The sequence below is a fragment of the Dendropsophus ebraccatus genome, chromosome 5 (assembly GCF_027789765.1).
Source record: "Dendropsophus ebraccatus isolate aDenEbr1 chromosome 5, aDenEbr1.pat, whole genome shotgun sequence".
In the NCBI taxonomy this organism is placed as follows: Eukaryota; Metazoa; Chordata; class Amphibia; order Anura; family Hylidae; genus Dendropsophus; species Dendropsophus ebraccatus.
The window spans coordinates 72,293,185-72,365,273 of NC_091458.1; positions in this window are offsets into that span (position 1 = coordinate 72,293,185).

A 72,089-nucleotide genomic window follows, 5' to 3' on the forward strand; every position below is an offset into this window, starting at 1 on the left:
TGAAAATAAAAAATACCATTTTTTTCATTTTCACGTCCCAAATGTGGCCGTCACCAGGGGGCCATATACCCGCTGCCCTCCTTGTTAGATTCCTTATGGGGTGTAATTTCCAGAATGGGGTCACTTGTGGGGGTTTCTACTGTCCTAACCGCACAGAGGCTTTGTAATTGCATCATGGCATCCTCTAATGGGAATGGCAGCCATACCTACTTAGCTGGGGAAAAGGGACAATTCTAATTTATTTGGGGGTATTAGGCCAATTATTAGTTTATAAGGTTGGAAATGACAGGTGTCCATCAAATTCAACCTGTGTTGATCCAGAGGAAGGCAAAAAAAAACCCTCGTGAGGCAGACGACAGTAGCCTCATCACAGGGAAACAATTCCTTCCCGACTCCATAATGGCGATCAGAAAAATCCCTGGATCAACGTGACCCCTGAAATAGGAATAAGGGACAGAATTTTGATAATGTAGAACCCCAGTGACGTGTGGTACGCCTTGAAGCGATCCAGTATGCAGAGGCCGGGGTGATCAGGACAGGTGTCACTCTGGAAAATGGTGTCCTTCCTTATCCCCCTGTTACCCCACACTCTGCACTTCTTCTGGGGTCTCCTGTTTTCCAGTGTGGGGGACGTCACCTGGAAAATGTTGTCCTGGTGCGATACGGGGTCCCTCACATCCAGAAGCGCTGGGTCCGCTCCATGGCTGCTAAATATTAGGGCTCTATTACTACTTCTGATATGTTCGTATCGTGCCGCAAGCTACAGTAGCTCAGTCAGCGAGGGACCAGAAGAGGGGGTGCTGGTATAAAAGTTATCCCCGTACAGGTGGTGACCTTTATCCAGCAGTGGGAAGATCAGTTCCCGGACGATCTTCCCACTAAGGGCTCGTTCCCACTGAGGAAAGGTAGCGGAATTCCGCGACGGAATTGTCCGCTGCGGAATGCCGTTAGCCTCCTGCTCATAATGGGAGTCTATGGGAGGCGCGCGCTCCTGCCCTGTCCGCGCTGAAGAATGAACATGTTCATTCTTCAGCGCGGACAGGGCAGGAGCGCGCGCCTCCCATAGACTCCCATTATGAGCGGGAGGCTAACGGCATTCCGCGGCGGACAATTCCGTCGCGGAATTCCGCTACCTTTCCTCAGTGGGAACGAGCCCTAACTCCGAGGATTGGGGGTGGGGGGCATCTGGGGGCTGGATTTGGGTGTCCCTTCCTTCATACACTCTAAGGGTACATGCACACTGCGGAATGGCGAAGGATAACCCTTCGTGCATTCTGCAGTTGGCACCCACCGGCGGACTGATGCGGGCGCGCATCTCCGTCCGTGTCATAGACTCCATTCTATGCATGGGCGGATTCCGCTCTCTGTCCAACGTGTTCATTCTTTGGACGGACGATGGAATCCACCCATGCATAACATAGAGTCTATGACACGGGCGGAGACACGCGCCTGCATCAGTCCGCCGGCGGGTGCCAGCTGTGGAATGCACAAAGGGTTATCCTTCGCCATTGCGCAGTGTGCACCTACCCTAAATCTGTAAGAGTACCCTGAGGTACTCTCACAGAGTGTGTAGAATTTTACGCCATACCGTGATCTCTTATTGGGATGGTACTGGCGGAAAAGACGTGTCTGGGGGGCAGCGTACGCTACGCTACCCCCCAGATACGTCATTGGAGTATGAGGATGAATGGAGGAACGAAGGATCCCCCCCCATTTATCCTCACTGGCTGTTTCGGTGTCGGAGGCAATAATAACGTATCCCTCTGATGCTGAAAACATGCCGGGGGCCACTTTTATATAGGGATTGGTATATGGGGTATGTAGTGGTGTAGTGTCAAACTTTATTCAATGTAGTGTAGTGTGGTGTAATGTAGTGTTTTTGACGTGTTTTTTTACAGTAAGTATATAAAAAAAAAAACTACGCCAAAAATGGTGTTGATGATAAATGCCGCACTTATGTGCGGCACTTATCAGCAGACCGTGGCAGTAGAATATAGAAAAAAAACACCCTACGCCAAAAAGGAGGAGTTGCTGATTAGCAGCGCACTTTCGTGCGATGCTGATCAACACTCAGCGGCGATAGGGTGCGGAAAATAGAAAAAAAAAATTGAAAAAAAAAAAACAAAAACAAAAAACTTTATTACATACTGAACATCCCTGTAGCTGCTGATAAGTGTATTACACATATCAGCCGCTAGAGGGCAGCAGAGCGGAAAATCCCGAAAACCCGACGCTGGAGCCGAAAATAGCCGAACGTGACGTCACGGAAGAAGCCGAAGACCCGAACGAGACCACGAGGACGGCGCGAACCCGGAAGACGCCGATCAGGACCACGGGACAGGGGAGTAATGTACGAATACCTGCTCTGGACCCCTTAGCTACCTAGCTGAGGGGTCCAGAGCAGGTATTTATAACTTTTGGGGACTTTGACCGCCGTGAACGGCGGGGCCGCGCAGGAACCCTGTTCTGAACCACCGCGGTCCCGGGAGCCGCCCGATCGCCGTGCCCGCTAATACAGTAATCAGATGCAGCTGTCAAAGATGACAGCTGCATCCGATTACCAGACGCAGCACTTCCCTGGTGTCTAGTGGGGTGGACAACGTCCCGGAGGAGCGATCCACACATCTGCTCCGGCTGGGTGTTAGCTCCAAAATGGCGCTAATCCCGGCTTTCGGCTTGATCTTTGCTGTATTACTATACAGCAAAGATCCCAATGAGAGATCAGTGAGTATATACTAGAAGTCCCCCAGGGAGGCTTCTAGTATAAGTGTAAAAAAAAGTGTTGTCATTAGTAAAAAGCCCCTTCCCCTAATAAAAGTTTGAATCACCCCCCCCCTTTCCCATGTTTTAAATAAAAGTAAATAAATAAATAAATAAACATGTTTGCTATCGCCGCGTGCATAATCGCCCGAACTATTGATTAATCACATTACTGATCTCGCACGGTAAATGGCGTAAGCGCAAAAAAATCCCAAAGTGCAAAATTGCGCAATTTTTGGTTTGCATCAAATCCAGAAAAATTTAATAAAAAGCGATCAAAAAGTCGTATATGTGCAATCAAGGTACCAATAGAAAGTAAACATCATGGCGCAAAAAATTACACCTCATATAGCACCATAGATCAAAGGATAAAAGCATTATAAGTGTGGGAATGGAGCGATTTTAAGGAACGTATATTTGTTAACAATGGTTTGAATTTTGTACAGGCCATCAAATAAAAGAAAAGTTATACATGTTATATATCATTGTAATCGTAACAACTTGAGAAACATGCATAACAAGTCAGTTTTACCCCAGGGCGAATGGCGTACAAAAAATACCCTCCAAATAAAAGAAATGCCTTTTTTGTTCAATTTTACCACACTTTGATTTTTTTCCTGGTTTCGCAGTGTACTTTATGCAAAATTTCAGCCTGTCATTGCAAAATAAAATTAGTGAAGCAAAAAATAAGGGCTCATGTGGGTCTCTAGGTGGAAAAATTTAAGTGCTATGGCCTTTTAAACAAAAGGAGGAAAAAACTAAAACGCAAAAAACGGAAAGTGGCTCCGTCCTTAAGGGGTTAAAGGGACGGGACCCAAGTCGCTTTTAAAGGGATGGGACCCAAGTTGCTCTTAAAGGCATGGGAGTGGGACCCAAGTCGCTCTTAAAGGGACCCAAGTCGCTCTTAAAGGGACCCAAGTCGCTCTTAAAGGGACCCAAATCACTCTTAAAGGGATCCAAGTCGCTCTTAAAGGGAGACAAGTTGCTCTTAAAGGGACCCAAATCGCTCTTCACACAGGTGATAAATAGGAGAAATTATTCTAGGGGCATTCCTAATGATGAGAAGGACGGGGAGGAGGGACGGAGGGGAGTTACAACCCTAGGGCATAGACACTCTAGGCCATGCCAATTTAACACAGGGCTTCAAGTTTAAAAGTTGTTTTTTAGGACAATAACTACATCACCTGCCGAATGGAACCCAGTACAGATCTTGGATTAAAAGCAGCTAGCTGACAGTATAAGCGATTTTGGGGGGTCAGATTGTGGCTACAGAGTCACTTTAATTTTTTCTTAGTTTTTTTTTTTCTTAGTTTTTTCCCCCTATCTCTTGTTTATATCTATTTTTTCACAGTACACAATGAATTATTTATTTGCAAGTCTGTAACATAGATTGTCTTTCCATTCCTAGCTCTTCATTATACCAATACACAGTGATCTTCCTCTTCACATACAGTACATGCTGTTATTACTTGCCTAGCAACGTTACCATGTTCATGTTATGCCTAATCTATCTCTCTTTCCATAGTAGTGGGATTTATGAATTTGATCTCTTTTATTTCTATTACAATTAATGAGAATGTTTTCACAAGTGACAATTTAAGATGAATAAACCTTGCCTACATACTATATATACATACTATATAGTATACAGTGACATACAGTATACAGTTCTTATGTAGCATCTATTTGTTCACTTTCCTTTTGTTTTCTTTGCATATGATTTCTCTTATAACCCTTGGCATACTAAAGATTTAAAATATACATTGCATGTTATTTTCTTATTTATGCTGTGCACGACTTCTTTTTTATTTTTTTAAAGCATGTTGATGAGATTTCTTTAAATCTTATCCACATTGCTGTTACTGCAACATATTGTTCATTTTCTACATGCAACAGCTGCAGATAATTTGCAGGACATATGCCACTTGTGAACACATGTAATCATTAGGCTTTATTCTAGTCATTAGAGAGGAATGTTGACTGTATAATACAACTGGCACTCACATGAGCTGTGCTCATGCCATCATAATGACTTACTATTACAGTGGCTTTATAGCTACCATTGACATCATACTGTACTATGCTTGTAATAGAGGAGAAACGAGAGTGCACTCACCATTAAAACTTGATTTTATTCAATCCGTTAAAATCGCATCCAATACTCTAGCAGACGAAGGCATGGCACACCAGCATTCTCCACTACTCGTGACAGCTGTTTTGTGCTTCCTTTGACGTCACTGCTTCACCTGTTTCAGTGGCTTAAAAGACCAGTAACCTCACGTCAGTAGAAGGGGCGTTACAAAAAATGTAAATATATGAATTTAAAAACATAATACAAACCAGGGACAATTAAAGAAACATAGAAAGTTCAATTCTATCATTTAAACTACATAAACCTTGTGCTTTGGTAGAGAGAATCCATCTCGCTTCTCTCTGCAATAACATTTTATTTTGATCTCTACCTCTTTTTCTCGGGACCCGTTCTGAACCCATGAACTTAAGTGCTGAAATCTCATTATTGTGTACCTCCGTCATATGTTGTATCAATCGTGGTACCCCTGTTTCTGTGCGGAGCGATCTAGTTTATTCAAAAAACCTCTTATTCAGATTCCTGATTGTCTTACCGATGTAAAACAGTCCGCAGTTGCACACTAGTGCGTATACCACCCTGCTGTTGCTGTACCAGTGGATGGACTTTGTGTTTTCAGAGTAGCTTGCACCACCAAAACTTTAATCACCCCCTCTTTCCCCATCGATCTGCTAACCCCATGGGAGTGCTGTTCCCGAGTATCCCATAGTGCCAACCGCTGTATCTTTTTTTCTAGTCATACTGTACTATGTCGCAAGGTGGGAAGAGGTGTGGGCAGAAGTTGCAGTCTTTCACATGGTATACTTAAAGATGACCTGTCCCTTCTGAGAGAAACTTAGGGAGGAGCAGGGCCTTATTAATAGCAGCTGCCCCCTGGCACTAACCCTGAAGATGCCCCATCTTCACTCACCAATTAGCATCATGATTTTCTAGTTTCTGAACATCATATTGATATTTGACCAGTCTTAGGCTGGGTTCACACTATGTATATTTGAGGCTGTATTTGGTCCTCATGTCAGGTCCTCATAGCAACCAAAACCAGGAGTGGATTGAAAACACAGAAAGGATCTGTTCACACAATGTTGAAATTGAGTGGATGGCCGCCATATAACAGTAAATAACGGCCATTATTTCAATACCACAGCCGTTGTTTTAAAATAACAGCAAATATTTGCCATTAAATGATGGCCATCCACTCAATTACAACATTATGTGAACAGATCCTTTCTGTGTTTTCAATCCACTCCTGGTTTTGGTTGCTATACAGCCTCACAAATACAGCCTCAAATATACATAGTGTGAACCCAGCCTTAGACTGCATTCCCACATTTACTGTAAGTCACCACATGCAGCTCCCCCCCCCCCCTCGAAAACACACCAGATTTACTAGCAAGTTTAAATGGAAGGTGGGAGACTAAAAAGATAAAAACAATAGAAAGTTGTTTTCCTACCCCTGCTCCCTGGTGCTGCCCCCCTGCAAGGTACTGCCCTAAATATGTTTAATAAACAAAGAAGAGTAAGGCCGGGTTCACACTACATAAGACACTGGCCGTTTTGTGACCAGACTATGTCACAGAACGGCCGGTGTCAGTGAAGTTAATCCCAGCCAATACTACAGTAGAGTACAAATTAGATTGGGGATTGGAATGTGTAAAATTTTTTAATAGAAAGATTTACCATTTTCTGTCGCTGTCATGCCAATATCCACTGCTGTACATGGTGAAAATTGGTAATAGTTCCAGTACTGTTGCTACTATAGTTTGGCTGTATTATTGAAATTTGTTAAGATTCAATTAGCAAATATGAATGAATTTGACCGAAAATTTGCGAAGCTTGCGAAACGAATTTCCGACTGCTTCGCTCATCTCTGATCTTGATGATGTCATTCATAAAATATAAAGGATATGTGATATTTAAAAATGTTTAATTAGGCAGACATTTTGCTATTATTAAAGGGCACAAGAGTTAACCTCTTCCTGAAATGCCTACCAACAAAGCAATAACAAAATGAGTTGTGTTCATGTCACTTATTCTTCTTTAGCTTAGAGAAAAATAGTATACGCAATTAGTGCTATTAACTTACTTGAAAATTAAATAAAAGTTCCCATCAGAAAAAAAAACTTTGCCTGTCAAACATTTTGTATGAAAACATATTTAATTTATGTAATTCATATCCACAATTATGACAAATATAGAATACGTGGATTTTACTTAATTTTACATACACACATTGAAGAAAATTGGCACATGGTCATAGTTCGTTTTATATAGAAATTTATTGCAAAAAAGACAATTATATTTTTTTTTTCACAGCTTTTCACAGCAATTACAAGAAGCAGCGGGGCATTCAGTAATGGCTTTTTAGTTATGAGAATGCTAATATTATTTCCAACAGAGTTCTATAGCAAGTGATGTAACTGCAGTGGTAAATTAGTTAACAATGTAAGTACCTTTTTATATGTCTAATTGTTCATTAACCTAATCATGCTAATAATTCTATTTCACAGGTGATCACTACTTGAAATGTTACATTGTCAGACAAATCCCATAAGGATTAAATCACTAGCATTACAACCTTAGTAATAAATAAAGGCATACTGTATATTGTAAACATGTTTTTTCTTTGGTAGTTTGGTATTACTACATGTAGAATCGCTCCAGATATTAAATGATTGCATTCCTGATCTTGGTAAATGGCGTAAGTACAAAATGCCACCAAAGTGCAAAATTGCTGATATTTGGTCGCATCAAATTTCGAAGAAGTCTAATGAAAAGTGATCAAAAAGTTGCATATACGTAAGCAAGGTACTGATAGAAAGTACAGATCATGGCACAAAGAAATGACAGCCCCATAGACCAAAATCGTTATAAGGATGGTAATTTAACATTTTGGGGGAGATTTATCATACTGGTGTAAATTAGAATTATTTTAGTTGCCCCTAGCAACTAATCAGATTCAACTTTTCACTCCTCACAGATTCTTTGAAAAATAAAAGGTGGGATCTGATTGGTTGCTAGGGGGAACTAAGCCAATTCTACTTTATACCAGTTTGATAAATCTCCTCCTTATTTTTATTTTAAGGGTGCTAAGACACACGACCGATGCACAGCAGATCAGCAGCAGATTTGATGGTGCAGATTTGATGCTGTGTTCAGTTATTTACATCAAATCTGCTGCGTATATGCTGCGTATCGCAGCAGAAAATTCACTGCAATACGTGTGTGTGAAGCTACCCTAAAGGTTTTAATTTTTTTAAAAGCAGTCAGATAAAAATAAAAGTTATATAGGTTGCCAATCATTGTAATTGTACTTTTGTAACCCTTTGAAGACCGTGACAGTTTTCATCTTTGCGCTTTTGTTTTTTCCTCCTCATGCTTAACCCCTTGCCGTAAAATGACATTTGGGAAACACAATGTAATGAAGGTAGTTCTTGCATATTGACGTTTCCCTAACGACATTCTTTCCCTGCCTCCCCCGCTGTCCCTAACAACAGATCCTGGTAAGGGTTTCCACTGCTGTGACGTCACGCAGTCTTCAATGACTGATCAATCTGTTCGGCAGAGGTGAGCGCGCTTCCAGCCGGAGCGCGCCACCCGCCAGAAGAATAACAAGATATACCTACTCAACACCTACAATAAGTTGATATCGCCGTGTCCGTAATAACCCCGTTTATCAATCAGTTAATAAATAAAAATAATAAATAAAAAACTAATCAAAATGCAATTTTTTTGTTTATCCCACCCCCTAAAAAATAAAGAAAATTGTCACATGTACCCAAAAGGTGTACCGCTAAAAACGTCAGCTTATACCACAGAAAAAAAAAAACTCACATAACTCCATTGGCGAAAAAATAATATAATTATATTATAAATATAATAAATAATAAAAATGACTGCTCTTACAATATACAAGACACAGTTTTTATAGTATAAATGCCATAAACTATAAAAAAAGCTATATAAAATGGATATCGCTGTAAACGTACCGACATAACGAATAATGATAACATGTCATATGTAATTTATAGTAAACGGCGTACCAAAAAATGGTGAAAAACTGCTGCTAAATTCTATTTTTTATTCACACCACCTCATAAAAAAATTAATTAAAAAAATGATTAGGGTGCCACATGTCCCTCAGAATGGTACAGATGGAAACGTCAACTTGTCTTACACAAATATTTTGGCACCCCAAGGCCTCTGTGACATGGTAAAATGGCTAAAAAAAAACCTGAAATAAAAAAAGGCCCCAAAATTCACCAGGTCTCTGTCATGTCTGCGGCCTGTAGTTGAGTCAGATGACGCACTGCGGCCACATATCGGGGATTTCTAGAAACACTGGAATAAGGTGAATAAATAGTGAGTGGTATTTCTCAGTTAGTATTTGCTGTGTTAGAGGGAAAAAACTAATTAAAATAGAATATCTGCCAAAAAAAAAATGTAAAATGTCCTCTCCAACTTGCTTAAATTTCTGCGAAACACCTAAAGGGTTAATAAACTTATGAAATGTTACTTTGAATACTTTGAGAAGTACAGTTTTTACAGTGGAGGAATTTATGGGGGTAACTAACATACAGGCCCCACAAATCCACTTAAGAACTAAACTTGTCCCAAATAAAATCAGAATTGAAATCTTCATGAAAATTTGAAAAATTGCTGCATCTTGTATAGCTGACTATTATACAAGATGCTAGGAAAGCTCGGTGAGCGCCATTGTACTGCCTACTATACAAGACGTTGGGAAAGCTGTGTGACCATTATACTGACTACTATACAAGATGCTAGGAAAGCTGGGTGACCTCCATATACTGACTACTATACAAGATGCTAGGAAAGCTGGGTGACCTCCATATACTGACTATTATACAAGATGCTAGGAAAGCTGGGTGACTGCCATTATACAAGATGCTAGTAAAGCTGGGTGACCGCCATTAAATCTCCATTATACAAGATGCTAGGAAAGCTGAGTGACCTCCATTATACTGACTACCTACAACTGGTGTCACTGCCGCCTCAACTCTGCTACACCACTGACGCCTCAACTCTGCTACGCCACTGACGCCTCAACTCTGCTACCTCACTGACGCCTCAACTCTTCTACGTCACTACCTTACTATCTCAACTCTGCTATGTTACTATCTTACTACCTCAACTCTTCTATGTCACTACCTTACTACCTCCACTCTACTATGTCACTACCTTACTACCTAAACTCTGCTACATCACTACCCTATTACCTCAACTCTGCTATGTCACTATCTCAACTCTGCTACCTCAGTTATCCATTGAAAGAAATTCAGTATTTTACCCTCTTAAATTTTTTTTTTGTCATTCTTAGAGCCAAATTTTCTTCACTAAGTTGTTCCATGTATCCAATTTACTCTTCTGGATAGTAATTCCAGATTCTCCCCACGTGTACAGGTATAAAAAGTAACTCGAACATGTCCCATTGACTTTAATGGTATTCGAGTTCGATTCGAATGTCTAAGTGAACACCACTACTGTTCGAGGTCCAACTCGAACATTTTACTGTTCAATCGTCACTACTTCTGAACCCTATTTAGTCCTTTAACATATTCAAAAGTTTCAATCATGACCCCCCCCCCCTTTCTTTTTTTTTTCCTCCAGACTATGTTTTATGCCTGACACCCACCTAGCATTTTTGTAGCCCGTCTTTGGACCCGTTCTATTTTATCAATATCTCTTTTTTTAGGTGAAAACTGGACACTATTTCCAAAACTGGACACTATTCCAGATGTTGTCTCAATAGAGCTCTATACAGCGGGATCGTAATCGCCCTCTTCCTACTGGTTATACCTCCAGCTATACAGCCCAGCATACAATTTGCTTTCCCTGCCACCAGGGTGAACTGGGTGTCAGAAATCACTACCCTTAAAGAGGACCGGTCACCCCTGCTGCCGGGGCAGAGCCCATCCGACCCAATGGTGGAGCCCCTGATACTTACTCCTTCCTGGGGTCCAGGAGCGGGACCTCCAGGAAGGAGTAAGTATCCGGGGCTCCATGGTGGGGTGTGAGGGCTCAGCCCTAGCAGCCGGGGTGACAGATTCCATTTAAATCCTTCTCCTCTGCAGTCTTTGCCAACACAGAACAGCCAATATGAGACACAGATAGCAGATTCCTCCTCCCCAAGTGCATTATTTTACATTTGGCAACATTGAACTGCAGATTCCATTGTTTGGACCACTTATCTAGTAATGCTAAATAATTTTCCATATTACTGACAACTCCAGTAATATAAACCCTACTGCACACTTTTTTGTCATCAGAAAGCAGACAAACCATAAGTACCAACCCTTCGCCTATGTTACTTGCAAACATATTTAAAAGAATATGACCCAGAACAGACCCTTGAGGCACACCACTTGTAACCAGTCTCAGAATAAACACAATTAACAACTACCCTCTGATAATGGTCCTTCAGCCAAAAAACAAAGTCCAATTTTCTCTAACTCCTCTATCATCTCCTCAGCATCAAAGTCTTTGATAAGGTCCAGATAGGCGAAAACCACAGCACCACCTTCATCAGCAGTTTTGTGACATAATCAAAGAAATTGATGAGTTTAGTCTGACATGATCTGACCTTAGTAAAGTGATGCTGGTTTGGATCCACCTAATTGTTGATTCTTTGGTGATTCATTACCTTCTTTTTTAGAAGACTTTCCCTCATTTTTACTACTACAGATGTCAAGCTAACTCACCTGTAGTTACTGAGCTCTTCTCTACCACCCTTCTTGTGGAGGGTTATAACACTGGCTGTTCTCCAATCGACAGGAACATCTCCTGTTAGTAGGAATTTGGTATACAGATTTGTCAGGGGGGCAGCAATCAGAGATTCAAGTTCTTTAACCCTTTCGTTTTTCCCTCCGCCCCTTCTAAGAGCTCTAGCACTTTCAGTTTTCTATCTACAAGGCCATGTATTGGCTTATTTGTTACAGGAATAGTTGTACTTTGTAATGGCGTCTTTTATTTTACCATAACATGTATGACTGAATCCCAAATATATTATTTATGAAGATATAAGTAAGTGAAATTGTAAAAAAGAATGCAATATAGTAACATTTGGGGGGTTCCTGTGTCTACGTAATGCACTATATGGTAACAGCGACATGATACCATTACTCTATAGGTCAGTCCGAACACAACCATATGCAGGTTTACACAGATTCTCTAATGTTATATATTTTTTTTTTATAAAATCCATTTTTTTTGGCTATTAAATATTAATAAAATTGGCCTATTGTGACGCTTATAACAGTTTTATTTTTTCACCTACGGGGCTGTATGGGGTGTCATTTTTTCCGCCATGATGTCTAGTTTTTATTAATACCATATTTGTGAAGATCGGACGTTTTGATCACTTTTTATTAATTTTTTTTTTAATATATATAATGTAACATAAAATCAGTAATCCGGCCACTTTTTTCACTCTGCTGCTATCGGCTGCAGCAGCCAAAAGCAATAGGGTGCCTACCTCATCGATCTTTGCAGTATAAATATACTGCATAGATCTCACTGACAGACCAGTGTACTTATACTAGAAGTCCCCCAAGTGTAAAAAAAAAAAAGTGTTATTATTAGTAACCCCCACCAATAAAAGTTTGAATCACCCCCTTTTTCCCATGTTATAAATAAAAATAATTAAACATGTTTTTTATCGTCGCGTGCATAATCGCCCAAAATATTAATTTCTCACATTCCTGATCTCACACGGTAAATGGCGTAAGCGCAAAAAATTTCAAAGTGCAAAATTGCACATTTTTGGTCACAAGGCGACCGACGTAAAAGCAAAGCAAAAAAATAAATTAAAAAAATGCATTTTTTTTTCAATTCCCCCACACATTTAATTTTTTTTTCTGGTTTTGCAGTGTACCTTATGAAAAAATTCAGCCTGTCATTGCAAAGTACAATTAGTGGCACAAAAAAATAAGGGCTCATGTGGGTTTCCAGGTGAAAAAATTCAACTGACCTTTTAAGCACAAGGAGGAAAAAAACGAAAGCACAAAAATTTAAATTGGCCCGGTCCTCTAACGGTTAAAATATACAAATTAATAAAAATATTTGTTGTGTGATCGGCGAAAACGAAAATACCAAAAGCCAAAATTAATCATTTTGTCAAACATCAAATAAGCTAGAACAAAATGCAAACAAACAAGCCTTTGAAAACTTTACAGATTCAAAACATCATCCCCTGTAGACTGCAATGCATTTCAAGTACGTTACACACCCTTAATCATGGCAGCCATGATTAAGGGAGCATAACACACTTGAAACATGTTGGTGTCTACAAGGGGTGATGCAGCTCTTTTTGCACTGCAGTGGTGTAAGTAAATAAAGTTTTGGATATAGTTTCACTGCAAGCTGAAATCAATTCTGTTTGTCTCAGAGGGATGAGCGAGCTTCAAGTTTAAGTATGGGTTCGGCAACTTCTCTAGACCTGAACAATCTCCCTGGAAAAGTTGGTTGCTGCCCTCGGGAGTCCTGAAAAACATGATTACTGTTACGGCCGCGGCGGCGTCCCGCGTTCCGGGCCGCCGCCGCGACCGCTACCTGCCCTATGCAGCAGCCGGTGTCCATAGTCGGGGACCCGGCGCTGCTGTCACCTCGGCCCCGGGGGGCGCCTCACCTCTCCACGCTCCTGTCTCCCGCTGTGCCGGCCGGCGCGCGCGTCCCCGCCTCCTAGGGCGCGCGCGCGCCGGCTGTCTCAGATTTAAAGGGGCAGTGCGCTCCTAATTGGTAGTTGCACCCAATCACTCCCCTATAAATCCCAGCATGCCCTGTCCTTAGGGTTGGAGCCTCTACATGCTTCCCATAGCGTTTGGCCCAGCTCCCTGTTGTTCCTGATTCCTAGTCCTTGTTCCTGATTCCTAGTCCTTGTTCCTGATTCCTAGTCCTTGTTCCTGATTCCTGTCCGATACCTGGCCCCCAGTCCCAGTTCCTGGTCCCTGCTCTCCTGTGTTCAGCCAGTTGCCTGCGGTTACGCATATTAACCTCTGCCAGCACCATCTTACGTCTGCTGCTCCTGCTACACCTCGTCTGCCGTCACTAGCAACCAAGCCAGGGGTAGCGACCTGGGGGTCGTCTGCCGCAGCAAGTCCATCCCGCCTTGCGGCGGGCTCTGGTGAAAACCAGCGGCCCCTTAGACTCCGCTCCCTGGTGAGGTTAGTGCCATCGCTGGTGACGGTCCAGTGGATCCACTACTCCAGGTGTTACAGTAGGCTCCAACCATGGATCCCGGCGAGGTGCCAGATCTCCGTGACGTCGCCAGAGTGGTCGCGCAACAGGCTCAACAAATCCAGAAACAGTCACAGCAGATCCAGCAACTCACTGCCGCCTTACAGCAGCAGACTACTGCCCAGCGCACACCATCTCCTGACGCTGCTTCTTCACTCCGACTGGCTCTCCCAAGCAAGTACTCTGGGGACTCTAAGTTGTGCAGAGGATTCCTGACTCAGTGCACCATGCACATTGAACTTTTGAGTAGTCAGTTTTCCACCGAGCGCTCTAAAGTGGCTTTCATCATCAGCCTATTAGAGGGTAGAGCCCTGGCCTGGGCCACGCCACTGTGGGACCGTGATGATCCTGTTGCTGCCAATCTCCGGGCCTTCCTATTCGAGTTTCGCTCCGTCTTTGAGGAACCTGCCCGTGCTTCTTCGGCCGAGACTGCTCTCCTCAACCTCTCTCAAGGCAGCTCCTCTGTCGGTGACTACGCCATCCAGTTCCGCACCCTGGCAGCTGAATTGGACTGGAACGAGGCCGCCCTGTTGGCCACCTTCAAGAAGGGCCTGTCTAGTCGAGTGAGAGACGTGCTCGCTGCCCGAGACCTGCCTACCTCCCTGAACGAACTCATTCTACTGGCCACCCGAGTTGATACTCGTTTTTCGGAGAGGGAGGAGGAGGTTCGGCATGAACATTTACTAACCCATTCCCGTCGCCACCCCCAGCTGGCGCCGGTTTTCCAGAATCCTGACCTTTCGATGTCCCAGCCCTCTCCTGAGATTCCTATGCAGGTGGAACGGGCTCACCTGACGCCTGATGAAAGAATCCGGCGCCTGGAGCAGAATCTCTGTCTCTATTGCGGTGGTTCCGATCACTTCCGGCTGGGATGTTCCCTACGTCCCCAAACATCCGGAGGACGCTCGCACCTAGGTCCGGTGGGACAGGTGTCCCTAGGTGCGAATGCCACCATTCCAAGTCTGTCTATGCCTGTTTCCATCCGGACTCCCTCAGGACAAAATCATCAGACTACTGCCTTCCTCGATTCTGGCTCAGCAGGCAGTTTTATTGCGGCAACATTGGTCCAAAGATGGCGGCTACCCGTGACCCGACTAGCCAGGCCCCTGACTATCTCCTCGGTCACGGGCGAAATTCTTACCGACCGTGTGTACTACCAGACCGCATCTTTAGTCCTCCAGGTGGGTCCTTCACATCAAGAAGAGATATCCTTCTACGTCCTGCCCCATTCTTCCCCCGCGGTCCTCCTGGGACTCCCGTGGCTACAAGAACATGCCCCTCAGCTGGACTGGAGAACCGGGGAGATTCTCAGTTGGGGTCAGGACTGTTCCCACCAGTGTCTCAAGTCACCTCAGACCAAGTGTATTATGTCATTTCCTGTCCCGGCCAAGCCTCTATCCGGCCTACCGGCAGAAGACCAAGACTCGGCGGATGCCTTCTCTGCCGAGGTGTACCCTCTCCCCGTACCCAAGACTAAGGTCGTGTCCTCTCACCACCGGAAGAACTTACAGAAGGTCCCTTGCCACGTTATACCGCCTGATCGCCTAGTACCAGTCGTCACCTCCACTCTTCAGAGAGTACCCCCCGGAAAGACTCATGTTCACCCTGCGCTTCGAAGAGGTATTTTGAACTGGGGACATTCCTCGTTGGAGGCCGGGCACCCGGGAGTCCGTAAGACCGGCCAACGGATCTCTCGCCACTACTGGTGGCCCAGCCTATCCCAAGATGTCAAAGACTTTGTGGCTTCCTGTGCCATTTGCAGGCAAGAAAGAGGGGGAGGCCAAAGGGGGGGGGTACTGTTACGGCCGCGGCGGCGTCCCGCGTTCCGGGCCGCCGCCGCGACCGCTACCTGCCCTATGCAGCAGCCGGTGTCCATAGTCGGGGACCCGGCGCTGCTGTCACCTCGGCCCCGGGGGGCGCCTCACCTCTCCACGCTCCTGTCTCCCGCTGTGCCGGCCGGCGCGCGCGTCCCCGCCTCCTAGGGCGCGCGCGCGCCGGCTGTCTCAGATTTAAAGGGGCAGTGCGCTCCTAATTGGTAGTTGCACCCAATCACTCCCCTATAAATCCCAGCATGCCCTGTCCTTAGGGTTGGAGCCTCTACATGCTTCCCATAGCGTTTGGCCCAGCTCCCTGTTGTTCCTGATTCCTAGTCCTTGTTCCTGATTCCTAGTCCTTGTTCCTGATTCCTAGTCCTTGTTCCTGATTCCTGTCCGATACCTGGCCCCCAGTCCCAGTTCCTGGTCCCTGCTCTCCTGTGTTCAGCCAGTTGCCTGCGGTTACGCATATTAACCTCTGCCAGCACCATCTTACGTCTGCTGCTCCTGCTACACCTCGTCTGCCGTCACTAGCAACCAAGCCAGGGGTAGCGACCTGGGGGTCGTCTGCCGCAGCAAGTCCATCCCGCCTTGCGGCGGGCTCTGGTGAAAACCAGCGGCCCCTTAGACTCCGCTCCCTGGTGAGGTTAGTGCCATCGCTGGTGACGGTCCAGTGGATCCACTACTCCAGGTGTTACAATTACAGCCATAGGTTATATGTATCCATGTTTTCAGCAGCAGTAGGGCGACAAACAACTTATCCAGATGTGGGGAGTTAGATGCCGACTGTTCCGGTCTGAAGAAGTTGCCGAACACTTTACTTGCTAGTCAAGTTTACAAGTTATCTTACATCCTTTACAGATATATAATATCAGAGAGCAATGATATAATAAGGTTACAGTCATTTGTTTTTTAATTTTGAGTCACTATAGTTTCATTTTTTTTTTTATAAACCAATAGAAGGGCTCCAAAATATTTTTCTAATTTATTTTTATTATTTATTTTAGTTTTTTATTATCTTATTCATTGTTATACTTTGGGACACCAGGGGGCACTGTTGCTATGTATTGTTGGCAGAAATCTTGACTGTTTCTTTGAAAAAACAAAACTGGAAGTCCCAGCCTCCTGCGCGTACTTGTGGCAGGCTGTCCTTGGGTCTCAGCTATCACATGTGGGGAACCCAATCTGAACATTGACCACCAATGATGATTGGCAGCCCAGGATATCTATCAGAGAACCTGGGCTACCTGCAGTACAGATCAGGGGGTGGAAAGAGATTTAGGGGGCAAAGGGGGTGTTCAGTATTTATTGCTGTCTTGCTCTCCTCTTTGCTGTATAAATGAGGTCATAAACAAAAAGGAGAGCAAGACAGCATGGTTTTGAGATGATTGGCCCCTATCACATGTAGGGACGGTTCTTCCACCCGGAGCTGTGCTTGCTCCCAAGTCTGAGATATAGCCTGTACAGCTTCCCCTGCCAGGCTATGTCATTTAATGGATGACCCGCCCCTGCTGATTAGAGAAATGAAAAATGCTGAGCAGCACTCCTGGGCTTATATCTTGGCCCTGGAGCAAAAGAATTTCAGGAAATTTGACAGCAAGCATGCCAAGTGCTAGCACATTGTGATGAGCAAGTTTGATTTTTTTTGACCCCCCTCAACAACAGTGACTCTTTAGGTAAAATAATCTCTTTAATGTCTTGTATGTACTGTATGATGCAGATAGCTAATGAAATACCACTGCATTACATACAGAAAATAGAGATTGCTGAGTGTTTGTTTCATTTTTCTTTATTTTTATATTTGTTCTTTACTTTTTTGAAGTAATTTTATTCAAGTAATAAAGTATACTTGGAACATCACAAAATTAATTTGCCCCAGGCCTGTTGTTTTAATATAATCCATCTTAGAGGTTTATTAATCCTATAATCCATTTTCATTTTTTTCCCTATTTTTATTGCAACCAAAAATATTTTATCACATTCGGTAATTCATCCAAATGTAACCCTGATTCTATCATATTTGTTTTCTCCAAGTATTGTCATTTCAAGCTTCATTTCAATATTTTAATCATTTTTTTTTTTTCATAAGATTGTACATTATAATAATTTATTATTTAGTCATCTAAATCATATGAAAGATTACTAACATGGTCAGAAGTGGTTTTCAATAATTCAAGGCTCAACAAATAGACCCTATTATATTTGAAAATCAGCAGCATCTGTTACCAAATTTCCAAACTGTAATAGATAAGAGTTTGTTGTAGCTTATATAGCTGCTTAGTTGTATAATAATAATAATAATAATAATAATAATAATAATAATAATAATTATTATTATTATTATTATTATTATTATTATTATTATTATTATTATTATTGTTCTTTTATAAACCAATGATCTATAATAATGTATGGCCATACCTATATTTCCACTTTAAAATATTACAATAAAAAATGTTCTGGAGATGCTGACCCGATTCCCTTTATTTTTGTAGAAACAATGTGGGACATTTATGATGACATTTATTGTGTGATGCATTAGGATGCCCGTTCGTGACCCAGACGGTCTCTGAAAAGATAATCTTGGCCGGTGCTGCAGTGATCTTTAGCCCCGCAGAGTTCTGATGCGGGCGCATTTGTGCACGCCCACATAACTCCCCACTGCACACTACGGAGCATGCGGAGCATGGAGCATGCGCAATTCTGGAGGTTTATTTGTATGTTTGTTTTTGCTTTATTTGTCAGCATTTACCAAGCTGGATAAAGATTACTACAGCTTATAGTATGTGGTGATTATGATTATTATTATTATTATTATTATTATTATTATTATTTTTTCAATATGGCTTTTTTTTTGGGGGGGGGGAAGGCACTTTTTCCCTTAAAACATTTATTTTTTTTCTCCACACCCCCCCCCCCCCCCCACACACAATTTTTTTTTGTCTCTCTCAGGTGACTTGTCTGTGAGCCTCAAATCACTTGTATAATACACAACAGTACAACTGTACTGCTATGTTCTATATGATGTCAGTACATGACTGGGTCTCACATTCTTCTGTGGCTAGTAGAGATGAGTGAACTGAACCAGCCAACCAGTTCCACTGTCGACTTTGTGTACTCAGCTTATGAGCCCACAGAATTACCACACTGAACCTAATTGTCATAGTGAGCTAAAACACTCACATCAGGGTGTGCAGGTACATCATGGTGTGCAGGTACATCATCATAAAAGAAAAGTATATATTCATAAGAGATCATGACGTTCATGAAAAAAGTTTTGCATATTCTAGGGCTTAAAATACAATATCAAAAAATAATTACTTAAAAACTTATTTTATGCATTTAATATTTGCATCCTTATGTTTCTAATGTTTCTAAATTTTTTCCATATTTTGTTTACCATAGGCCATCTTCAATACATCATAGATAATTAGATGTGATTCATTTAATTTTATTCATTTAACATAGCATTCACACTTCATTCATATGCTTTATGTTATCTTACATAGCCCCACTGGACATCTTATCACTGTTCCGGAAGATTATATTTAGCGTGAACCCATTAGCATGTCATTTGCTTGTCCGTGTCATTTTTATTGAACTGAAGGTTGGTAAAACATATTGTGAATGACGGTTTATTCTTCAACACTATATTTATATTTTCACAGTGAGGAAAAAACTAACAAACCAAAAAAGAAAAAAATAAACATTTATTTAGGAATATTCACATGCTTCCTTATTTATCAAGACTAGCGTACTCATACACCAGTCTTAAATAAATTCCTGCCCCCATTTACCCAGTCAGGTTTTTTTTTTACACTTTTCCAGTTAAATTATTAAAAGTAATTAATGACTCAATGGGGTAAAAAAAGAAAAAGAATCAAAAAAATCCTGGCATTAAGATTAAGACCATAGATGTAAAACTGGGAAGGCCACAGTTTGATACTCCTGATCTAGACCAAACGGGATAGATGAAGGGGAAATCTGCTATTATAAATACTCAGCTGTTATTTTGAATATGCAAATGAGGCGAGAGCAGAGAGAAGGGACGGCAATTCTGTCTTGAAATGACAACAAGGTGTTTCCACTAAATGGGAATTGTTATGGCAAAATGCATCCCAATGGGTTTAAACACTAAGGGGGAGATTTATCAAACTGGTGCCCCTTGCAACCAATCAGATTCTACCTTTCATTCCTCAAAGATTCTTTGAAAAATAAAAGCTGAAATCTGATTGGTTGCTAGGGGCAATTAAGACAATTCTGCTTTACACCAGTTTGATAAATATTTCACTTTCACTTTCGCCTCCCTTCTCTTTACATTCATAATAAATACTCCTAGCCATATGTATTCAGAAGGATAAATAAAATAACTGGTACAATGATAGGGGAGGAACAAAACTGGATACTTGTGTTTGTAGATGGTATTGTACTGTATTTGCTTTCAAAATGAGAGCGTTCAAACGTTTTGCACATTTTGGTAGATAGCCCGGTCTCACTTTTTTTTTAGTATAGAAAAGAAAACAGTTGCTTCCAATGTTCTAGATGTTATGATAGTGAATTCTTAAATATTTAGAAATTCAGATTGTCAGCTCTGTATGAAGTGCAAAGCTGTGAACTATTGCAGTTAGGACATAAAAAATGATTGTTTCCTGGTTTAACACTTATAGCATTTTTAAATAAATTAAAATAGCTAAGAGTGCTAGTTATTAAAGATCAGGGAGTATCCTTGTTGTAGTATACCATTCGCTTGAGTATTGGGGTCTCAAAAGTACTCAATACTCTAAAGAGCACAGTGTGGTACATACGTAAAATAGCAAGTCTTCTTCCCACATGTTTGGCGGCTTAAATTAGCCAATAAACATGCAAGGAAGGGGTTGTCACATCCTGCTATGTTGCAGCCATGTTGGTTACTGGTCTAGCAGTAATTGGCCTGTGTATATAGACCCAGGTCACCTGATGCCCAGTTCACTTGCTGTCTGCTAGCTGCTGGAACAGGGACAGAGGTAGTGTATGGCTTAGTTTTAAAAGTTAGGATAGGCAACTAGCTAACAAACATCCTTTTCAGGACTATTAAAAACCTTTATTAAACACATTATCCCATTATTATACAGTACACTCATACCAGTAATGGTACAGTATACCGGTACTGGTATAGCTAATATACAAAGTGTACTGTACTACAGTTTGTTTGTTATTGGAGTATGAAATAGGAATACTAGCTTTAATTCACAACTAACTAAAAGTATCCCTGTGTGACAGAAAAAGAAGCATTTGACATACATTTCAGTTTACTAGTATTAGATGGTCTACTCAGTCTGACAGTGGTAAAGTATACAGCTAATACAGCGGCCTGGGAGTCTGAGATGCATCCATCCATGCCCCCTCTGTTGTTCCTGCTCTATTACCATGGTGTTTCCATCTCTTTCTAAGGCTCTTAAAAACATATTCTATTCTATTCTCCTATTGACTTTAACAGGGCTTGTGACTCAATTGTGCATTTAAGTATTGAAAATTACTGAACATGAATAATAAGCATTCCAGTATTTTTTCCTCGCTCATCTCTACTAGTTATGTCTTTTGATTTTGCCCGACCTTGTTTACTGACCTTCTCTAGTTTAACTATATCTAGTACATTCTGTTTCTCCAGTTCCTTATTCTATCCTTATGTATTATGTTCTATTGACGCCCCTAACAATGGTATCACTGAACTGTCTAGATCGTTTCTCTCCTTGAGTTTTGCAGGAACCAGACCATTAAAAAGAAGATTAATAACAAGATGGATTGGACACTGCACCAGAAAGTAAATAATACAACTAACAATGGTCACAATATGTTTCTTTATGAAACTTGTAGGATATATAGCTTATATTATTGCCTTTTTGACAGATTTTACATTATTTATGTTCTACATGTGAATGCACACACCCATAAATGATAAACTAGCTATCTTCTATTAGATATCAACTATTATATCATGCACTCTTTTTTTTTTTTAGTTTACAAAAGAACATTTTATGTCCACACAGATTTTCCCATCAATATTGTGTGTTCAAAAACCTCATACAGCTGTACAACACAGTGTAAAGTAATTTGTTATATAGTACGTGTTGTCCAGTCTAGGGACTGATCTGTTAAACTAGGTTGATCAAAGGGTTGTGCAGGTTTTGTCACAATGCCCCAGGGAAATTTTGATCTTTCAGATAAGTGGCAAGTATATAAGCATCTGACTTTTTCTAAAAGATGACAGCTTTAAAGCTTGAAAAAGAAAATAGCCCTGAAACATCGCAACAGCGTATTAAATTGTAATGTTAAAAAGTATCACTTTAGTTTTCCTTTACAATAAGGGGATAAAACATTGAGAAAAAAAAATGGATTATCTATCTATCTATCTATCTATCTACAGTATCTATCATCTTACGGCCATGTTCACACAACGTAAGTAAAATATTATTCACGGCCGTTGTTGTTGTTTTGCAACACTTCCATGATTAATACTTAACTTACATTGTGCTGCAGCTAGAGGGAATCCCAGCCGGAGTGTATACACATAGTATACACTAAGGCCGTGATCGCTTGTGGCCATGCAAGACACTGACGAGTCAGTCAGTTCACACAGTGGAGTCGGTTCACACAATGGAGTCAGTTCACACCATGGAGTCAGTTCACACCATGGAGTCAGTTCACACAATGGAGCTTGCGGCTCCATTTCAGTAACACCGGCCGTTCTGTGGTCTGGCCGGGTCACAGGACGGCCGGTGTTTTTCACAGTGTGCACATGGCCACCATTTGTTGTATAGACGTGTAAATAACATAGTTCAATTCTTATGCCTTTGGGCAAACTTATATCTTTTCATTGTTCTCTAATACTCAGAATATAAGCATGTTTGAAGGTATTACACAGCACAGGACACATACATTTCCCTTGTTTAAGGGGTCTGCCCCATTTCTCTGGCTTGCTGCATAATTTTAGCCCCTACGTTTTATGCTTCATATTTTATAACTAGGCACTCCGGACAGACAGAAGGAAATGCAATCATATTAAGTGAATAACATTTTGATATCTTCTGTTTACTGTGCAATCAGTGATTGCATAATTATTTCAGAACTTATCCTCAAATTAAGTTATCTATATCTTATTGATATGGCCTCTTCAAACAGCGGATTGGAGAAGATGTTGATAGTTGTACACCCATGAATTAATATTGATGACCATAAATTTTAAAATGGCCCTAAAAACATCCTTTTTTTTTGTTTTTTTACAATCAAAAGTTATCCTCATCCATAGGATAGGGCATCAATAGGATAGGTCATAACTAGCTGATTAGTCCAACCATTGAGACCCATACGATCGTAGGAATGGAGGTGTAATGTACCGCCAGTGCTCCATTTGTTCTCCTAATAGCATTATGCATTTTCCTTTGAATAGTGAATGTAAGTTTCGTAATAATCATGGAATCCCTACTGGGGTACAAATAGGGCTACATTTATTATTTGCATCCTTTTTTGCAAATATTTTTATCACTGGGCATTTGCTTATATGTTTGCAGTCTCGTCAGGTATTTATGAATATTCTTATGTTGGTTCATAAATTACCTGCAGTAACTTTCGTGGTGCTGCACATTTTACTGCAGGTATTTATGAATTGACCTCAGTTAGCAAATCTCCGCTTCCCTGGGACTGGAGTACAGATGTGAATGAATATGTGAAAATTCCAAAATGCGCAAATGATAAATCACGGCTTAAAAAATTCTAAAGAATAACCAAGCCCACAAATCTCAAAGAGGAAAAAACTGGGGCAAGCTGACATATTCAAACGTAAGCGGAGCTGCACTCTTTAGTAAATTTGATAAAGGCATGTGCACATCACACATACAACAAAAAATGCTAAGGAGCACAAGGTACGCTGCTTGATACATGTCCCCCATAGTAGACGCTCCGGTCGGGATCCCTGGCGGCGGCGCAAAAAACTAACATATTAGTTTTCTGCAGCCGCTATTCATTGAGTAGAATGACATGTCAGTGCACACAATGTGAGCAGTGGCGAATTAGGGTGCGCCCACATCTCAATTCATCAGAAATATAGATCATCCGGCCGGTACTGACACCAGTGTCTTACGCCATGTGAACATGGCCATAATCTGCCATATCTTAGGGATATCCTCCCAAATCTTATCTTAGGGATATCCTTCCTGCCCTATACTCAATGTCATCAGGCTTAAATTACTAGATAGTAGTTTCAGGAACATGACAATGATTTCTCTACATTGTAAAAATATTTTCAAAAGTAGAAGTGTAAATACTTTATTTTTATTAACTGAGATGAGTGAGTAGTGAAATATTCGACTTTTAAGAATTCGAATCGAATAGGCCCCGATATTCGACTATTCAAACAAGTATTCGATCCCATTATAGTCTATGGGGAAAAAAATTGCAGCACTTGGAAATCAAAATTCAACCACTTGGAGGTCACCAAGTCCCCCATGAAACCTCCCTAAACGATGCAAACACCCTGGAATGACACTGGGACATTAGGGGGAGCATGCCTGGGTGCACCCAACACCCCAAAATCGCAGTATAATGCCACTCTCTGCAGTTGCGAAGGAAAAATATTTGGGAACGCTTTACGAACATTTCTGGCAATGTTCACACATTTCGTATTTCTTGCGCAGTGTTACATACATGATTTCAATGTGCATCCGCAGAGCGTTATGTTATTCGCGCGTATCACGCGTAATACTGTACGAACGTTACTGGAACAGTATGTATGACGTGCCTTTTTCTGGGCTACTGGAACAATATGTATAATGTGCCCTTAGTGGTGTTAAACAGGGACACTATAAGTCACTTGTACACACAGGGTACTGGAATGAATACAGCTGCTAATGCTGCTGATGCTGCTGCTGTTATATCATCTATGTCTTAGCACTGAGAAGTGCTTTTGAGTCAGAGATGACTTTTTCGCTTGATCTTAGCCCTGAAAAGGACTTTTGGGTTCTGTAGTAAGCCTGCCTGACCAAAACGCTACTAAAACCTATGTCTCCCTGCTGCAAGATCTTTCCCTGGCTAGGTTGAAAGCTCATCTGAGGTCAAGAGGCGGGAGCCAAGTATTTAAGATTCAAGGTAATGTGGTTCAGCTATCCAATTAGGGTAGACGCCGTTTTCGCGCTGCGTGTGTACTTTTAGGGTCCCTCAGGGCCTCCCTGCATGGTCATTGGATTAAAAAAAGCGCCAAGTGCGACGGGAGGGCTTTCGAATGTTTGCCGTGTATTCGCCTCACTACTTGATTGAATTCAAATCTTTCTAATACCGCAATATTTGATTGAATACCTACTCGATTGAATCATATTCGCTCATCTCTATTAATTAACTTTTTTTTTTTTCAAGTTCCGCTAAACCTGTGAAACCCATATTTCCCCAGATCTGCTCATTAGTTATTAACCATTTTGGCTAATATTTGTTAAATAAATTTCGGCCTATATTCATGTTTAACCCTGTCCAAATGCAAAAGACGGGGTAATTTCTGCCTTTTTTTTAAATAAATTGTGCCAATTATGTGTCTTTTTCATAAGCTAATAAGGATAATCATTGGGAGTAGGATCAACGAGAATGAACGTGTCGAAAAAGTGTCGCTCAAGTAGTTTACAATAATAGTAAATTATATACACCTGTCATGCAGGGGGTATAAGGGTGGTGCATGCGGGATACTAAATTATGTACAGTATATATCCTGTATAACCAGAGCTTTCCTGGATTTTTAAGTCTGTTACTGGAGCAGTTTTATTTATAGAGTAGGAGATATCTTACTAAGGCAATCCTTTTAAAGCGAATGTATGATCATGTAAGACATTTTTTTTTTCACATTAACCTGTTGGCGCTGACATGGTAATGCCAGTGGCACAGTTAATTTTTAAAACGCTGCCCAATTCCCATACTCTGCACCATTTTCTTCTTGTGCACTGACTCGCTCTATGCACTGGAGGCGGCCCCAGTGCCCCTCCCAGTGTAATGATATTCCCTTCTCCCTTATGCACCTCCATTAGAATTAAGCCTGGCACATTACCAAGGGGAGGATATATCATTACACTAAGGGCGCTGGGCCTGCCTCCAGTGCATAGGGCAGGACCAGTGAACAAGAAGAAAATGGCACAGAGCTGGGAATATATATATATATATATATATATATATATATATATATATATATATATATCTCAACACTTGATGCATTGCTATTAAAAAGAAATTTCATTGTATCTTCATCTGTAGCTGAAAAGGTTTAAAAATATATATAAAACACACACAAAAAATGAAGCTACAGTAATCTGCTGTGTATTTATAGGCAGAATGGCATCTGCATTAACAGCTTTGGTGCATTAACAGTGTTCTGAAGTAGTTACTGATATATTAACAATGTGTATGTAATATATGATAATTGAAAAATATTGTAGGTCACTCAATGTGCTGTTTATATTGATTTGCATAAAATCTACAACTTTTTCAGACTAGATATTGGTTTTAAGGGCAATAAATAAACTCCTTGAGTATTGTGCTTTTTTGTTCTATGTTCAAAGGTCAACAAGCTACAAGTGAACTTAAAATGATAAATGAAAATGCTGTATGATTTGCCTGACAGTCAAGAATAATTACACAAAGTACAAAAATATTGAAGGGCAGAGTCTACTGTACATCTTTTCATTCTAAGCAAACCTGATCTATAATTAATCTCGTTTTGAGTTTCACAGCCTTGTGTTCTTATACAGTATGTAACCAAAGCTCAGTTGTAGAGTGATGCTTTTATCAATGTGCTTCATTTCTTAGCTGTTCTCTTTATTGTATTTAGAATTGAGGAACATAAACAGTGTAATTGATAGCCTACAATATTTTATAGGACCTAACTTAGTAACATAACATTGTTATCCTCTCTTCTCCCTTTAATTTAGCAGTACATTATGGTAAGCAGGTAGGTCCTGTACCAGTGTATCATATATTAAACCATCACCATTGGCTGCCAAGTTATAACTGGCATCCAAAATGTCACTGTTCTGTTCAGAAATAACTATTGGCTGCTTGAGCTCTTAGAAGCCACATTAAATATTGGCTACAACAGCTACTGTAGGTCTTTAGACAGAATTGTTGCAGGTTATTCTGGTGCGTTTACACAAAAAGATTCATCTGACAGATTTTTTAAGCCAAAGCCAGGAATGGATTTGAAAAGGAGAAATCTCAGTTTTTCTTTTATGACATGTTCCTGTTTATAGAAAAAAAGGGAAATTTTGGCAGCACATCTATGACTCTTGTTCACACTGCAGGTTGCACGCTGCTTGTTATATAAATACAGACAAAAACAACAGAAGGTGCAACAGCAACCCACAGGTGCAAGGGCTTACCATATATACTCCTCCCAGTGTACACACGGTAAACACCTTCTCTGTAGATATTAAAAATTAAAATATACAATTTTTTTTTTTTTTTTTTAAGTGAGGATCTTAGCAAACTATTTGATCAAACAGAGTGTACCATGCCGCCACGTTAAGGCGTCCCCAGAGACACGGTCCCTACTCTAGCATTTTCACACTAGCAATGGCCTCTCCTGGGCTGAATAAGCCTACAACTGGGCAGAGAGGAGCCAAATGATCTCTTTTATAGCAGCCTTGGGACATGGGTGGAGTGCAAGCCAACAGGAGGTAGCCACACACCCCACATTCAACAGAAAAAAGGGAAATTTTGGCAGCACATCTATGACTCTGTTCACACTGCAGGTTGCACGCTGCTTGTGGCTTAAGTACAGACAAAAAACAGAAGGTGCAACAGCAACACACAGGTGCGAGGGCTTACCGTATATACTCCTCCCAGTGTACACACGGTAAACACCTGCTCTGTAAATATTAAAAATAAAAATATTTAAAAAAATTGAAAAAATGAGGATCTTAGCAAACTATTTGATCAAACAGAGTGTACCATGTCGCCACGTTAAGGCGTCCCCAGAGACACGGTCCCTACTCTAGCATTTTCACACTAGCAATGGCCTCTCCTGGGCTGAATAAGCCTACAACTGGGCAGATAGGAACCAAATGATCTCTTTTATAGCAGCCTTGGGACATGGGTGGAGTGCAAGCCAACAGGAGGTAGCCACACCCCCCACATTCAACAAAAAAAAAAGGAAATTGTGCCAACACATCTATGACTCTGTTCACACTGCAGGTTGCACGCTGCTTGTGGCTTAAGTACAGACTGTTTATAGTCTATTCCTGGCTTTGGCTTCAAAAATCTATCAGATAAATCTTTCTATGTACCTTTATCCAAGAGATCAGAGATCACACATCCAAGTTTCATTGATGGGCTTTTCTTTTTCTCCTACAAGATATAGGTTCCTTAAAATGATACCAATAAATTAAAAAATATATATTGTACTGCTGTTACTGGGAATTCTACCTACAAAAATCTAAAAGAGCTCCCAAATAAATATTCTCTAACTAATACAAATAAAACTAATTATATGACATACACCCCATTTATTATAAGTTTTAAGACAAATTTAATTTGCAGCCGGAAGTAAACAAGTGCCTAGCCGGGGACGGCGCCATTTTGGAGCGGTCCCCGGCCGGCTTCAGTAACGGAGATCGCTCTGTTACTCCGATCGCTCCGAAGATCACAGTAATGAAGCGATCTCCCCACTAGACACCAGGGATGACGCTGCAAACGGTAATCGGATGCAGCTGTCAACTTTGACAGCTGCATCCGATTACTGTATTAGCGGGCATGGCGATTGGACCGTGCCCGCTAATACCTGTGGTCCCGGGCTACAAGCGGCACTCGGGACCACCGCGGTTCAGAGTGCGGCCGCCGCGCGGCCCCGCTCTGAACGTACTTAACGACTGCAGGGCGTAAATATACGCCCGCGGTCGTTAAGGGGTTAAAGAGTCCCTGTTTCTTTTAATACCACTAAAGAGATTTTATCAAGGGCTTATTTGTGCATATTTTAGGTGAATAATTGGATTCCCCCCCCCCCCCATTTTTTTGGTCTAAATTCTCTTTATGTAACATTATTTGATGGACAAATATTTTTTAGATGCAATTTTATTAAATTTGCCTGTTTTCATTAATCACCCAAATATTTTCATAATCCAGCAATTGCACCCAATATATCATTTGCACATTAAAAAAAAAAAAATCACAAATTGTTGCATTTTATTCACAGATTTATAAATATTTTGTTAAATTAGTCCTATTCAGCTGAGTAAAAAAACTAATACTTTGTAGAAAAATCACACCTTTAAGACCCAATAGTAAATGTTCCCCTATGTTTGTATAAAACTGACAGTCACCCCCCCCCCCAAAATAAAAATAAAAAATATATATATTTATTTATTTTTATTTTTATTTTTTCAATGAAAGAGGCAATAAAAATCCAACAACTGTCTTTAAAAAATCAGACTCAAAACCTATATTAAAAATGTGGTCATCCCTATTCCCTACATTTACTATATGCACCTGCAGTTAGCTCAAATAACTGCACCAAAAACTATATCAATAATGTTATAATATTGTTTTCAACCAAAACTTAAAGTGTCTTAAAAAAAACTGGAAAACTTCAAACTAGGGATGATTGAAGTGAATTAAACAATTTTTTGCTAAATTCATTTTTTGGGAATATAATTCATTAACCCCTAGATGACCCTGGGCGTACAGGTACATCCAGGATCATATACGGGTGTTCAGAGCGGGGCCGCTGCGGTCCCAGGTGCCGCATGTAGCCTGGGACCATGGCTATTAGCGGGCACATGTGGACATAATGTGGACATAATGTGCCATATGGGCACAGGGCAAGCCACCAAAGGGACAGAGCGCCATTTAGAGGCTGGAATGGAGGATGGAGGCCATGTCGAAATTACAAAGCTCCTGTGCAGCCAGGACAGTAGAAACTCCCCACAAGTGACCCCATTATGGAAACTACACCCCATAAGGAATCTAACAAGGGGTGCAATGAGGATATGGACCCCACTGGTGATGGGCACTTATGTAGAACATGTGGTGTGAAAATAAAAAATACAATTTTTTCATTTTCACATCCCAAATGTGGCCGTCACCAGGGGGCCATATCCCCACTGCCCCCCTTGTTAGATTCCTTATGGGGTGTAGTTTCCAGAATGGGGTCACTTGTGGGGGGTTTCTACTGTCCTGGCCGCACAGAGGCTTTGTAATTGCATCATGGCATCCTCTAATGGGAATGGCGGCCATACCTATTTAGCTGGGGAAAAGGGACAATTCTAATTTATTTGGGGGTATTAGGCCAATTATTAGTTTATAAGGTTGAAAAGGGAAGGTGTCCATCAAATTTAACCTGTGTTGATCCAGAGGAAGGCAAAAAACCCTCGTGAGGCAGACGACAGTAGCCTCATTATAGGGAAAAAATTCCTTCCCGACTCCATAATGGCGATCAGAATAATCCCTGGAACAATGTGACCCCTGAAATAGGAATAAGGGACAGAATTTAGATAATGTGGAACTCCAATGACGTGTGGTACGCCTTGAAGCGATCCAGTATGCAGAGGCCGGGGTGATCAGGACAGGTGTCACACTGGAAAATGGCATCCCCCCGTGCCACCCCCCGTGCCGAGAAGCTAAGATGGCCTGCTAAGATGGCCTGTGAACACACAGCGATCGGGGAAACCGCGGGTGTACATTTACGCCCTGTTACGTTAAAGCCAAGGCAACGGGGGGCGTAAGTGTATGCCCATTGTCGTTAAGGGGTTAAGCAAGAGGAGAAAAATAAAATTGGCCTGGGAGGGAAGGGGTTAAATGTGAGGCCAAACATCTCATACAGGGAAGGGGTTAAGGAATTTTAACGTTATTTTGTAATGTTTGTTCTCCTTTTTACAAATAACTTTATACATGATGGTAAAGCCTATTGAGCTACAATGTGATCCTCAATCTGTATCTTGACCTTTATAAATATCAATCTTTTGCAAGACAGAACAAATCTAAATGTATAATTACAGTAGACACTTAAAATAAATATAAATTGACAACATATTCTTCGTGCAGAGAACCATAAAATGTGGTAGACTGCTACACATCTAACACTTCTAATTAAACATAAAATTATTTAGATGCAGCTTATTGAACATTGACACATAAGACATTACAATACAACCTGAAATATTATTAAACTGAAACATACATAGCAAATATCCAAAAGAATAATAGTCAAAATTGATATATGCTTTACATTGTGATTTGTTTTACTCATCCAATGATGTTGAAATGACATTTGTTTAGAAAGCTATCAGAGACCACTTGCATCTTTTTACCCTAAGGCAGGGTTTACATATTTCAATTCCAAAAGACCAGTTTTTTTGTGTGTGCGAAAACTCACCCCAACAGATGTCGGACTGTTACCAGGCTTTTTTACCATTTACCATTATACAGGTTTCAGATCATGATAAGAATATTCTGCAAGACACATTCTTCTAACTGGCTTCTGGACCAGTCTAGTATCAGCACTAAAATGATAGATGCTTTGAACAGTCCCATTGACAACTAGCATCAGCTTCCCAAAGCTTATATAGCTTTTAAAGGGGTAGTTCACTAAAAATTATTTCAAATTAACTGATCACAGAAAGCTCAAGGGATTTGTAACTTACTTGTATTAAAAAAAAAATCTTAGGTCTTCCAGTACTTATGATCTGCTATATGTCTTGCAGGAAGTGGTGTATTCTTTCCAGTCTGGAGAGCAGGAGAGGTTTTCTATGGGGATTTCCAACTGCTCTAGACAGTTCCTGACATGGACAGAGGTGTCAGCAGAGAACTTTGTGTCACACTTAAAAGTATAAAGCACCTCCTGCAGGACAAACAGCAGCTGATACTATGCATATTTTTAAGTGGTTAGAAATGTAGCATTATGTATGCTATAGGTGCTTGAGGCTGTGAAGTGGTTGTGTAGAAGAGCAACATGTGGATTAACTGAGAGAATCCATGTTTAATTTATCCTTATACTGTATGTCACTGATACGATGCAAATGTGTCAGGAATTAGATGGCATGGTGTTAGGAGCTGGGGAAATTCTTATTACTTTTAATTTACATGTTTTTCTTACCACCACTGGGCGTGCAGAAGGATGTAAAGCGATTATTATTATGATTATTATTATTATTATTACTACAGAATTCTTCTTGTCATCCTGTACAAAGTGTATTTGACTCAATTTGATAAAAGCATGTCTTTTTAAAAGATTTTTAAAAACTTGTCTTGACTTGTTAGATTACCCCTGTTACTTTTTATCCACTCCACTTCAGGAGGTATGACCAAAGTTTGACAATTTGCCAGTTGCTTCCTTTCCCTTAGTTGCCCAGCCACAGCACAACACTCAGTCCTTATTTCAATGTCATGACATAGTGCTACTGAACAGGCTGACTCTGTACTAGGAAATGGTTTACACAGTACAGTACTATAGATGGCATGTGCAGGGGGGTAAAGGTTACTGATCTAATAGGTTTGCAAGGTGCTCAGCAGCAAGAAAATGGTTACCATTGGGACTGCCATTTGCTGTTGTCGTTGTTGTTGTTGTTGTTGTTGCTGCTGCAATGGATACACTGCTTGTCACATAAGGAACAGTTGCCCTGAGCGTTATGGGTGGTTAGAGGGAAGCCATGATTTACCTTCTAGAAACAGTGTTGACAAAATTTGGCAGGCAGACTGGCTCAGCTTGCAGGTGATGTAAAAAAAGAGGATAGAAGAAAGGTATTTAATCACTCGGGCTTAGTGGACAGTGCCTGTGCATGTTTCATTAATGTACAGGCAGAGGAGACAGGAAAATCAAAGAATATAATCAATGGTTGTTTGGGACATTGCTCAGGGAGTAGAAGCGAGGTAGCACAATTGTTGACTATAGGAAACACAGTGGAAGAGTTGTAATGTCAACTAGTTGTTAAATGAAGATATTGCATCGGCAATGATAAGTAGAAATGTGGTTCAGACACGTACATTGTACTTGTGTAGCCCAAAAGTAGCCAGCAGGTGTCCAAGTGTGAAGAAGAGCCTATGGTATGCACTCCAGGAAGAGGATAATATCGACCAATTGTCTCTTGCCATTATGCCTAAAAATACGGCCAAAGACCTATATTTAGGAACAGAAGGGCATCTAGGAAACTGAGTAGTTGTAGGGGTACAGTAACTGGATGGTGAAGTAAGCCAGGTTTATGATGGCAGAAATTCCAGGAAAGGTTGGCTGCAGGCACAGTAACATACAGAGGTGCTGCATTAGTCTGCCATTCCCTGGAGAAGCAGTCACTCTGTGATATCTGTTCATTTAATTATAATATGGGGGGAAACACTCAAACTCTAAAATATACTTTAAGGAGTGTAACTACCTCAAAATATGGCAATAAAGAAATACATGGCAATAGAGCTACATTGTCTCAATAAATATGGATTTTTACCAGTTTTTACCAATAATGAGTCAAAGGAGGAGACAAGAGGAGGAAAGGAGCCTGATAAATGGAAATAGGCATTTTAAGATATATAACAAAGTTAATTTCATTCACTTGTACTTTAATTTATGCAAAGTTTGTTAAAAGGTTAGTAACCACAATATTTCTGTGGTTATGTGGATTTGCAGTGTGCTAAATCATATATACGGTATATATCAGAGTGTTGTTAATGGTGTGCATTGTGAATAGAAACTATTTGAAAATGGTGTACCTCAAGGAACCAATTCTTTCTAAAGGAAGTCTGTCAGTGCTATTTACATCACTAAAACACTGGCACTGCCTAATTTACATATGAATTACACTAAAGATTTAGCGAAAACAGCACTAAGAGTTAAGGTAAGAAAATTAACTTCATTCTTAGCATCCCTGGCACTATGGAAACATAACAGCAGGTTAAAGTTATGTCATCTGCTGTTAGTCTCCCTTTAAATAGTTATAATAGAACATGGATTATTTCTAAAAAGTTCTGGAATTTTAGGCATTTGCGCAGATTAGTTATTTTTTTTAAGAGCTGGTAGGCTGACCATGCTCGTGAGTGGAGATTTAACACTTTAATGACTGAGCTAAAAAGCCCAGTATGTCATTTATTGACTGATGCCCATTTTTCTAACTTGACCTGTCTTACTTTGCGTGCTTGCAGCTCTGTGATGCTTTAACTCATTCAAGTTATTTTAAGAGTGTTTTTTCGTGACACATAGCACTTTCACAGTCAATAGTAGATATAGGGGTCGGCACTATGCAACATGTAGATTAGCCAATGTGCCAAAAAAGAGTGCTCTGTATATAATAATCGCTACAGGTGGTGCATAACTCCAGTTGAAACAAAGTGTCTATTGTCCATAAACGTGAAAAAAGAAATTCTGGGTGCACTCACCGGTCAGTAGCAAAAGTATTTCTTTATTCAAAGCTTGTATATGAAAGAATGGTTCCTGCAGGCGGAGGACGCCAAACACCCTCCACTGATGATTACATGTATGCTACAAACCTGCAAACATGACCCGATTTTAAAAACTGCACCCCTCAAAGATTTCACAACAGGTGTTTTGAACTTTGTTAACCCTTTAAATGGTTCACAGGAATTAAAGCAAGGTAAAGTTGAAATTTAAAAAACAAAATACCTTTTTGCACATTTTCAATTTTAAACATTTTTTTCTGTAACACAACAGGTATTAACAAAAAAAAATATTTCTACCTGTGAACCTGGTGTGCTGCTGGGCATGCATACAGACCTCAAAAGTAAAGGACCACCCTGTGGTTTTTGTGGCTGCCTTTTCTATTAAAGGGGTTATCCATCGCTACAAAAACATGACCACTTTTCCCCCTCTCTTGTCTCCAGTTCAGGCGTGGTTTGCAATTAAGCTCCATTTAATTCAATGGAACTGAGTTCCAAACCCCACCCAATCTGGAGACAAGAGCAGGGAAAAAGTGGCCATGTTTTTGTAGCGCTGGATAACCCCTTTAAGATGTTTTACAGGCACCATATTGGGTTTGCACAGGATTGGAGATGCCAAAACGATACCCCACCCCCATAAGTGACCCCATTTAGAAAACGGCATCCCCTAAAGTAATCGTTTAGGACAGCAGTGAGCACTTTCCGCCCTTACTGTGGGACTGGAATTATTGCAAAGTCAGAATAAAAATTGAAATTAGCTTTTTTTTCATGAATTCAACATTTGTCAGACATATTTTCCACTCACAACTTATAAAATGAAGGAAAAGCACCCCAACTTTTACCATTCTGTTTGTCTCGTATCAGATGGACGGAAGGAAAGGAGCACCCACTGGCTTTCAGCACATCGTTTTAGGCTCCATGACCCATTGCATTTTTGCAAACTATTGGAGCACCCGGAATAATACTCCACCCCCATAAGAGATGCCATTATGAAAAACTGAACCCATTAAAGTAATCATTTAGGCCAGAAGTGATAACTTTGAGCCCTTACTGTGGGACTGGGATTATTGCAAAGTCAGAATAAAAAAATAAAATTAGCTTTTTTTTTTTTCACGGATGCATAATTTGTCGAACATATTTTCCACAAAAAACTTGTAAAATGAAGGAAAAGCACCCCAACTTTTATCACACTGTTTGTCCCATATCAGGCGGTTTTCCCACTTAGGCCATATCTGGTTCCTTTGCCTCATGGCAGGACTCAGAAAGAAAAGAGCATCCACTGGCTTTCAGCACATCATTTTAGGCTTCGTGATCTGTAGGTTCCATTTTGCAAAAGACTGGAGCTGCCAGAAAGATACCCCACCCCCATAAGTGCCCCATTATGAAAACTTCACCCCCTAAAGTAATCATTTAGGCTAGCAGTAAGCACGCTACCCCTAAAATCTAAAGCGAAGGATATGTTCACACAGAGGAATAGGCGAGGAATTGAAGAGGAAAGTTCTTTGCTTGAAATTTCCTCTTAATTAGCTCTAGGGGTATAGGAGCAGAATTCCAGTGGAATTTGAGCAGAATTTCAGTGGAAAGCCAGTAGCAGAAATTTGAGGTCCCAAATTTGACTTCTATAGGATTTCTCCAGCGGAATCCGCCCAAAAAATTAATGTCATTATTTGAGTTGAAATCGGATCCTGAGCGTAACATTCCGTGCGTAATTTCCGCCGCATGAACAATAATTGGACATTGCTCTGTACATATTTTACAGGCAGAATTTCAAGCGGAGTATGCATAGGATTAAGCACAGATACCACTTGAAATTCTTTGCCCATTCCTCACTGGGAACATACCCGAACACTGAAAGACTTAAACTCAAAGTATGGGACTGAGCCTGGGACTGATCAGCTGTTACAGCCCCAAACCTACACACTCCTGTGTCAGTGTGGGTGTGTAGGGAACAGGGCTGTGAAAGCTCATCAGACCACCTCTGACCGTTTGGTCAGTGACTGTGTCAGTGACTGTGATTTCACTGACCAATCACAGTGTACAGTGGTGGTCCTATAAGCTGGAGCAACACACCACACTACGGCAGCATGGCACACAGCAGGAGGATACAGGAGATGAGACAGATGAGGAGGGGGGAAGGGAGGGCTGATCACGAAAGAGAGAGGCTCAGGGAGGATGGGAATGAGCAGGGAGGGAGAGAATCTGGGGAGGGGGAGGATCATAATGGGGAAGAGGATGGACAGGCTGAAGGACACCAGCGGGGATGGACGGCTCAGCACAGCAGCTGTTACTGCTTCTAAAGAAAGCATTACACCACAGTAACGATCACTGTCTAAGACAGCGGATTGTCACTAGAAGCAGTGCGGAGACCCCTACCATCGGTCCCCAGACTGCTAGTAGTAACAGTCAGCTGTCCTAGACAGTGATCGTTACTGTGGTGTAATGCTTTCTTCAGCAGAAGTAACAGTTACAGCTGATGACGGGTATACCCGTCATGATGCAGGATCGTTTACCCACTCATGACAGGTATACCTGTCATCAGTTGTTAAGGGGTAAAATTAAGTTCATCAAATGACATCATAGTGGTGAGCATCATGTATACACATATATTAGAAATCTAAATCTATACATCACTACAAAAAAAAATTAATGAAAAGAATAAAAAATAGTTTATAACACTGTAGCACTATACAAAATGCATAGTGCAAATTAGTTGGACCAGGTGCTCTTTTTTATGCTGTCAATCTTCTGGGAAAGAAACAGGCAAAAGAAACTACTGCAGCAGAAGACACAAATGATTTATAGATTGAAGACGATATTTCCTGGCTGAGTGAACAACTGAAATTTGTTTCTTCACTTGAAGTAAAATATGTCCATTTCATCTGACACTGGCCTATTCTGTGCTTAATCTGATTTTTAGGCATCTGGAGCCCCATTTAACATTTACATCTGACACAGTTTTATACTTTTATAGACATGAAATATATACAGATCCTATTAATGGAGACCACCTATGAGGGATGAAAAGACATAAAGGTGAATCAGATTATAAATACTGCTAAAGCATCACAGGAGCGAGAGAGAAAAGAAATGGCCAAATTTATTAAGCAGGGGAATATAATCTTGTTCAGATATATTACTGACAAGAAGAAGAAACTGTGACATTACAAAAAATAGTAACAGGAAGACTACCTGTATGGATGGGGATATGGCGGTCGCTGACCATTTGAATACTGTAGCTACTTCTGCTTAGTATTTTCAGAGGGAGGCTTTCACAGTCACAGTTTGGTTGTTCATAGCATTACCTCCAGTTTTAGGGCTTTAGCTCCAGTTTTACATAGGCTGCTGTTTTAGAGGAACTTACCTAGTCAAAGTTAGATAAGGTCAGACTAACATTAACTGGTGGATGTATGAATGCAGATGATCGGATGTCCTTTTTTTAATTAAGTAAAGCTTGCTTAACAGGTGGTTACTAAAAAATAATTAACTTGTTACGCGAGTATACTGGTGTACTGACTTAGCAAAATGTCCAATAAAGCGAACAAGGGAAGCCCAGGAAAAAATAGCAAATCCGGGAAGAACACGGCTAAAATCGATAAAATATTCTGTTCCCTCACTGTGAAGGGTAAGGGAGGGGAAAAAAATGGCGGAGACATGGCTCAAGATAGGAGGGAATCCCTGGGGGCAGTAGAGGGAGGTACCCTGGAACAACCCAGTTTGTTGGTGGAGGTACTGGAAGCTATAAAAAAAATGTGACCTCTCAGTTAATGGACTCACACTACAGGTTGGATCCTTGGGATCGTAAATAATGACTATGAGAGCCGATTTGGATAAAATCCGATAAAGATCCCAGGAGATAGAACAGAGGATCAGCAATTTAGAAGATGAGACTAGACCATTGAAGGAAAAGTGTGAGAAATTAGAAGATGAGAATAAAACCATAAAGAGGAAACTGATAGATCTAGAGGATAGATCTCGACGTAACAACGTCAAAATGGTTGGGGTACCAGAAGGGTTGGAGGGCAAAGAGACTGTGTCCTATGTCCAGAATTGGCTTATAAGGGAAGGGTTTTTCGGGGTGTTTTTTTTTTGTTTTGTTTTGTTTTGTGCACTTTCTCACTCTCTCCCGTCCCTTGGTGTGTTGTTACCTCCCGACTGTGCTATACAAAGTCTTGGGCCCCGAGTGTGGTACCAGAATTTTTGACTTGCGGGTATATGGTGGATTATCTCTTTAAGAATGGGCTTTAAAATCATAACATGGAACATCAGGGGGTTGGGGGATAGTAGAAAAAGGTTGGCAGCTATGGATCACATTAAAAACTTCTTGCCCGGTATTGTATGCCTGCTGGAGACACACCTAACCGAGGACTCAACATCTAGAACACATAAGCAATGGTGGGGAGAGCAGTACCATTCTTGTTTCTCCAGCTATGCCAGGGGTGTCTCGATGTTGGTGCATAGAGATCTAAAATGGGAGTTAATTAATTGTAAGAAAGACCATGAAGGCAGATTCATATTTTTACACTGTAAGGTTGAAGAGTTAGAATGTGTGTTAGCATTTGTTTATATACCTCCTCCATTTAAATCAGCATTTTTGGAGGCTCTGGCGATATATATGAAAAATCGGGAGAGCTGCCCCCTGTTATTGGTAGGGGATCTAAACGCAGTGATGTGTGAACAACTAGATAGGCTAAGGACTTGTAGTCCCTTGAAAAAATGTGATCACTCCCCTCTCTCTACTATTGCGAGTGAGATGGGACTGATTGATGTATGAAGGAGAAGGAACCCTACAAAAAAAAGTTATTCCTGTTGGAACAAAGCTAAAAACACTAATAGATATGGTTTTGGTAAATAAGTATATGGTGGATAGTCACAAAAATTAAAAATATGTCGAGGTGTTTGTCAGATCACAGTCCATTATTAGTGGAGTTCGGAGTTCGGAGTTCGGAGGGCTAGAGGTACACGGATCTTTAAAATCAATTCGCACTGGTCGAAACTGATTAATAATATAGATGAAATTGGAAGGGAATTGGCTGATTTAATTTCTTTGATTTGGTATTCCGCTTTCCCTAACACTGTTTGGGATACGCTTAAAGCAATAATTAGGGGTAAGTATTACTGCACGATTAGTAACACAAGGAAGGGTTATAGGGCTATGGAGTTAGAATTAATAGAGATAATTTACAGGCACGGGAAGGGGAATATAAAGATGCTCCGTCACTTGAGGCAAAAAACAAACTTATGGCCAGTCAGGAAGATCTAGATAATTACTTGCTTATTAAGGCTAAAAATAAGTTAGGGTTTATGGGTAAGGTTAAATTCGAGGGCTCAGGCCTGCCAAATAAGGGGTTAATAAATATCATTAAAAATCAGAGGGGGAATAGAGAAATATTAGCAATTATAACTGCCTCAAGAAAAATATTCAACTCCCCAGCAGAAATATTAAATCAATTTAAGGAATTCTATGAGAATCTGTACACATCGGAATATGACCAAGATAAAAATGACCTCAGCGACCTACTTTAGAAAGCAGCCTTGTCTAGATTAGAAAGGGCCCAGAGGGAACGTTTAGATGCACCCATAACATTGGAGGAGTTGGAGGAGGCCCTAGCAAAAACAGTGGACAGCTCAGCTCCAGGGAGGGATGGTCTTCCCTTTGCGTTGTACAAACAACATAAGGGCACACTGTTACCAGTACTAAAAAAAGTGATAGATTACTCACTGAAAGTAGGGAGCCTGCCCAAGTCCATGGGGGAAGCGGAGATCATCTTGATCCCCAAACCAGGGAAAGACCCCTTAGAAAGAGAATCTTTTAGACCCATTTCTTTGATAAATACGGACATCAAATAATAGCAGGGTTCTGGCTAAAAGACTGGGCAGCGTTATCGGGAAGATCGTACATCCTGATCAAACAGGTTTCATTGCTGGAAATATAATGTAAGGAGGCTGTTTGAAAACATGCAGATTGCTGGAGGCCGGGGGTCCCACTCCATCCTGTCATTGGACGCAGTTAAAGCCTTTGACAGGGTGGAGTGGGAGTTCCTCTGGGCAGTGATGGAGGAGTGTGGTCTGAGAGAAAATTTTGTGGGATTAGTTAAATTCATGTACAGAGATGCTAGCGCCCTGGTTAGCGTTAATGGCCTGTATACAGACCCTTTTCGGTTGGGAAGGAGAACAAGACAGGAGTGTCCTCTCTCCCGCTTGCTCTTCGCCCTAACTATAGAACCACTCGCGAATCTTATTAGAAGTGACCCATACATTGTGTGGTTTGGGGCGGGTGGCGAGGGGGACAGAGTGTCACTCTATGCAGATGACGTCCTTTTATTTTTACAAGACCCGGTTATAGCGGTCCCGAGAGTGATTAAAACAATAAGGGAGGTGGGTATCTACTCAGGGATCAAAATAAATTGGAACAAATCAATACTTATGCCCCTTGATAAGGAATTTGAGGGATTTTTTCCGCAGTTGAGAATATTGGAGGGGGGGGGGGGAGTTTCAAATACTTAGGGATAAATATTTCCAGGAATATTTCTGAATTTAATAGTCTAAATTTAACTCCAGTTGTGAGAGAACTGGAGTTGAAAACGGAAGTGTGGAGAAGACTTCCCCTGGCAAAAATAGATAGAGTAGTGTTGATAAGAACAGTTTGCCTCCCTAAACTTCTTTATTTGTTTGGGGCCGCTCCAACCTGGATAGAGAGGAAGCACCTCAAGAGAATAACTATTATAATGAATTCTCTGATTTGGGGGCGGAAGAGGGTCAGAATGAGATATGACCTTTTGACCATTCGCAAAAGTAGAGGAGGTTTGGAGCTGCCAGCCTTTGAAAGATATTTTGTCGCCTCCCAGCTGGTATGGTTACTGAAGTGAAGAGATAGTACTTTTTTGCTCCAGCTGGGGAAAAAGGACAGTGAGGTAGATTATGATGTGTTTCAAAGGCTGGAATCAGGAATTATGGAGGAGGGCCCACTGGGGGCCACAATGGGAAAGCTTTGGAGGACACTTAAAAGGGAGGTGGGGATCTATTCCTGCCTTGAAAGTACCCCCTTGTGGAACAATAGAAACTTAAAAGAGGTGGCCAAAATAGGGGTGTTAAAATGCCTGGTGAGTAAGGGTATAAAGACAATAGGAGATGTGGTACATCATGGGAAAATTAAGATATGGGGTGAGATAAAAGAAGATAAAGGTGGTGATACCTATTGTAGACAGGATAAAAGAGGGTCTATTTGTAAAAAAGAGCATCTCTGGGATGTATAAATTCCTACAAATGGGAGACCTCTTCCCGTTTAAAGGGTAGATTACAGGAGATTAGGTAAAGAGTAAAAAGTTAGGTAGGGGGATGGTACCCCACGGATCAATTTGACAGTTTAATCTTTATCTCTTGTTTCTTTTTCCTAGTTACGCTTTTGTATTTGTGTGTTGTTTTATTTGTTATGAGAGGAAAAAAAAAAAAAAAAAAAAAAGTTAGATAAGGTGATCAGACCAAATGGTGTCCACCCCGGAGATCCTAAATAAGTCTGTCATTGCTTCCCCCTTGACTTATCTGTATAACCAATCCATTCTAACAGGAGATTTTCCTTGTAGAGAGTGGCCAGTGTTGTACCAATCCACAAGAAGGGTAGTAAAGAAAAATCTAGTAACTAAAATAGCTTGAAATAAAAAACAACAACTTTTATCTAAAAACCAACAACTTGAGGGCAGATCATGTCAAATTAATCTTATTAATTTTTCAAACAGTGTTGGATATAGCTAGTGCCATAGATATCGCCGATCTGGATTTTAGCAAAGCTTTTGATAAGGTTACTCATAGAGAAATTAGTGACAATTAGACATAATCCCTGGATATTTCAATGTATTTGCAGTTGGCTGAGAGATAGATATGAGAGGGTTATTACTAATGGAATGTATTCTGAGCAGAGACTGGTTACAAGTGGTGTGCCACAAGGGTCTGTTCTGTCCTATTATTTTTATATATTTGTAAATGACATGATAAAAAGTATGGCAGGCAAGGTCTGTTGATGACATAAAAACGTGCAACAGGGTTGATATTTCTGTAGGAATCTGTAATACGGAAAAAAATATTTAGCTTTACTAGCTTTACCATTGGTCAAAATAATTCCCTTAGGGAGAAGGAATTCTTTATCCGAACATTTTATATTGATTCTTTACGGAATTTGACTATTAGATCAAGAGCTGTGGCCACACAAAGTGCTCATGTGGATGCAGGATTATATTCATACACACATAAAGGGATAATTGGTTCACTAAATAACATATAGTATATCCTGGATGACTTTTTGTCAGCTTCAAAAGTCAGCTCACAGACAAACAATATTTGTAGTTCAATAAGAGCTGCAGAGACTCTTCTGCAAGTGTGGCTTTTTCCCCCTTTTATTCTTTTTTGGTACACTAATTATTGTGAAAAAGAAGTGCCTAGAGGCTTTATTATCATTTTTGCAAACATGGACATGGTGACTAAAAATAACTTTTGAAATGTCAAAACTTATTCACCAGAGCAGGTATCACTGCTGACACAATCTCTGATCAGAAGATACATCTGGGCAAAGAATGTGGCAGTGTGATCCACTCTCTGGCCAGTGGCTCACAACTTTTCTATAAACTTCCATTATGAATTTTGACGGACTGCGCTACTGGCCGGGGATGGCATTGTGCTGCTGTTATCTTTCCCTGGGTATATCTTCACATCAGAGCTGGTGTCAGCAGTGAGACCTGCTCAGATGAATAACTTTTGACTTGTCTAATGCCATGTCATAAGGTATTATTAATGACAGGCCTTCTTTAAAACTATTACAAGTGTTACCACAAATTGCACTGGGTTGTAGTTTTGTCTCCTCCCTCTCTCCTGAGACAATGCATTATCATCTGCAGAAGACTTGGCTGAATCTCTGAGCTCTATCCCTGACCCTGAGTGATTGGGATAAAGCTTGCGGTAGCCATCAGTCTTTGTTTAAAGGGGTTGTCCATTTTCTTTCAAATCAACTGGTGTCAGAAAATTATATAGATTTGTAATTTACTTCTTTTTAAAAAATCTCAAGTCTTCCCCTACTTATTAGCTACTTTATGTCATGCAGGAAATGTTTTATTTTTAGTCTGACACAGTGCTCTCTGCTGACATCTCTGGCCGAGACAGGAACTCTGTCTCGGTTTTCTATGAATCCCCATAGAAAACCTCTCCTGCTCTGGACAGTTCCTGTCTCGGCCAGAGATGTCAGCAGAGAGCACTGTGTCAGACTGAAAATAAAACAACATTTCCTGCACACAGCAGCTAAAAAGTATGGGAAGACTTGAGATTTTTAAATAGAAGTAAATTACAAATCTATATAACTTTCAGACACCTGTTGATTTGAAAGAAAAAGATTTTTGCTGGACAACCCCTTTAATCTGAGTAGCTGTATGGATAACTTGTCTCCAATCTAGATGTGGGTTCAGGCCACATGTTTAATATGGAACAGGAACAAATGGCACAAATATTGGACATTGATTAACATTCTTACTATCTGGCATTTAAAAATGAGCCTTCTTCATTTAGACTGGCTTAGAAAAAGACACATATTTGTTGTCTTCATTATCTACAAGGTCTTGCAAATAAAATATTAGCTATACATAACAAATAAATATTGCTATTATTATACAACAAAAATCTTATTATTCAACTATAGTGTTTAAAAAAAGCTACAATTGAACCAGTTTCTATGCAACATTAAAGGAAAAATAGCCGTGTCCTGAGCATCAGACTGCAATTAATTTATAACATCTCTGTAACTTTAAACGCCTCCAGAGGCACTTAAAGAAACAAGGCTCTTATTTTCAGCAAACAATGCTATTGATTCTCTGATAATTTAACTTGAACTGCTAGTGTTCTCATAATACCTAATCCAGTGTGAGAATTATATATCACTGAGATAAATTATCCAAAGGGTTTTAAAACCTGATCTTACCTTAATCCTTGTAATTTTATCAGATAATTCAAACAACCTAACTCTGATTGCAAGATAATGGTTGTTACTTTCCTAAGATTCCTAAAAATACCATGGAAATTGAAATACAGTTTCATTGATCTACCCATATAGGGTACAGCGTGTGAAGAAATGCAATTATTAACACATTATTGCACATAAAAAATGTAATCTAATCTAATCTAATAGAAAAGACATTTCTCAGGAGTCGATTAATGGCATATTCTCTGAATATTTCTGATATATACAGGTCCTACCTATCTCCTGATTTATGTAAATAGTATAGCAACACAGACAGTTTTACTACTTCCACTAACTTCTTTGGGAGTTACAGAAAGTGTTAGATACAAACTGTTTAGCAATTTTTGGCTCCTAGATTCCATTGCCAGCAAAAAGTCTGGAGGAGACCAATGAACACTCCCGCTCAAGACAGGTGTGGGTCCCAGGGTCTACAGTACAAAGTACTACACAAAGTATGTGATACTGGGAGACACAGTGGACTGGCACTACCACCAGCAACACTTTAGCTATGAGTCACATATAACAAGAGGGTGCTCTTCCTCACTAAAAGGCAGCAAGCCACAAGGATAACTGGTACAAAAGAAAATATGGAGGCACTTACCACGTGAAGTCTTCTTTATTGAAAAATCACATTAAAAACCAAAGTGGCTAGCAGACGGCAGGGACGCCAAACAACACTAGGATGTCCTGATGACATCAGCAGTGTATAGAGCCCCATACTCAGCTGCACCTGGATGCTTTCAGAAGCCACTCTACTAGCTGGCCCTGTCCATAAGTGGCCAAATGGGTGTAGTGAGTGGAAAGTCATAAATATTCAGAAGAAGCATACACATCACTGAACAGACTAATTTGCTGGACTCTGTTTCCAAAAGATATACAATAATTTTGTGAGACCTGTTGCATGAAAGTAGCATGTAATATGTTGTTTTTATCAGGGTCTCTGTCAGCAGTTTATTGTACCCTCACATTCCGCAGCATAAACCTGGTGTCAGATTCCCTTTGACGTTTTAATTGAAAATAGCAATGTAAATTCCTAACACTGCAACTACCACAATTTAGTACAATGTTGTATACTGTGTAAGGCTATGTGCACACAATGTCAAAAAAAAGAGAAAAGATGCCTGCCTTTTCTATTTAAAAAGACGTAGGTTATTGCAGAAATTTTATTGACTTTAATGCAATGTAGTGAAGTCAATGGAATGACGCACGTCCAATGCGCTCAATGTGTAAAAAAAGAGACGTCTGCGCGGACATTAAAATAATAATCATGGCAAATATTTTCGGATGTGGACGTTATCTTTTAGTTGGTCACACACAGTTTTTCTTTTTTCACCGTCCTTTTAAAGTTTTTACTATTAAATTCAATGGACTTTTCAATTAAAGACACACCCAAAAGCCAATTAGTAAACCCAAACTAGAAAAACTCTAACAACGTTGTGTGAGCATAGTCTTACACTTTTAAAAATAAAATAGCAAAATAAATAGATATTATTGTCTGTCTGGCAATATCCAATTCTTATTTTTGTAAGCAAACATATCAATATTCTTCTGAAATCATTCCTGATATTGCCGTGATGTTTAACATGTAGAAGAGACAAATGGTATTTCTGTTCTTCCAATTACACTGATGTGAGATGAAGTTTATGGATATATTATGTATTTGTAAATTGAGTACTGTGAACAAACTGCTTTTTTATCATGAGGAGTAAAGTAAATTGTTGTGTCACATTTACCATACACATACATATTTTCTTGTGTTTTTTCTTAGTGCTGATTATAAACCTTGTCACACTATGCCGGTTTGAGGGAGAGAAATATATGACATTCCCTGCATAGGATGATTACATATTACTTACTTGTATCTGGAAGCCAACATAGTAGACAAAATAATTGGTAACAAGGCTATTATGTCTTATAAAGTGCTTACATCCCACATTTATGGAAACACATTATTCAGCACTCTTGAGTATTTATGACAGTTTGTAATGAGAATATATGCAGCCACCTTTAATATAAAGAGGACCCATCACCATATCAGGTTATATTACAGTAAGAAGAAGGTAAAGATAGCTACACAAGTTAGCTTTGGAAGCATGAGGACTGTAATTCCAGTCATTAAAACAAATATATCAGCTGCAATTCAGGGTCCAAACTGCTTACACTGTTAAATAGCTGTGAGGTCAAGAGGACACGTGGTATTTTTCATATATCTGTCTGTGCTTCCAGAATGTAGAAACATGCCTTTATTCTATGGTACAAAGTGTCAAAGAGGCTTTCCCAAGCTGCTAAAGTACATCAATCTGTAACACCTCCTTACTCCCCTCTCCCATACCTAATCCTGTTTGGTAATCCAGGTGTTTAGGCCTTGTTTTCACATCCCTAGGAATGTATGTGGCTAAAATCATGTCCCCATATGTTAACCAATAGCTGTGCAATGGTGCCGTTCAGTCTTGGCAACATGGCTTAGCTATCGGTGAATATATAGTGGCGAGGTTTTAGCCACATGCATTTCTAGGGATGTAAGAATAAAACCTTATCTCCTTTTCTAGATTTCTTAGTTTGCTTTAAAAAAATGACAATTTTTAATGTTGTTAGTCACTTGTGTGCTTGGTTTAGCCTAAGTCATGGCCTAAGTAGAAAGAAGTGTGGTTTCAATGTAGAAAGTTTTTAGAAATTAAAATTACATAATTGGTGTGCAAACCACTTGTCAAAAAAGTGCATAAAAATACATTATGTGATAATCTGCTAAATTTTGTGCAACTTAATTGGGAATAAAGGAGAAAAATAAACAAATTATAAATCCCAACTGTATATATATCTTTCTTTCTTTTACATCTAACAGTAACATTCGGACTAGATTCACAAGGCATGTTTTTACTTTTGGAAAAAAAAATTGCTAGGCTTAAATCTAGGGCTACATTTGTGTCAGTTCTTGGATTAGCCCTATTTAATGCATCTAGTTAAAATCCTGGCTTCCCAAGGTGTTTTCCATTAGCAATACATGACAATGTGACATACCATTTGTCAGTACATAATAATAATAATAATAATAATAATAATAATAATAAATATTTATTTGTATAGCACCAAGAGATTCACCAGCGCTAATTTAAATATATAAATACATTACAGGTTATATATTAAATTATACAATGAATAAATTAAAATACAGAATTAGAGACCTGCTCTCAAGAGCGTACAGACTAGGATGACTGGGAGTAACACGAGAGGCAACAAGTGCTTTATTTGTCAATGTTTAAGTCATTGTACATAGAATCTGGGCAAGCCAGTCACAACCTCTGAGCTCAGATAACAAGGACAGTGAAAATAGCACCAAAGAGGTTATAGAGAGGATGGAGAAGGGATGGCAGAGGGAGACGAGATTACGAAATGCTATAAGCACGCCTGAAGAGGGCACGCTTGAAACTGGGGATGTTGGAAATAAGTCTGAGGTTTTGAGGGTTTGGGGGGATTTTAAATGTGCTGAAATATGAACATCTGCTGCAATTCATAGTTTTTCACATTTTGCTATGTATATTTTGGTGTTTAATTGTGCCATTTCTGTTACTTAGGAGTAAATTTGACTAAGTGTACAGTATGGTCATATCTAGCATATTTGTTTAGAAAATCCACAGCAAGTACATTAGGAATGAAGTAGATCAATCAGTGTATCAAATACCTATTTTCCCCACTGGAAAACTTTATGTATTTTCCAAAGGCTTACATCCTAATTCTCTTTATTGTCATAAGTAGAGATGAACAAACTTTTCAAAAGTTTGGCTTGGCGGGTTCACCGAACTTTGCAGCAAAGTTGGGTTTGTCTGAACATAACATTAACCCCTAGCTGCACCAGGACGTTACTGTACGTCCTGGCATCTCTAGGGGTGTTCTGAGGGGGGTCGCACGGTGACCCCGCTCTGAACTGCCGCGATCCCGGGTGCTATATGCAGCCTGGGACTGCGGCTATTAGCGGGCCTGGTCCGATCGCCATGCCCACTAATTAAATATTTAGATGCAGCTGTCAAAGTTGACAGCTGCATCTAAATACTTGCTGTCCCTCATCCGTGGTGGTCTAGTGGGGGGGATCACCCAACCGCAACATGATCGCGGAGGAGCGGTCCACACACCTATGCCGGGCCAGGGTCTGCACCGCAATGGCGCTAATCCCGGCTCGGCATCCTACTGCTTGCGGCTTCAGCCACCGAAAGCAATAGAGCACAGATCTCATGGATCTATGCAGTAGACAGAAGGGGAAGGAGATAGAGAGGGAACCAGGCACCATACAGGAGTTATGGTCACTGATTGATTAGAAGACACAGAAGGAGAAAGGAAGTCCAGGACCAGATACACCAGATGGCCAATGGTCCCTCTGGCAATGGTCCCTCTGGCTTATGGTCAATTTTTGTCTGCCCCTACTATGTGTGAGGCACATATTTTACTGTTTTGGACATGCCTGCTAAAACTTTGCAGGTTTGTAGGTGAATTAGTATTACTTATGATAAATAAAAGCATTAAATATCAAATTTGACATATGATTCTAAAGAATTGCACCTAACAAGTTTATGTGTCAAAGGATCATACACATTTATACACATGAGTTAGAAAAAGTGTTAACATGGTCTAAAATAGCATAATATGTCAGGTATGGAAAAGTAATGTCAGAGAAAGCAAACTCGAAAACATACTAAATTAAATTAATGGCGTTATATAACATTTCATTAAAGTGTCACTGTCGTTATAACTTTCAAAATCTAAATCGACAGTAGATGTGATATGAAGCAAGTTTGCAATTTACATTCATTGTTTGTTTTTTTATATCATGGAAAACACAGCACTTCCGTTTTCTGACTGTTTTTTTTTCTCAAAAACAGGAAACAGTCAGAAAACAAAATGTCCTGTGTATCCCAGACCATCTGAGCGCTCACAGAGAGAAGGCAGTCATGTGATTGATGGACACATTAAGCTGTGACTCTCTGTACTGGCTGAAATACCTATGTTTAGTCTACATGAGAGGAACTGATCAAGGACCTGAAAAAAGCTGGGACAACAGTCTCAGAGATTACCATTGGTAACACGCTACGCCATCATCGATTAGAATCCTTCAGGGCATGCAAGGTCCGCTGCTCACACCAACACATGTCCAGGTCTACTTGAAGTTCACCAGTGATCATCTGAATGATCCAGAGGAGGTAGAAGGGATGGTCATGTGGTCATATGAGACCAAAATAGAACTTTCTGGTATCAACTCCATTCGCCGTGTTTGGAGGAAGAAAAAGGATGAGTACAACCCTAAGAACACAGTCCCAACTGTAAAGGGGGGTAGAAACACCATACTGAAGGGAGAATGGATGGGTCCATGTATCGTGAGATTTCCTTAAACAACCTCCTTCCCTCTGTAAGAGTATGGAAGATGTGTCTTGGGTCTTCCAACATGACAATGACCCAAAACACACAGCCAGGGCAACTAAGAAGTGGCTCTGTAATAAGCATTTCAAGATCCTGGAGTGGTCTAGCCAGTCTCCAGACCGGACCTGATAGGAAATCTTTGGAGGGAGCTAAAACTCAATCTTGCCCACCGACAGCCCTGAAATCTGAAACTGCAGGAAACAACTGACTAGAGATGAGCGCGTACTAAAATGCTCGGGTGCTTGATACTCAAGATATATTCCCGATGCTCGGATGCTCGTTTCGAGTAACAAACCACATTGAAGTCAATGGGAAATGCGAGCATTTTTGCAGGGGACCAAAGCTCTGCACAGGGAAGGTTGCGTTAAAACCGGGAAACCTCAGAAAATGATTGAAACAACACGAAAATGGACAAGAAACAGCATGAATGGATGCCTCTGAGGCTGCCTAATCGCACATTTATGCCAAATTATGGGCAACAATCGGGTAGTATAGCTGAACTGCATCCAGCCAAGAGAATGTCAGCAACAGGACAAATTGACTACTGACAGCAGCACTACAAGTCCAAGCCAGCAGCCAAGAGTAGCAAAAAAAAAGTATGTTTTAAAAATTTTAAGCCCTTAGAAGGACTGTTGGGTTCTTAATATCAGATTACTGCCTAACCACACACTAATTTCCTGCCTAACACTCTCCCTGACAGACAGCAGCTCTCTCCCTAATTTCTTCCAGCCTGAAGCGAGCATCTCGGTACCTGATTCTTAAATGCCCAGGTCATCTGATCTGGCCAGCCAATTGCTGCTATCAACATTTAGGGTTCCCACGTGATGCTACGAGCTTCCAAAGAGCAAAGCCGCCAAACATGCAGGAAGAGGAAGATGCCATTGTTTTGAGTATCGCAAGATCCTCGTCCAAGTAACAAGCACCATCCAGTACCCTAATACTCGAACTAGTACCAAGCTCGGACAAGCATGCTCGCTTATCACTACATCTGACCTCTGTAATTGCAAACAAATTCTTCTGCTAGTGATGATCGAAGTTTTGAATAATTTTGGTTCGCCAGTTTTTTTTGTGGCTTAAAATTTGTGAACGTGATAACAGAACCTTAACGAATCACACTAAAACAACAAAATGATTGTTTATTACTACTACTACTACTACTATGAGTGACAGCCTGCTCAGCCAATCACTCGCTGTGGCACTGTCCCATCTCAGTTAGTAACTGATTGGCTGAGCAGGCTGTCAGAGATGCAATAAAATTCAAAATAATTATTTAAAAATCAACTATGAATTACTTGATTTTTTTAATACCTTGTCTTTAACAATTCCCACCATTTGGGAAATCTTGCAAAATTGTCAGTGTATCAAATACCTATTTTGGCCACTATACAAACTCAATGGGGGAGATTTATCAAAGGGTGTAAAATTTAGACTGGTGCAAACTACCCACAGCAACCAATCACAGCTCAGCTTTAGGCAGTGCTGAAAGGAAAGAGGAGCTGTGATTGGTTGCTGTGGGCAGTTTGCACCAGACTAAATTTTACACCCTTTGATAAATCTCCCCCAATATATTTTCCAAAGGCTTACATACTTATTTTAAAGAGCAAATTTTTCACAAGTTTGGTTTGGCACTTTTGCCAAACTTTGCTGCAAAGTTCTTGTTCGTCTGAAACGATCCTTAAATGATCCGCATTAAAAAACCTAAATAATTGCAGCTTACAATAGTGGGACAATAGGGGCTCAATTGCCGCGAAAAACCACCTCAAAATTGTGTGCTTTTTTTACTGTGAAAATGTTGCCCCTTTTTACGAGGGTACAGCATCCAATCGTTGTCTGCGGGCGTCCCGTAAAAAAACAGAAGCCCCCTGCAAGATGATTAAGCTGACATCATGGCACAGTATGACAGTGCTGGACCGCAGATCGGCTTTGATGTGAGCATTTTCACAAGATGTCAACACTTCTGGTGGTCAGAGCTGCACAGTAAGTGAGCTTTGGCCAAAGTATGTATAAACCAGTGTCATATGTAACACCAAGTACACCTAACGTGTTTCAGTCACTAGAATCAGTGACCTCATAGGGGCACTTAAAGTGTCACTGTCGTGAATTTTTTTTTTTCAGAAATCAATAGTCCAGGCGATTTTAAGAAACTTTGTAATTGGGTTTATTATCCGAAAAATGCATTTTTATCATGAAAAAGCAGTTTGAAGCTCTCCCCCCTGTCTTCATTGTTCTCCTATGGAGAGAGCTAAAGAAAAGACCAAAACAGGACAACAAAGAGTTAATCTACAAATCCCTCACGGGATATCTCTTGTGACCATCACCAGTGACCTGTCTGAGCTCGGATTACAGCTGTCACCCAGCTCCGTGCCTGTAATCCTCTGTTATCTGCTTTCTGCTGCCGGCTAACTCCCTCCTTCCTCCTCCCCCCTCCCCTCTCCCTAGAGCAGACAGGGGACGTCTCCTGCAACAAGTCACAATTTTCAGATTTTTCAGAGTGGATGAAAAAGAGGAAGGAGGGGGGGACCTGGGAAAAGGCTTTTTACATGCAGATAATGGCAGATTTGGCTAATAAACCCAATTACAAAGTTTCTTAAAATCGCCTGGACTATTGATTTCTGCAAAAAAAAAAAAAAAAATACGACAGTGACTCTTTAAGCTTTTGCTTATTTGTGACAAAAAACTGACATGTCAGTAAACATGTCAGTTTTCCATACGGGCACTTGCAATCCTGGCCGGCACATATACTTAGTGTATACTCTATCCGGGATTCCATTCATTTTCAATGCAAAGTATCTTTTGAATTAATCACACCCATTGTCGCAAATTGTAACTTCGGCCATGATAAATTTAAAAAAATACATTGTGTTAACTTAACCTTATACTCCCCTCAGATATAGATAGATAGATAGATAGATAGATAGATAGATAGATAGATAGATAGATAGATAGATAGATAGATAGATAGAATAACTATATACCGTGTTTTATGTTTGATTTATGTATTTAAAGTCAGTTACATATTACATAGTTACTATGGTTGAGAAAAGACACTGTCGAGTTAAACCAAGGAGGGGAGAATTAAACTTGTTTTGAGTTGGCATTGTACTGATTTTTTCTTCTATAGGCTTCTTTATAGGAGCTAAAATGTCATAAAATCCATTTAACAATTGTATCAAAGTAAAATAGGAAATCAGAGCACTATGATAAATGCCTGAAATGCATTTCTTATTTTTCCTAGAAAAAAAATGCTGAAAAAAAACAAAAACGTGTGAAATGTACGCTAGCTTGAGACGTGTTAGCTGTATGCCTAACATTTACAAAACAGCCAACTCTTGCAAAGTTCTAAATAATTAATGGTTTATTTAAAATGCTTTTATATAATTAACTTAATTCCCTCTAGATTTGATGTCAAATTTATTAGGCCAGTTATTTAAACTTTCAAATCACAAAACTAATTTAAAAACGCTTAAGTGGACTAGTGTAGCAATGTGATCACTCTGCGAGCAATGTTATGTGTGAGAGATATGTACTAATTAGGACTTTTTTTTACGATGTTCATAAAAGGCAGGCTTATTATCTTGCAGCTCTTATAAGGCCTATGTTAAAATACACTACTGGGGTTCATGTATTATGCTGAATGCTAAAAGTTATTGAAGGGTAAAGTTGTAAAGAAAACTTTTAGTGCACTTAATAATCCAAACAAGTTATTGCAATTAAATAGAACAACTGAATCTAGTTACTTCAGTTGTATTGGGTTTTTCTGCTGGAAGTAGAAGGAAATAAAACTTTGAGACATTTGTTTTCTGTTGTGTTTTTGCTTTGTATGAAGTATACAATTTAGAAACTTTTACGTCTTTGAACCATTGAGGTTAAACCAAATAACTATGAACTTTTTTTGAATATTACTAGTAAAAATAGATGTTGTAAAAGTACTGTTATATTTTATTTATTTTTCTTTTTGCAAATGTCATTTTTACTTAGTTGAAAATTAATGAAATTTACCAGACCATAAAGAATTCCTTGGCTGGAATGGCTGGTTTCCAGGCAGTGTTACTGTTCTGCTGATTACAATGCATTCTGACATTTATGACAGTTTTATAATTCTTGTATTCTCTACTTTGCTGCGCTCTGAAGTGTCTCTACACTGCTGAAGGCTTTCTCTTGGGAGATGGCACTAAAGCTTTGTGGGCACAAAGGACAATAAACCATTTTAATGGGAAGCTAGCTATGTCGTTGTTTGCTAATTTAAAAAAAAGTATACAAATGCAGAAAGATGAAGTAAAGTAAATAAAAGAAAGATAAAACATATGAAATATTACATACATAATCAACAGTTGACTAATAGCATTAGTTCATCTATCATTTAACATGGCTTTTAGCAAGATAAGTTCCTTTACTATCTATATAGACACTTTAAGTTACAATAATTATAATCATATATTTTTTACTTTCTATATGTCCAGGTTATGGATCTTCTTTTTTACTTTACTCTTAAAAGGGAAGTCCCATGAAAATAAAAAAGCAAGGCAGACAGCGGGGGGGGGGGGGGGGGGGGGGGGGGGGAATGGGGGGGGGTGCATGAACTTCATAAACAAAGTATACTTACCAGTCCTCTTGCCTCTGTAGTGCTGCTCCTAGGTCTTGCTGCCAGCTGTCATTTTCAGCTGAAACTCGGTACTTCCCTTACCCTGCTCTTCCAGTTTAAATGTCATAGCCTAACTAACCAATTGCTTTCACTGCCCAAGTCACTGAGTGGCTGAGCGGGCAATCAGTTTACCGGGTATGTGATGTTGCAGCTGGAAGAGATGCAGATGTACCCCGTAGCGGCACTATGGGTACAAGGATAGGTAACTGTACCTTGTTATAGTGCTTGAAAGCACTATATTGTAATCCGTATTCTTCTTCTTCCGTCTCTTCTTCTTCTTCCAGCCATTTTTCTGTGCGTAATACAGCCCGCACCGCTTTGCACACAGACTCCATTCAAACTGCGTTTCGAAGCCCTCAGCGGTGTGAGGTGTGCTATCTATTTTTCGTTTCGATTGGATTTGTCGTTTTTAAGAAATTTACGTATAAAGACCGCTAATTTCCCATAGAAAATAATGGCCCATTGGAAATAATGGCCACACTCTAACCGCTAACAACCAATCACAGCACATATGCAAATAGCTGAAATATAGCAGCATAGCATATAGCATAGCATATAGCATGTATCAAACCATCCACACAGTCACATGTCCACTATTGGCCAATAGAAGATGTAATATATGGAAGGTCCTTAACAATTTTGTCTCGCTGACCTGAGTAAGATTGTCATGGTAACCGAGCAATGATCTTTACCAGTATCTTTATAAGTAGCAGAGTTCAGTCAGTAAAATAGCAGAGCTGAGGCAGCCATGTAGCAGGGACGGTACACAAGCTGCTCTTAAAGAGAGGGTACCCAAGCCACTCTTAAAGAGACGGTACCCAAGCAGCTCTTAAAGGGACGGTACCCAAGCTGCTCTTAAAGGAACAGGAGTCAAGCCGCTCTGAAAGAGATGGTACCCAAGTCGATTTTAAAGGGACGGTACCTAAGCCGCTCTTAAAGGGACGGTACCCAAGCCGCTCTTAAAAAACGGTACCCAAGTCTCTGAGTAAGGGGAATTACATAAGTCGTTCTTACAGGGACAGTACCCAAGCCGCTCTTAAAGGGACGGTACCCAAGTCGCTCTTAAAGGGACGGTACCTAAGCCGCTCTTAAAGGGACGGTACCCAATCCGCTCTTAAAGGGACGGTACCCAAGTTTCTGTGTAAGGGGAATTACATAAGTCGCTCTTACAGGGACAGTACCCAAGCCGCTCTTAAAGGGACGGTGCCCAGTCCGCTCTTAAAGGGATGGTACCTAAGCCGCTCATAAAGAGACGTTACACAAGCCGCTCTTAAAGGGACGGTACCCAAGCTGCTCTTAAAGGGACGGTACCCAAGCCGCTCCTAAAGGTCCCGGGTTCCTTTAAAAGCAAACTGGGTTCCTTTAAGAGCGACCTAGGACCCTTTAAGAGCGACCTGGGTCCCTTTAAGAGCGACCTTGGTCCCTTTAAGAGTGACCTGGGTCCCTTTAAGAGTGACTTGGGTCCCTTTAAGAGCAACCTGGGTTCCTTTAAGAGCGAAATATGTCCCCCCCATGCCGACGATCGCCGCTATTGGCTTATCAGTTCAGATCAGCCAATAGCGGCGATCGGAACCTTTCCGGGCCATCGGTGACCCGATGACCCGGAAAAAATGGCGGTCGGTGCTGTCCGAGGACCAGGTGACATCCCACACACAGGAGAACGGGAGACCCCAGAAGAAGTCCAGAGTGTGGCGTAACAGGGGGATCAGGAAGGACGCCATTTTAAAGTGTGACGCCTGTCCTGATCACCCCGTCCTCTGTATACTGGATCACTTCAAGGCGTACCACACGTCACTGGGGTTTCACATTATCTAAATTCTGTCCCTTATTCCTATTTCAGGGGTCACGTTGATCCGGGGATTATTCTAATCGCCATTATGTCGTCTGCCTCACAAGGTTTTTTTTTGCCTTCCTCTGGATCAACACATGTTGAATTTGATGTAAACCTGTCATTTTCAACCTTATAAACTAATAATTGGCCTAATACCCCCAAATAAATTAGAATTGTCCCTTTTCCCCAGCTAAATTGGCATGGCCGCCATTCCCATTAGAAGATGCCATGATGCAATTATAAATCCTCTGTGCTGCCAGGGCAGTAGAAACCCCCCACAAGTGACCCCATTCTGGAAACTACACCCCATTAGGAATCTAACAAGGGGGGCAACGGGTATATGGCCCCCTGGTGACGGCCACATTTGGGAAGTGAAAATGAAAAAAATTGTATTTTTTATTTTCACGGCACATATTCTACACATGTGCCCGTCACCAGTGGGGTCCATATGCTCACTGCACCCCTCGTTAGATTCCTTATGGAATCTATTTTCCAGACAGGGGTCACTTGTGGGGGTTTCTACTGTCCTGGCAGCACAGGAGCTTTGTAATTGCGACATGGCCTCCATCCTCCATTCCAGCCTCTAAATGGCGCTCTGTCCCTTTGGTGGCTTGCCCTGTGCCCATATGGCACATTATGTCCACATGTGGGGTATTTTCGTACTCAGGGGAAATTACCCTACACGTTTTGCGTTTATTTCTTTTTTAACCCCTTGTGAAAATGGAAAAAAATCAAGGCTAGACCAACATTTAGTGTAATTTTTTTTTTTTTCATTTTTACTCTAAATCATTGATCTTGTCATGATTTTTTCATTTTCACAAGGGGCTAAAAGATTAAAAAAAAAACACAAAATGTGTAGAGCAATTTCCCCTGAGTACGTAAATACCCCACATGTGGACATAAAGCGCCATGCGGGTGCAGGGTAAGCTTTCAAGGGGAAGGAGCGACATTTGGTTTTTTGAGGCTGAATTTGGCTGGAATGGATTTCAAGGGGCCATGTTGCATTTAAAAGGCCCCTGTGTTGCCAAGACAGTTGAAACCCCCCACAAGTGACCCCATTATGGGTTCACACTACGTATATTTCAGTCAATATTGTGGTCCTCATATTGCAACCAAAACCAGAAGTGGATTAAAAACACAGAAAGGCTCTGTCCACACAATGTTGAAATTGAATGGATGGCCGCCATATAACAGTAAATAACTGCCATTATTTCAATATAACAGCCATTGTTTTAAAATAACAGCAAAAATTTGCCATTAAATGGCGGCCATCCACTCAATTTCAACATTGTGTGAACAGAGCCTTTCTGTGTTTTCAATCCACTCCTGGTTTTGGTTGCAATGAGGACCTCACATGAGGACCAAATACTGCCTGAAATATACTGTGTGTGAACCCAGCCTAAACCTGAACAGGTCCCTAAAAATATCTGATTTTGAAATTTTACTGAAAATTTGGAAATTTGTTGCTAATGTTTTACGCTTTCTATTGTCTAAAAATAATGAAATATAGTTTAATAAATGCCGCCAACATAAAGTAGACATGTTGCTAATGCTATTTAATATATAATTTATGTGGTATAACCATTTTCTGTATAAGCTGAAAAGTTTTAAAGTTGGAAAAATGCATTTTTTTACAATTTTTCACACTATTTTGTTTTTTTCATAAAGATTCGTTATAACTATCGACTCCAATTTACTAGAAATGTGAAGTACAATATGTCACGAGAAAACAATCTCAGAATCAGCCGGATAGGTAAAAGCATCCCGAAGTTATTAATGAATAAAGTGACACAGGTCATATTCATAAAATTTGCTCCGGTCCTTAAGGCCATTTCAGGTCCGGTCCTTAAGGGGTTAAGAACGAAATATGTCCCTTTAAGAGCGAAATATGTCCCTTTAAGAGCAAAATGGGTCCCTTTAAGAGCGAAATATGTCCCTTTAAGAGCAAAACGGGTCCCTTTAAGAGCGAAATATGTCCCTTTAAGAGCAAAATTGGTCCCTTTAAGACCGACCTGGGTCCCTTTAAAAGCAAAATATGTCCCTTTAAGAGCAAAATAAGTCCATTTAAGAGCGAAATATGTCCCTTTAAGAGCAAAATGGGTCCCTTTAAGGATGAAATATGTCACTTTAAGGGCAAAATGGGTCCCTTTAAGACTGACCTGGGTCCCTTTAAGAGCGAAATATGTCCCTTTAAGAGCAAAATGGGTCCCTTCAAGAGCGACTCGGCATTTGATTACCTGGGGCTGCTGAAGTTGGATAAAGCTCTAAGGTTGTCTGGAAAACATGGATACAGCCAATGACTAAATCCATGATTTCCACATAGCCTTAGGGCTTTATCCAAGTTCAGCAGCCACCGCTAATCAAATGCCGAAAGTTCGGGTTCAGATGGACTCGAGCATGCTCGAGGTTCGCTCCTCTCTAGATGGGACCCAAGTTGCTCTTAAAGGGACGGGACCCATGACGCTCTTAAAGGGACCCAAGTCGCTCTTAAAAGGTATGGGACCCATGTGGCTCTTAAAGGGGCGGGACCCAAGTCACTCTATTTAAGGGACAGGACCCAAGTCGCTTTTAAAGGGATGGCACCCAGGGTTAAAGTTTCTCTTAAAGGAAAGTCACTGGTAAAGGGGCGCTCTTTTCAAGCACTATGTATTTTCCTTGAAATGCAAATCTAGTTTATTATGTTCCTGCATTTCATGCCTTCCTGCTTTTTTTCTCTTTCATGGTATTTGTCCCTTAAACATCCTTGGAATAGCACAAAACAATTGTCTCGAGAAGCATCAAAGTAGGATTGATCATGGTTGTATTCTCACTTCATATAGTCATATTCTCACTTCAAAATGTATGTACAGTGGTGCCTTGGATTACGAGCATAACTTGTTCCGGGACCGTGCTTGTAATCCAAATCCACTCTTAAACTGAAACAAATTTTCCCATAAGAAATCCCTAGTATGCAGACAATTGGTTCCACACCCCAAAAATAATGTTTTTTTTTTTAAATTCTAAATAACATTTAGAACAGATGAAACAAACAATGAGAAACGGCTGAATATGTCATATTATAAGTTACTGTACAGTATAGCAATCAGCATGTGGTGTATAATGTATAGTAAGTGCATAAACCTGAAAAAGCATCATCAATTTGCAGATACAGAATAGAGATGCAGAGCCCCATAATGCAGTAGTGTAGTACAACAGGCTAGAATAGAGAAGCAGGGATGCTGTCAGAGGTCTGTGTGTGGTCACATGACAGCAATGGGGAAGGGGTGTGTGTTCAGCATGGACCAATTAGGAAGTGAGAATCACAGAACTGTGCAGGAGGACAGTGACAGAAACATTTTTATAGCAGTGTGAGTGGCTGAGTGTAAGAGCAGACGCTTTAAAGCAGCAGTGTCTATAGCTGAGTGTGAGTACAGGCACATTATAACAGGAATGGATGGGAAACACAAGGGCTGACAGATCTGCCATGATTTGGAAGGTGAGGGAGACTTCCTGGGTCAGAGTACTGTGCTGTAGACTCCGCTATGCAGACCATGCCTGTCCCCCACTCCCCCTCCCACCCAGTACAGGGACCTCTTACACCAAAGCAATGATCTTAAACCAAGTTACAATTTTGAAAAACTGTGAGCTCTTCTTGCAAAATGTTCTTAATCCAGGTTACTCTTAAACCAAGGTACCACTATATGCTTTTTAAAAGTATGTTTTCTTTCAAACATTGTAACGAGTTATGCAAGTAAGTAAGTTAGTAAGTAAATAAGATGCATTACTAATTTTGTGTTATGGTGCATATAAGCGTTCCCCCCTGTTAGATGTTAAGTTTGCAGAGCTCCCCAGTGTCAGGAGCATTAGCATAGAACATAAACAGATGCCAGGTTGGTAGGCTAGCAGGAACTCTTAAGTGTCTGGAGCGTTGGCAGAGAATGTGAGCAAGTTCAAGCTAGCGTTAGGCACGCTGTCTTCCCAGTCTGGAATGCAAAGGCTAGAATGCACAGACTGACTTGTCAGCTGTAGGTGGTGTCATCCGTACAGAACGTGTAGTGTAGTAAATCACTGTATGTAACAGCTCTACAGTCATGGCCAAAAGTTTTGAGAATGACACAAATATTATATTTTCACATGATCTGCTGCCCTCTGGTTTTTATGTGTGTTTGTCAGATGTTTTTATCACATACAGAAATATAATTGCAATCATATTATAAGTAACAAAATCTTATATTGACAGTTAGAATGAGTTAATGCAGCAAGTCAATATTTGCAGTGTTGACCCTTCTTCTTCAGGACCTCTGCAATTCTCCCTGGCATGCTCTCAATCAACTTCTGGACAAAATCCTGACTGATAGCAGTCCATTCTTGCACAATCAATGCTTACATTTTGGCACGATTTTTTTTTTTTTTTTTTGTCCACCCTTCTCTTGATGATTGACCACAAGTTCTCAATGGGATTAAGATCTGGGGAGTTTCCAAGCCATAGACCCAAAATCTCTATGTTTTGTTCCCTGAGGCATTTAGTTATCACCTTTGATTTATGGCAAGGTGCTCCATCATGCTGGAAAAGGCATTGTTGATGGCCAAACTGCTCTTGGATGGTTGGGAGAAGTTGCTCTTGGAGGACATTCTGGTACCATTCTTTATTCATGGCTGTGTTTTTAAGCAAGACTGTGAGAGAGCCAATTCCCTTGGCTGAGAAGCAACCCCACACATGAATGGTTTCAGGATGCTTTACGGTTGGCATGAGACAAGACTGGTGGTAGCCCTCACCCTGTCTTCTCCGAATAAGCTGTTTTCCAGATGTCCCAAACAATCAGAAATGGGATTCATCAGAGAAAATGACTTTACCCCAGTCCTCAGCAGTCCACTCTCTGTACCTTTGGCAGAAAATCAGTCTGTCCCTGATGTTTTTTTCTGGTCTTGAGACCAGGTCTTGCTCCATGAGTCTCCGCCTCACAGTGCGTGCAGATACACTCCCTCCTGCCTGCTGCCATTCCTGAGCAAGCTTTGCACTGCTAATAGCCCGATCCCGCAGCTGAAACACTTTTAAGAGACGGTCCTGGCGCTTGCTGGTCTTTCTTGGGCGCCCTGGAGCCTTTTTGAAAACAATGAAACCTCTCTCCTTGACGTTCTTGATGGTGCAATAGATTGTTGACTGAGGTGCAACCTTTTTAGCTGCAATACTCCTCCCTGTTAGGCCATTTTTGTGCAGTGCAATGATTACTGCACGTAATAACCATAGTTAACAGAAAAGAAACAATCATGCCAAGCACCAGCCTCATTTTAAAGTGTCCAGTAGTGTCATTCTTACTTAATCATGACAGATTGATCTCGAGCTCTGTCCTCATCAACACCCACACCTGTGTTAATGGAGCAATCACTGAAACAATGTTAACTGGTCCTTTTAAGGCAGATCAGCAATGATGTTGAAATGTGTTTTGGGGGATAGAGTTCATTTTCTAGGCAAATATTGACTTTGCAAGTAATTGCTGTAAAGCTGATTACTTTTTATAACATTCCGGGGGAATATGCAAATTGCCGTTTTAAAAACTGAAGCAGTAGACTTTGTAAAAATTAATATTTTTATCATTCTCAAAACTTTTTGCTATGACTGTAGAAATAGTTTGCTAGATGCGTTTCAAGGCACAGGGCCTCATTCTCAATAGTTCATGTGACAAGCTATTAAAGAAAGAGGCCCGGTGCCTTGAAACTAAAAGGACAGGCGCTTTGGGATCCCCTTTCATTATCCCCTTCCAATAAAGCCAGGAAGTTTTGCTATATTTCATAAAAAAAAAACATGAAAATATGTTTCATGTTGATGAATTTTTGCTAATTTAAAGGGAATCCTGCTTCATCTCTACAGCTAAATAATTGTTTAACTGTAGTCATTTGTTTAGGTTAGATTCACAAATATTTCTGTGAAATTTGCTAATTTCTCGAAGCAGATTTCCAAGAATTTCGCTCATCTATACAAACAAATCTCATTGGCAGCCAAGCTATAATAGCTACAATACTGGGACTATTACAGAGTAGCGATTTTTTGGAACAGATGTTGTTATAGTGTCAAAAATTGGAAAATGACAATTTACAAAAAAAAGTAAACCAGCCAGTAAATCATTCAATTTCTGCTAGTTGTGGACCTTGGTGGTTAACGACGTAATATCAATTTTCTCTCAGGACAGCTGTGGATATTGGTAAATGAGCTATAAATCAGTTTACAGTGCCAGTAAGATATTAAAGGACAACTCCCGTGGGACCCCCCCCCCCCCCCAAAAAAAAAAAAAAAAAAAAAAAAAAAACACAGACACACACAGACACCATACTCACCATCCCTCCGGTGACTATCCCAACTCGATTCGCCCGCCGTCCGCCTCTCTGTCACCGCCGTCCAGCGATGTCTCTTGCTTCCGGGTCCAGGGGATAGAAAAGGCTGCCAGTGCATTTGCGCACCGGCAGACATTTTTAATTGGCTGGAGCGCATCACATGGCTTCCAGCAAGCTCAGCCAATCAGGGCTGAGCAAGCTGGAAGCCATGTGATGCCCTCCAGCCAATGAAAAGGCTGCTGGTGCACATGTGCACCAGCAGCCTTTTCCATCCCATTGACTTTCCAAGAAGACCCCAAGGAGGAAGAAGACCTGGACCGCCCCCCGGCTCTGACGACGTCGTCACCAGATGGTGCCCGGGAGAAGAGGACCGTGACGACCGTAATAGGTAATGTATAATTATGTATAATCATGTATAATTTCTTTAACTTCGGGGGGGGGGGCGAAAGTGGGGGAAGGGGGCCAGACCGGGTATTTAACCACATTACAAAGTTATATAACTTTGTAATGTGTGTTAAATAGGCAAAAAAAAAATTGTGGGAGTTGTCGTTTAAGGTGAACACTGTCTTCTCTGATCCCAGTGAATTGGTACAACACATTGTGGGGGTGATTTATCAAAGGGTGTAAAATTTAGACTGGTGCAAACTACACACAGCAACCAATCACAGCTCAGCTTTCAGCTCTGGTGAAAGGAAAGAGAGCTGTAACTGGTAACCTTGGGCAGTTTACACCAGTCTAAATTTTACACCCTTTGATAAATTTCCCCTTATGATTTTACAGAACCCATTAAGTTATTAAGGTGGATGCTGTCTTCACTTAACCAAGCAAAATTTTTATAACATACTATAGGGGACATTTAGTAACTCCTTCTTGACCCAGGACATAAATGTACGCCCTAATGCTGCTACGGGAGTTCAGAGGGTGCTGCGCAATGACCCCGAACTGCTGCAATCCTGGCTGCTATGCGCCAAAATACTCCAAAGGGCAAAATTGTGCATTTTAAGTCGTATCAAATCCAGAAAAATTGTGATCAAAAGTGATCAAAAAGTCGCATATACGCAAAGTACCAATAAAAAGTACAGATCATGCCACTAAAAATGACACCTCACATAGCTCCATAGACAAAAAATAAAAGCTGTTTGCATGGTCAAGGAGCAATTTTAAGGAACATTTAGTTGTTGTTTTTTTTTTAAGGATTTCATTTTTAAACAACTGTCAAATAAAATAAAAGTTATACAAGTTACATATCATTGTAATTGTACCAACTTGAGTAACATATAAATCATGTCAGTTTTACCCTAGGGTGAACGACATAAACACAAATCCCCCCAAATAAAAAAAAAAGCTTTTTATTTCCAATTTCACAAAACATGAGTAGTGCAAAAAATAAGGGCTCATGTGGGTCTGTAGGTGAAAAATTGCAAGCAATATGGCCTTTTAGGCACGAGGAGGAAAAAACAAAAGTGCCCTTCCTTGCAAACTAAGTGCTGGTGTAGGTTTCACTGACTTTTTTCTGCCGGAAAAATTATAAATGTGGTGCACACAGAGGCCGGGCTCCCTCTACATGCTGCCGCACCCCCTGCTACGCTCCCTCCCCACCTCTCTGGCGCAAGTGGTGCAGAGAGCCCACTTGCAAATAAATTATTTGCAAAACAAGCTTTTGCAATCAAATTTATTCGCAAGTAGACCCTTTGCGCCAGAAAAAGCCCCATGCGCCACTTATAAAGGTCCTCCTATTAGTTTACAGCACCCAGTGAGTTAACAATATGGACTTTGTCTTCACTGCTTCTGGTGATTTTGTATAATGCACAACAGGCACCAAGTACTTGGTAATCTGAATAATTGCTTGACAGGTCCCACAGAAAATCACTCACAATCTACCCAAAATTAACCCACAATCAACCCTGCTATCATCTCTTTTCCTTCCTGTCCCTCTCTCTATTGCTCTCACTGCTCTTCTCTAACTGTCTGCTGCGTTCCTGCTCTTCACTACACACACAGCTGACTGCCTATCCCCAGGAAATGAATCATCTTATATAGACGGTGAGGGGGATTGCTGAAATCGCAAAGGGCCTTGCAAGTGATTGGACAGGCACAAGGGATTATGGATAATCCTTGGCTCCCAACAAAGTGACAGTACTGTATGCTAAAATGTGTGACCGCCATGTTTAGCGAATTTGTTAACAAATCGCTGTTAACTCTTTTTGCAAAACAAAGCGAATTGATAACTTTGCTCATCTCTAGCTGACACTATTAGGTTTTAGGAAAGGGAGACACATGGTCCTTTTCATATATCCATATGTAGGTGCTTCCAAAACAGAAAAAAAAAAAAAAATTACTTTCCCAAGCTCCTGAAGTGCAGCTTGCCCTACAATTTTTTTCTCTGAATAAACAAAAAGGTAATCTTTGTGCCCCCTACTATCATACACAATGAGCGCAGAACATATAGTTGTATCTGACTTGTTTTTACTTGTCTTCTCATTATATTTCAATAGTATTTAAACTTGATATTGTTAATGGACAATTTCAGCCTATTTTTTTCTCCTCAATTAACACACATTACAAAGTTATATAACTTTGTAATGTGTGTTAATCAGCTGTCTGGAGCCGATCCATCTCTTTTCTGCCTCCAACTCATTCTCCACTACCACCCGTTCCCCCCGCCACCCCCGGTAGTGGGGAAAAAAAAAAGGCTATACTTCCACATTCACGTCTTCATCCTGGAACACATCACATGGCTTCCAGCTTGCTTAACTCTGGCTAAGCAAGTTGGAAGCCATATGATGCGATCCAGCTCGAAAAACTTGGGGATTCATATGCACACCAGTAGCCTTTTCTCTCCCATACATGCCAGAGGAACCCAGAAGTGCAGAATAACCAAAGACATGGACAGGCTGACGGGGACCGCAGCCGGCAGGAATTTCAAATGGTGATCGACTCAAGAGGGATGGTGAGTATAAGATCTGTGTATGTCATTTTTTTTCCTACAGCCAGAGTTGTCCTTTAATGACTTACTCAAAATTCTGGACACCTAATTTGTAAGGCATTAAATACAGTATATGGCTGTGTTAACACAATATAAGTTTCCTAATAATCACGGCTGTTGTTGTCAATTTTCAACAACAGCCGTGATTATTAGGAAACTTACTGTACATGGTGCTGCTGTCTATGGAATCACGGTAATAGTGTATACACATTCTGTACACTCCGGCCTGGATTTATTGAATAGCAGACGCACATCCCTGAAAGGTCACAGAATGGAGTGTGCGGCTCCAGTGTTCAATGGTGAACTGGGATGCGGGTGCTCACAGATGCGCCCGCATCCCAATTAAATAGAAATGAAGATCGTTTGGCTGATACTGCAGTACCGGACTGGATGATCTTCACTAACACCGGCTGCTCTGTGACACGGCCGGGTCACAGAACGGCCAGTGTCATACCATGTGTGAGCATGACTTTAGGTGGTATTTTATAGCTATATTTATATGTGAAATTTTACTTTTAAGGCTATGTTCACACTACGTAAAACTATGGCCGTAGTTTTCGCCGCAGAACGGAACGGTCTGTTATGTAGTGTGAACATAACCTAAGGTGGCTTATTTTGTTATTATGATATGATTATGAATTAAAACATATCTTTTATTATTGGATATTTTGTGGCTGTTTTTCTCCATTCAGTTTTTTGCACTTCTTGTCCAGAGGTCATCAGATTAAAATATTCTCTAAACTGTTTCTTTTGCAAAAACATGTAACCAAAAGTCTTAATTAAAACAAATATGTAATATCCTACAAGGAATGACAAACCATTAATATGGTAAATGACCAACATATTGTGTAAATCTTGTTTCCTAATTTAGAATCATTACCTTTCTGGAACATTGGCATTGTGTCATTTGTTATAATTTCCTTTTTGTGGGTGTTTAGCTACTTTTATGATTTCTCAATTTAGTTTTGCGGAAATCAATGGAATAATATTTATATTTACGCTTACTGCTCTGTGGATTTTCATGGCATTGATAAATCGTATTAAAATTGTGAGTGTGACATTTGTTGGAGCAAGTTTTAATCATTTCAGCTTTTAGTAATTGTGAGGAGTGCCAATTGTGTTTATACAGAGGTTGTTTTTGTTCTTGTTCCTTTTACAGTAAATTTCCATTTATTTCCAATCAAATGAGATGTTAAAAGTAAGTATGTGTTTTGTGCTACCGAGATCCTATAGTTATGCCACCCGTTGTTAGTTTCAGAAGATAAATTATGTAGTACATCAAATTATACCAGATTTATCTATTATGACAAAGACTTTATTGTATTTTTAAATAGCTGAAGTTGTACAGGAAATTTTTTACTTAAACTGGTGCCTCCTGCTTTATGCATATGAAATGTAGGAATGCTTCATTATATATATATATATATATATATATATATATATATATATATATATATATATATTGTAGGGATCTTCCCGGGGGATGGTGTGTTTGGACACAGTTCACAGCAGACTTGGACTTGTAAAATAACAGCTTGGCGTTTATTTGCAGCATAAACAGTCCATAACAGAAATATAGCAACACTGCGCTTTAAGAACAAAACAAAAAGGTCTTGCCCGTCTGGGCGCTAACTAACACAGCAGGTTACCTCTCTGACACTTCAGTCGGCAGTATTGCGGGGTGTGAACAGGCCCCAGCAGCGGCTGTCTTCCCAGCTCTCACCAAACAGCATGCAGGCTGTTCACTCCTGTCTGAGAGCTCCCACCTGCATCTCTGTGGAGCTCTTACCTTCTCAGGCTGATTGCTCACCTGATGGCAAAACCCAAACTGGATCGGGGGGAGGGAATGGCAAGTCCCACTACCAAAACCTACGTGCCATTCCATGTAAGTCCAGGCCCGGCAATAATAAATAATAGCTCAGCAGCATAACACTGCTGAGCACAGATGCCTCCTGGACTTACCATCTCACACTATGCATCAGCCTAGGTGAGATGTACACCCCCTCGAACACATCTCCTGTGACATGTCTACAATATATATATAATCCCAGCACAGGTGTTCCATGAAGTTTCTATGAACCTGGGCAAAGTAACTCACTCAGGCTCTCACAGTGGGATGAAGGAAGAGTGTATTGTTTGTTTTTACCCACTAGTTTTCACTGTTGTATTCGCTGTATGTATAATATTAAGCACAGCTGAAGGAAGCATTGGGTTAACTGTGTTATGTCACATGGTTGTTTTCCTCCTGTCACAGGTGCAGGTCTGTTCCCTCTTTTTTTCTGCTCTATCATCGTTCTCCTTCCTCTATACCTCACGGCCCCAGCAATCTTAGCACTAGCTAAGGTAATCCTATAAAAAGAAGCTAGTTCTTGCTGAGAGGGTCTTTAGTCTTTTGTCTTCTTTTTTAGTCAGTGGAGAGACATACAGACACAGTTCCTGCGGCAGTGAAGCCAGGGCCTGACTTAGGCCAGGACCCTTGTCTGGGACCAAGAGACTTTCTCTATTTCTATTATGCTGTTAACCACCGCTAGCATGCAGAGCTAGACCTCTCAGAAAAAAGGATGTCCTTTGAGGAGAACCATGCCCATGACAGAGATACTATCTCTGCTACACAGGGCAGCATACCAAAGGCTTGGTAATGACCCCAGTAGGACAAAGCTGCAGTTAAAGCCTACGTATCCTGCTATAACACATGGCTATTCTAGGAAGTCTTGGAAGGTCTGCAAAACCCACCGCAGGGACCTGGGACCTTATACTACCCTAGAAGGATAGGTAACCTAACACTATAGGGCGGTCTATAAGGACAGATCAGAAGGATCTATACGTGAGTATTGGTATCTTCTTCTTTACTTAAATACACTATCCTGGCATAGTACACAACTACCTTGGACAGGGCCCTCAAGCTTTTTTTTTTACTGCTTTTTGGTTACGCCGTTCACCGTGCGGGAACACTATTGTTTTACTTTAATAGATCGGAAAATTATGCACGCTATGGTACATAATATATTTATTTTAATGTGTTTTATTTATAAAATGGTAATGGGGATGATTTAAATTTTTATTGGGGGAGGGGATATGTTGTGATTTTCAAAACTTAAAAAAAAATATATATATATATATATATATATATATATATATATATATATATAATACATTTTTTTTATGTCCCCTTGGGGGATTTTAACATTTTTACATTACATTTTACACACTGATCATTGTTATTCCATAGCATAGCATTGATCAGTGTTATCTGCGATAATTGCATGGAGCCTACCTGTGACAGACTCTATACAGTAATCACTCATCTGGGAGGAAAGTAAGGGATCCACATCAGTCAGATACAATGATCGGAACCAACGAGGTCACACTGCGGGGGTCCCGATCGGACAGTTACAGAAGCACAGCTCCTGTCATTATGTTAAGTGCCACTACTGCGGCACTGCAAGGATTAATGGCAGGCCGCCTGCTATTCTTCAAAAGCTTTGAGCGGTAAACTGGCAGAAATGTTGTAAGAAGGGAGAGAGCAGAATTGAAGGACTGTGATAAAGAGCTGAGGGAAGGCAAAGCATTCTGAGAATGGCAATACTGAGCAACTTGTCAATACAAACACCCAAACAAATGGATTTTGGGTGGTTTCATAACTGGGGCAAACAGGTAAGCAATGCTATACTGTATTCTTCTGCAGCATGAATAATTGACCTCAGAGTAGCCCTTTAACCATGCCCTTCCCTCTTGCAGTGCACAGTATGTACCTACCACACTGCACCTGACGTAACCATTACAAAGTTTGTTGAGTAAACTGTGAGCACGATCACGGTTTGACCGAACCAGAGCCTGCGGCATTTGTGGCAGGTGGCTGCAGAGGTTGGATGCAGCCTTAGGCTGGGTTCACACTACGTATATTTCAGTCAGTATTGTGGTCCTCATATTGCAACCAAAACCAGGAGTGGATTGAAAACACAGAAAGGCTCTGTTCACACAATGTTGAAATTAAGTGGATAGCCGCCATTTAATAGCAAATATTTGCTATTATTTTAAAACAACGGCTGTTATATTGAAGTAATGGCAGTTATTTACCGTTATATGGCGGCCATCCACTCAATTTCAACATTGTGTAAACAGATCCTTTCTGTGTTTTTAATCCACTCCTGGTTTTGGTTGCAATATGGGGAAGCCAGTGCCGCGGTCCTTTTTTTTTAACCACGGCCCGTTTCTCACGTACGGTGCTGTTCAATTCATGGTTACAGAGACAGGGGCGAAGCACTGGAGGCGGGCCGCAGCATGGAGGTGCGGGGGTTTCCTTCCACTGGGGGTGGGCCGGCCCACCTCCAGTGCTTCGCTTCAGTCCCGATAACCATGAATCGAATGTCGCCATACACGGGAACCGGTGCTGGTGCCGTTTGATTCATTTGTGATTTTAAAGAGAGTGTACCTGATTCTTTGAAGGCATAGGCGGGGAAGGGGTGCTTAAGTCTTTCTCCCTCTCAGTCTTCAGAAGGATAACTGTACTCACAATTTCAAATCTCTTTCTTTATCAAGATATATGTGCAGGCTGCTTTCTGGTTGGCTCCTGGCAGAAACAACTGATTCTTGTAGTCCCACAGATGCAGTACAATTCCCAACTGCAGGGTGTATATCAAAGATGCAAAATAGAAAAAAAGGGGAGCAAACTATTTCTTCTGACTTAAGGTAATAGTGAAAATGTTCTGCAACACTTATAGCATGTAGCATAGTCACACCTCGGAGGGGAGCTCTAACCCTATTCCCCCTATGCCTGGAAAGCTTCTCAAAATAGGAATCAAAAGCACAGCGTTTCCACTGTATATCCACCGTTTAAACGTGCCTTAAAACGTCAGTCCTGCGTTATTTCAAACCAAGGTGAGATGCTACTATACTTTTAACATGCAACATTTATTGTCAAAACAGGGTCCCATGCATATCGGGGCCATACCTCTTCTTCAAGGACATAATGATACTGACACTTGCAACACACATTTAAAATGATTCAAAATACCTGCCTCCTCGAGTACTGCCTCCTACCTTCCTCTCTCCCTCTCAACTGAACACACAAAACATGTTACTAAGAAATTTTTGTATATGTAGATATAAAATTCTCCTAATATTACTAGTAAATCTGGCTGAGATTATCTGGGTGTTGTCTGTTGTGGAGTGGTGAGGTATCACCACTCACCAATTGTAAGTGAGTTTAAGTTTTGAGTTTACACTAACAGAATGGCACAGCTGCCAAAAATATTCTCTGTTTTTTCTTCTAAACTGCAGGGTGTAGAAACACAATTATAGCCATTTTAGCCACTTTACATGACCAGGTCCAGCCTAAAGCCCTCTATGGTGATGGAATGCAGCAAAGAAAATGTACAGAGGTGTAAGTACCATAACAGCTGCTATGGGGCCCACCACATCAGTCATCATCATTTGCAGCACCTGTTGCTCAAGCACAGCTTACTGGTGCTACAAACAGTGCTACAAGTGCTCCTAATGAGCACTTGCAGTTAAATGCTAAATATTATGACTACACTTGATGGGTTTGTGGTCAGTCAGGGGGGTGCCCAATCAAAAGTTTGCTGTGGGGCCCAGCCATTTCTAGTTATACCCTGCCACCGGTAGTGAGCAGGTTTCTTCCACCTTTCAGGGCTTTCAGCCCCATAAATGTATCTTGTGTATTGGAAACACTTGATTGTGTCATATCACAGAATAACTATTAGGTGTTAGCAAAGTACCCAATGTGCATTATACATTAAACATACATAGCATTGTAAAGGAAATGCTGAATACCCTTTCTACAACATAATGCAATGATAACACTGGACATTTGGGGGTAATGTGTCTGACAACCACGTTGTGCTTGACATTTACAAAATTGGACACTGCAGTAAGCCTAGGCATCAGGTGAAAATTTGGACTAGTAAGTGGTAAGTGATTATGTGGGGAAATACTATAAAGGGAATCTGTCACTAGGTTTATCCCACCTTAAACGTTGGCAGCATAAACAAGCGACAGAAATGCTGAACTGATCGGTGTAATACCTACATCATTCTGTTCAGCCGTTCTCCTAATAAGCAGGAGAATAGGATTCTTTTCATACCCCTCCCCTAGCTGCTGCTAATTGACAGTTGACTGCCTATACACAGCATGGATAGATAACTGCCAATCAGCAGCTGGTGGGCAGAGTTTTCTGTTTCATTTGAATATTGAGGACTACTGTGCCCATGGCAGGGTCCTTCCCGGAGGGATATCTGGCTAGTCCTGTGTTTCAAGACTCTTAAAAGAGGCTCTGCCGGCTCTTCTTTTGCATATTCATGTTTCCCAGGGAGCAATGCACCTAGGATTTCACTGCATTGTGCGCTTTCACTAGCAGGTGGCAGTGTTATAATTTGTCTAGTCTCCCTGAGATCAGCGATCTGTTTCTCTTATGGCTTTACTAGGCATTGCTCCCACTTAGCCAGAATCCTGCTCCACACTGATCAGGGCCAACACCACAGCTGTATGTGGATGGATACCTTGGCTTGGTTTTTCCCTTGTCATTACATTGGTTTATAGGGCCACTTAATATGGTGGTTTTGGTGGTTTCCTTACAGGAGCTACCCCTTGGCTGGGTCCTTCCCAGAGG